The sequence below is a fragment of the Nicotiana sylvestris genome, chromosome 5, assembly GCF_000393655.2.
Source record: "Nicotiana sylvestris chromosome 5, ASM39365v2, whole genome shotgun sequence".
Classification (NCBI taxonomy): domain Eukaryota; kingdom Viridiplantae; phylum Streptophyta; class Magnoliopsida; order Solanales; family Solanaceae; genus Nicotiana; species Nicotiana sylvestris.
In genome coordinates this window covers 67,422,811-67,494,899 of record NC_091061.1, presented here as the reverse complement: position 1 = coordinate 67,494,899, position 72,089 = coordinate 67,422,811, and the positions used below count along the sequence as shown (strand labels likewise).

General features: G+C 40.7%; 3 protein-coding genes across 3 annotated transcripts; 2 read left to right on the top strand and 1 right to left on the bottom strand.

Moving 5' to 3' along the window:
• Nucleotides 1-17,238: 17,238 nt before the first annotated feature.
• LOC138868770 (uncharacterized) lies at nucleotides 17,239-21,404 on the bottom strand. Its single transcript, XM_070146342.1, has 6 exons — nucleotides 20,668-21,404; nucleotides 20,363-20,495; nucleotides 19,371-19,508; nucleotides 18,695-19,282; nucleotides 18,178-18,448; nucleotides 17,239-17,489 (listed from the first exon to the last, which is right to left on the bottom strand). Exons 1-6 carry the CDS (start codon nucleotides 21,402-21,404, stop codon nucleotides 17,239-17,241), a joined length of 2,118 nt encoding a protein of 705 aa, XP_070002443.1.
• A 22,695-nt stretch (nucleotides 21,405-44,099) lies between these two features.
• Nucleotides 44,100-44,825, top strand: LOC138868769 (uncharacterized). The gene has a single exon (XM_070146341.1). The coding sequence runs from the start codon at nucleotides 44,100-44,102 to the stop codon at nucleotides 44,823-44,825; it is 726 nt and encodes a 241-aa protein (XP_070002442.1).
• A 5,042-nt stretch (nucleotides 44,826-49,867) lies between these two features.
• LOC138868768 (uncharacterized) lies at nucleotides 49,868-52,627 on the top strand. The gene is made up of 3 exons (XM_070146340.1): nucleotides 49,868-50,035; nucleotides 50,309-51,580; nucleotides 52,487-52,627. The coding sequence occupies exons 1-3, from the start codon at nucleotides 49,868-49,870 to the stop codon at nucleotides 52,625-52,627; spliced, it is 1,581 nt and encodes a 526-aa protein (XP_070002441.1).
• Nucleotides 52,628-72,089: the final 19,462 nt, after the last annotated feature.

The window sequence follows — 72,089 nt, the reverse complement described above, 5'->3', positions numbered from 1 at the left end:
GAGCATGAGATTCGAATGTGTGGATTGATTTTACTCTCTTGTTCTTGTTGTGAGGGCACATGATTTTACAAGGGCTAGGTTACATTATTAGCTTTCTCTATGATGTTGGGTATTCAAGCCACAAGTACATTGTGATATTGAGTCGGTTTGTGAGGCTAGGATTGTTATGATCATGTTGTTTTTGTTTGAATATTTTTGAAGTATGGCATAAGTTAAAGGGAAGTGTGTGGTGATTGCATATGCAAGAGTTTAATTGTTTCTATCAACCATGGTCATTGATGTAAAGTGCTCAAAAATAGAGTTATTAGTTCCATTGCTCGAGGACGAGCAAGAGTCTAAGTGTGGGGTATTGATAATCGACTTAAAGTATGTATATTTTGATATATATCGCCTCGCATTTGGCTCATGTCTCGAAGATTTGAGATGTATAATATGATGATTTGTGCTCATTTGTGGTATTTATATGTGTAGGAATCATTCAGCTACAATTTGGGATGAAATGGCGCGAATTAGAGCGAAATTGGGAAGCAAAATTTGAAATTTGCGCTAGCTGTGGCACAATTTACAGAAGTTAAAAAGTTTGGGCGCCAGGGCCAGCGCCCCATGCTACCCTGGATGCTCGGATGTGAAGTTGTCCTATTTCAACTAAGACTCGATTATTCTAATCCCAAGACGTCCCCAACTCATATAAAAGCCAGCCTAAACCTATTTTAAGGAAGGAGGACGTTTTTAGAGGAAAACACAAGCATAGAGCCGCCGTGGAGGCCGGAATTCATCAAGTTTCATCTTTCTTCCACCAAACTTAGTAATTTTTATGTTTCTTTGTATGATTTATTGTTTGGCTACCATGTCTATGTGGAGCTAAATTTCACGTTCTAGGGTTGTGATTCTTTCATAACTATTGTTATTCGAATATTGATTTTGCTTTCTTGATTTATCATATTGGGTTATTTATTCAATCTTGCGCTTAATTATTTGATTGTTTGATCACCAATTGAATACTATCTATGAATCTAGAGTTGAACTCGAAAGTGGGAATTCTAGATTACATATATGATTGAGTAAAGCATGTTCTTGAACCTGGGTATCGGGGAATAGATTCGCGTTTAGGATAGACATATACCTAATTGCTTTGCTTGGTTGATTTGCAGGAATTCTCCCACTGCTTAACTTTCAATTCGCCTCTGACCATCAAATGAAATGTGAATAACCCGTCCTCCTCTCTTTGAAAGAAGGGGCGCTTCCGGTTCTGTCTTATTGATTCTAATTCCATAGACATATAGGCGTTAGGTTAGGTTGAATAGGCGAGTAAGAATTCGACAGATTCTTATGAGCAATATTAACCTTGTCAACCAATAAACTAGATAAATTAGTTAGTCAATTCAATTGAAGAATACAATATGAATGTTAGGCTTTCCATGACCCTAGATCGTTTTCATTACATTGATATCATAAAAATCTGCTTTTCCCTTGTTCAGAGTTCACTAGTTATTTTTCTTTATTTTAATTAGTCTAGATTCGAATATTTCTAGGTTTAATTCTTGTTTAGATAAGTAGGATAGTCTAATTTAGTTAATAGTTAATCACAAGTCTTCGTGGGTTCGACATCCGACTTTTACTCACTTTATTACTTGACGACCGCATATACTTACGTGTGCATTTGGCCGCAATATGAATCTCTCATAAAACATAATCGGTGTCTCCTGGACCCAAACATACCGCCAATGGTCCATCAAACGTTCTTCTGTATAATGTTTCATTTTCATCCAACGTGAATCGGGCAGCTTTGGTTCGTAGGCCCCTCGACTCTTTAGGGTTCGATAGGAGATTTCCGTTCTTTAGATATTCAATATATTTATTCCTCCAATCCCAGGCCAAGCTTGTAGAGTTTATCTCGGCATGACCCTCCTCAACCACAGATCTCGATAACTGGATGATAGTCCCCGTGATAATATCATCCTCCTCGACTGATGATCCCAAATTTGCAAGTGCATCGGCCTCACTGTTTTGTTCTCAAGGTACGTGATCCAGAGTCCACTCCTTGAAGCGGTGCAAAGTCACCTGTAGCTTGTCCAAATACCTTTGCATTCTATCCTCTCGAACTTCGAAGCTTTTGTTTACTTGGTTCACCACCAATAAAGAGTCGCACTTGGCTTCAATGACTTCTGCCCCCAAGCTTTTAACTAGCTCGAGACCTGCAAGCATGGACTCATACTCGGCCTCATTGTTAGTCAACCTAGAAGTTTTGATAGATTGTTTGATAATTCTACCTATGGGTGGCTTCAGAACAATGCCAAGCCCGGAAGCTTTCACACTCGAGGCACCATCTGTGAAGAGCGTCCATATCCCCGATGATGTACCTGATTTTAGTAGAAGTTCCTTTTCCACTTCGGGTACGAGGGTTGGCATAAAATCGGCCATGAAGTCTGCTAATTTGAGACTTGATGGTCGTTCGGGGTTGATATTTGATATCGTACCCGCCAAGTTCGATGGCCCATTTGGCCAATCGGCCCGATAACTCGGGTTTGTGCAAAACATTTTTGAGTGGATAAGTGGTTATCACACATATGGGGTGACACTGGGAATATGGCTTTAATTTTCTAGATGCTCTTATTAATGCAAGTGCCAATTTCTCCAAGTGTGGGTACCTAGTTTCAGCATCTCCTAAGGTCCGACTTATGTAATAAATAGGAAACTACGTACCTTGCTCTTCTCGAACTAGTACACCACTTACCGCTATTTCGGACACTGCCAAGTATAAGTACAACTTCTTATCTGCCTTTGTAGTGTGGAGTAGGGGTGGGCTCGATAAGTATTGCTTCAATTCCTCCAATGCTTGCTGACATTTCGGGGTCCATGCGAAATTATTTTTCTTTTTGAGTAAGGAAAAGAACCTGTGGCTTCGATATGATGACCTCGAAATGAATTGGCCCAAATTAGCTATCCGTCCGGTTAGCCTTTGTACAACTTTCACACTGTCTACGATGGTGATATCCTTGATGGCCTTAATATTATCAGGGTTGATTTCGATTCCCCGATTTAATACCATAAAGCAGAGGAATTTGCCCGAGCCGACCCCGAAAGCACATTTTTCGGGGTTAAGTTTCATGTTGTACTTCCTCAAAATTTTGAATGTTTCCTGCAAATGAGTCAAATGGTCCTCTGCGCATAAGGACTTAACTAACATATCGTCAATGTAAACTTCCATTGGTTTGCCTATCTGTTCCTCGAACATTTTGTTAACTAGGCATTGGTATGTAGCTTCTGCGTTTTTTAGCCCGAAGGGCATTACCTTGTAATAGTAAGTTCCATACTTGGTGATAAACAAGGCCTTCTCCTGGTCTTCCGGGTTCATTTGAATATGATTATACCCGAAATAGGCACCGAGAAAGGTAAGTATCTCGTGGCCAGCTATGGCATCGATCATGCAATCGATGTTAGGCAGTGGAAAAGAGTCTTTGGGGCATGCCTTGTTCAAATCCTTATAATCTACGCACATTCTAAGTTTGTTCCCTTTTTTAGGGACTACAACTATATTGGCTAACCATTCGGGGTACTTTACCTCCCGAATGGATCCTATTTTATGAAGTTTAGTTACCTCATCCTTTATGAATGCATGCTTTACCTCAGACTGGGGCCTTCTCTTTTGCTTCACCAATTTGAACCTAGGGTCGAGGCTTAGCTGGTGTGTTGTTATCTCCGGTGGGATCCTTGTCATGTCTAAATGGGACCAAACAAAACAATCTATGTTATCGATAAGAAATTGAATAAGTTTTTTCCTAAGTTCGGGGGTCAACTCTGTTCCCAAGTATACCTTTCGTTCGGGTAGATAATCGATCAGTATCACTTGTTCCAGCTCCTCGACCATTGACTTGGTTGCATCTGATTCTTCGGGAACAACAAAATTTCGAGGAGTAAGGAAATCCTCTTCTTCTTCTTCTTCGATTACCTGATTCTCCGATTTGGCTGAGGTTGGGAACGGTGATTGCTATTTGGCCATCTACTTATCTTTGGTGCTTGATTTTTCTAAGGTAAAAGGTGCTGATATCGGCGTTACCTCGTCAACTACAAACATTTCCTTTGCAACATGTTGTTCCCCGTAAACTATTTTCACACCATCCATTGTCGAGAATTTCATCATTTGATGAAGGGTCGATTGTATTGCCCTCATGTTGTGTATTTAGGGCCTTCCGAGCAATGCATTATATCTCATGTCGCCTTCAATGACATGGAATTTTGTATCTTGGATGGTCCCGGCCATGTTTACTAGTAAGATTATCTCCCCCTTCGTTGTTTCACTTACCTTGTTGAAGCTGTTTAGGACTCGAGATGTAGGCATAATTTGGTCCTGCAGGCCGAGCTGCTCTACGTCCCTCGATCTGATTATGTTTGCTGAGCTACCTGGATCCACTAGAACATGTTTAACTTGACTTTTATTTAACAAAATAGAAATTACCAGGGCATCATTGTGTAGCTGAGAAATGCCTTCCGCTTCTTCATCATTGGACGATAAGATGCCCCCGGGCACATAATCTTGAGTCCGCTTTTCTCTGATGATCAACACCTTGGTACGTTTAAATATAGGCTCTTGCAGGACGTCAACCCCGCCGACGATCATGTGAATAACATTCTCAGGCTCTTCCTGCTCGTTCTTTCTGTTGGCGTCTCTTTCTTTGAAGTGATTCTTAGCTCGATCACTGAGGAACTCTCGAAGGTGGCCCTCGTTGAACAATCGAGCTACCTCCTCCCTTAGTTGTTTGCAGTCTTCGGTCATATGGCCATGATATTTACACATCAAGTTTGGGTTCTTTTGATAAGGATTAATTTGTATAGGTCTGGGCCACCTGGTGTCTTTGATCCTTCCGATGGACGACACAATCCCCGATGAATCGACACTAAAATTATACTCCAATAACCGAGGTGCTTTGGTGGGATCGGCATGCTTATCAAAACCACTCTTGCTCATAAGACCCCTAGAATTTTGTCCTCAATCATTCCTTCGATCATTCTGGGGGAGGGTTGCATCCCGAGCCATTGTTCCTTCGATCCGCGGTGTATGGTTAATATTGCTCCCTATTCGACCTTGGTTCCCTATCGACGTCCCTCTGTGTTTTAGTCGCTAGCCTGTTTGGATGTACTGAACCGGAAGGGGTTCCTAATTGGTCGTCCTTGACCCTGATCTTCGATTGATATCGATTGTGCACATCTGCCCAGGTTACAACTGGATACTCGACCAAGTTTTGTTTCAACTGTCGTGAGGCTATTGAAATCCGCTCGTTCAAGCCTTGGGTGAAAGCCTGAATGGCCCAATCATCTATGGCCAGTGGCAACTCTATGCGTTCCATTTGAAATCGGGATACGAACTCCCTTAGCATTTCACCACCCCCTGTTTTATCTTAAAAATGTCCGATTTCCTTATTGCGACCTTTATGGCCCGGGCATGCTCCTTCACGAAGGCGTCTGCTAACATAGCAAATGAGTCGATGGAATTCGGTGGCAAGTTGTGATACCAAATCATTGCTCCCTTTAACTAAGTTTCCCCAAATTATTTCATCAAAACCGACTCGATCTCATCATCATTTAAGTTGTTTCCTTTAATCCCGCATGTATACGAAGTGATGTGTTCATTAGGATCATTTGTACCGTTGTATTTAGGTATATCCGGCATACAGAACTTCTTAGGAATGCGATTCAGAGCCGCACTCTGAGGAAATGGCTTTTGCACGAACCTTTTTGCATCCAAAACTTTTAAGATCAGGGGTGCCCCCAGTATTTGATCAACACGGGAGTTGTATGTTTCCACTTTCTTGTCATTTTCCTTGATTTTTTCTCTCCTGACTTGATTCTTTTAGTGAGATCCTCGAGCATCTTTATAATTGCAGGATCAGTCCCCGATCCATTACCGTTCGACCTTTCTGGCACCGGTTCAGTACGGCGAGTGATTTCTGGTTCGACCACACTTGGAGTTTTATGTTGACTTTGAAGCTGAGCGATAGAAACCTACTGAGATATGGCATCCTCGAGGTGGGTCAGTGAGAATAATAAATTATAATGCAATTCAGGTGAATAGTAAGCAAGAAAGTGATGTATGTATATTCTCTTGTCAATGATTGATACCGTTACAAATGAATGGCTCCCTTTTATATAATAGGGGAGTCCTAAATAAGGTACATTTCCATTTTTAGTAGGGAATCTTATTGAAAAGCTTTCTAACTACCTTGTACAAATCCGTTCCAGAATTTACGCCGTGATATTAGGGCCGCTGTGGGAATCTCGCTCTTTCTGTTATAAAACCATAACGGTATTATCTTGAGGTTGATCATACTCGGCCTCAGTGTTCATCGAGCACTTCTATCTTCATGTCTTGTAATACGCAATCGGGCTCAAGCCCAATCCATTTTGAACTTAGGCTCGAAGCGACTCTTCAAGCCTACGAAATCGGGCATACCTAATTTTGACCGTATACACTAATCTTATGGGGCCTCAAACGTTCAAAGCACAGGAGCAGTCGCTCAATTTTGCCTTAATCCCAAACTAGTTGGAGTTAGACTCTTTCTTTTTTGATGATCGAGAAATTCCCGAGGGCTAATGGTGCAGGAGTTGAAACTCGGTTTGGAACTAGTTGTGGTAGACTCTGTAAACCTTTTATATATGTTATGCACTATTGGACAAATTATAAGTTTTATAAAACTCAGGTTCTCTAAATTCCACATGCAAATCTCTAACTAGACCAAAAAGACTAGCCAAACACCGAACCAAATGTAAGTGCGGCTACATCAATTACAAGGAGCAATCTCAAAGTAGAATGCAAATAAGGCACCTTAGGATAAAGGGCAAATATGGCCATTAGAGCTCTTCATAATGGCAGCAGTTAATCTTAATAAATATTTTGCAATCCAATTAATGGTTGCAAGAACATAAATAGATGGAAGAAAAGACTATGTTTCATCATAGTCCCCCATACTACCAAATACACTGAGGATCAAATATGTAATGACTTAAAACAAGAACATCAATGTGTTTCACAATTAAAATGCACCACACGAATTAAATTATAACACCAAATGTAACGACTAATCAACAACAACGACAATGTAACGATCCGATAAGTTGTTTTGAGTATTAGCTCCCCTATTTGTGTTTAGGGGACCTCTGGTGGCTTTATTTGATGATTTATAACTTATGTGCATAGTTCATATCGATTTCCAAAAAGTTTATATGTGAAATTTTAAAGAAAATATGATTGAAAATGACTAGAGTTGACCACAATCAATATTTTTGGTAAACGACATCGGATTGGTGTTTTGACAATTTTGGTAGGTTTGTATGATGATTTTGGAATTTTTCACATATTTGGTTGGAGTCCTGGGTGACCCGAGGCTGTTTCAACGCATTATGTGAAAAGTTAGAAAATTGAGTTTTGAACTTGAAAATCTTGAGTTTTAATGATCGATTCTTGATTTTAGATGTTATTTTGATGATTTGAGCTTGCTAGAAAGTTTGTGTGATGTTATTACACTTGTGTGAATGTTTGGATTGGATCCCGACGTGCTCATATGAGTTTAGAATGTGTTGTGGGAAGTTTTGGCATCGCTGTTGAAAACTGGTGCTGTGAATCCACAAGTCTCGCATTTGCAAAGACCTGTACGCAAATGCAAGCTTTGAATTTGCGATGTCAAGTGCGCATCTGCGATTCTGGGTTAGGGGCTGGAAGCTTCGCTTTTGCGAAGTTTTGCTCGCTTTTGCAAGAGAGGTGGGTCTTTGCAATTACGAGGGAAAGGTTGCATTTGCGTCACTAGGTGTGGAGGAACAACTTCGCATTTGCGAAGCTCAGTACTTTTGCGATGGGCTAGACCTTTGGAAATGCAAAGGGTATGTCTTATTTATGATAAATCGCATTTGCAATAACTATAAAGCTGAGGCACTGATCGCATTTGTGCTAAGTGGTTCGCATTTGCAATAAGTGATTCGCATTTGGTATGATCGCAATTGTGACAAGAGCTCGTAATTGACCTGTGCATCTGGGTAAAATATGGGAATTTTGGGACTTAGCTCATTTTACACCATTTTTGAACCCTAGACTCCATAGAGGTGATTTTTGGAGAGCAATTTCTTCCCAACTTCATATGTTAGTCATCTTAACTTATTTTCATTCAATTTTCATTACTTTTTCATGAATTTCATCATCATATCTAGGATTTCATAGACTAGACATTGAGATTTTGGGTAGAATTTAGGAATTTTATAAAATTGAGATTTAGACCCCAAATTGAGATCATGTTTTTTTGAAACAAGTCACATATCCGGGATCGGGGGGGGAGGTGAATGAGTAATTGGTATTTGGTCTTAATTTCAGAGTTCGATCACGTGGGCCCGAGTAGAATTTTTGTTGATTTTTTTAATTATGTTAAAAATGGAACCTTTATCTACGGGGGTAGTTTCTAAAGCTTGTTTTGACTTGTTTTAATAATAATTGACTAGATTCGAGTGGTTTGGAGGCTTATTCCAAAGGAAAAGCTATTTTGGATTATTGACTTTGTTCCAAAAATAGGTAAGTGTCATGGTTAACCTTGATTTGAGAGAATTAAGACTTGATTGGTCTATTTCCTACGTGATTTATGTGTGGGGATGGCGTATATGCAAGATGGCGAGTCTATATATGTTTTCATGGTTTCAAGAATATAGGGTGGACTACTTAATTGCATGTTTTTAATTATACCATGTCTTCATTTATTCTATGTTTATACTTATTACATGCATTACTTGCCACATATCTTTACTTGTTAAATATATGACTTCGCTTGTTACATGTCTCTATTTGCTAAATGCTTTCATGTATTCATAGCTTTATTTATTATCCGGCTTTATTTATTATTAGTGCTGGCAAATGAGCCCATATTTGTCAATCTGCCCAATCCGCTCATATTTTAGTGGGTTGGATGAGAGATGTTTAAGTTAGGTAAAATTTGGAATTCAACCCATATTCAACTCGTAGAAATATGGGTATTCAGGGGTAAAATATTGGTAAAATATGGGTTAACCTAATGGGTGATCTTCCAACTATAGCCCACTCAAAATACATGATATCATTTTTTAAACTGAAAATGATATAAAGGTATTGAAACTCCTCTTCTGTAACGACCCGACCGGTCGTTTCATGAGTTATAGTTGCGTTTCACCTATTTCTGCTTTCTTATGTGTTCCTCAGCTGTATTTCATCGTATCGTGTTGGTTGGTTCGGGTCCGGAGTGGTTCCAGTGTGGAATGAGACACTTAGTCTCCTATTTAGAAGCTTAAGTTGGAAAAGTCAACCAGATGTTGACTTATGAGTAAATGATCTCGAATTTGAATTTTTATGGTTCGGTTAGCTCCATTAGGTGATTTTGGACTTGGGAGCGCGTCCGAAATGTGATTTGGAGGTATGTAGTAGTAGTACGCTTGAATTGGCAAAATTGGAAATTTGGCGATTTTGGTCGGCAGTAAAAAATTTGATATCGGGGTCGGAATGGAATTCCAGAAGTTGGAGTAGGTTCGTAGTGCCAAAATTTCAAGTCATTCGGAGGTGATTTAGTAGGTTCCAGTGTCGTTTGCGAAATTTGGAAGTTTAAAGGTTCTTAGGCTTGAATCCGAGGTTAATTCGGTGTTTTGATGTTGTTTTAAGTGTTCCGAAGGTTTGACTAAGTTCGTATATTGATATATGACTTGTTGGTATGTTTGATAGAGGTCCCGAGGGCCTCGGGTTTATTTCGGGTGGTTGACAGAACAAGGTTGGAATTTGAGGAAATGCTGAAGTTGAACTCAACTGTCATAACCGCACTTGCAGAGTGGGGACTGTCACACTTCCTTTTTCCTACCCCCGAAAGGGTATAAGGGAGTTTTTTCAATTAAAATGGCAATAATCGAAATGAGATTATTTATTTTAAAAAAAAGTTCAGAGTCGCCACTTGGGATGATTTATGGTGTCCCAAGTCACCGATTTTAAATCCCGAATCGAGGAAAGATTGACTCTATTTATAGTCCGTGAACACAGAAATCCGGGTAAGGAATTCTGTTAACCCAGGAGAAGGTGTTAGGCATTCCCGGGTTCCGTGGTTTTAGCACGGTCGCTCAACTATTATTATTGGCCTATTTATCTGATTTTAAAACACTTTTAAACCTATGTGCATTTTAACTCTTGAAACCGCTTTTACTTATTTAAAGAATTAATTCAAGGTTACTTAAAATATATCGCAAGCCACACCACATGAAATGCACCCGTGGTTCACGACACGTTCTATTTAACCTTGTTGGAAATTAGAACCGGGCCACATGAAATGTACCCCCGGGTTTTAGTACTCAAAAGAAAATCAATTTAAAGAACGCGCCTAAAGCAACTACGAAAGTTCAAATTAATAACAAAGTTTGCGAGGGCCATGGAAAATTCAATTGATGGGACACCTCGATTTTCAAGTAGTTAAAATTAATTAAATGAGGGCCATGGATTTTGGGATTTTATTCGGCATGACACGCCTCAAATTATTCTTAAGGTTTCTTGATCTAATCTTTGAGGGCCATAAATCATTGGTTTTGGTAACATGGCGCACCTCAATCTAATCAAAGGAATCTAATTAATTAAGGAAGACTAAGGGAAATTGAATTTATTCTAAACTAATGTTCAAACTAACTTAACAAATATTGGGCTTGCGTTAAAAGAAAATAAGTTTGATTACTTGAAGACGGCTTGGGCCATCAGTGGCAGTTAAATGAGGAGTTGGGCTGGAAAAGCAGGCCCAAGCACAATAAGGCTTATAATCCCCATTTTTCAAGTGGCCTCAAGGTCTAGGCCCAAAGGAAACCCAAACCTTATGAAAAGCAAAGGCTGAAGAATGGGGAACTCGAGATCGAGTCCACACAAAAACGTGAGCAACGTTTGAAACTCAATGATACTAACTGAGCCCACATGAGGCCATAAACCATCAACACTTACATGAGACAGTATACCATTCAACCATGACACAACAAACCTTGAATCCTTATTAATATTAGCACTATAACATGAAACAGTCCATTAAACCTTTTATCAATCCTAATGATGCACACACGACTTAAAACCCCAAAGGCACATACATGTTGAACATTGTATTGTTGAACATACTAAATCCTAAATTCATATACTCTACAAAAGTAAACCTTAAACATGATAATAGAATTGTTAATTTTTACACTACATTAGCAATAGACTTGTTTGGGCTTAATGATTGTTGACTTGACCAACTAGTGGTCAATTCCACAAGCAGAAGCCAACATTCAAAGGTGATCACCTTCAGGACTCTCTAAGTAGATGTCAACTTAAGCAAAAGTTATTGGTTCTTCACGAATATACGTAGCACAAGCACATTAGAGCTGATTCAAACATTGGTTTCATCCCATGATGCTAATGAATCAAGCAGTAGTATGTCATCAGACCCCCTAATAATGAACCATAAATTCACTCGAATATATTTGAAACTACTGAAACTAAACCGAGAGTCCAAATTTAAGATTACAAAAAACTACATAACATCCACTGAAATTATACCAAGTTCAGCTAATATATAAACGAACTAATTGACAAATATTAATCTATAACAAGAATACTAAGATCAAGCTTTGAATGAGGTTGAGATTCAGACATTGGAACACCTTTTTTTTATTTAATGATCAACATTTCCATTCCAAAGGTCCGAAAATGTACCTGGATACAACCACAACAGCCTTAGAATTTTAAAAGAAGAAGGTGAGATTAGCAGTAATTCAGCATGGAAATAGCAATCAATAGCAGATCGTAAAATAATAACCAACAACAACTCAATAGTCAGCTTTTCATTTGTTGGAACCTAGAAATAAGGAGCAATTTTAAGAACTAAAGAAAAATGAGAATGCCAACTTCAATAGAACAGTAATGGTGATTTCTTTTGTGTTTTTCCTTCTGATTTTCAAACTCTCTCAAAGTTGGTATTTCTTCAGCTGTTTCTAAGTTTAGTTGTAATTCTCCCTTCTAAATGAGAAGAAGTAACCTTATATAGCAAATCCTAGGGCAGCAGAAATAATTTACCATTTTATCAATCAACCCTTCCCTAATTTTTATTTTTTTATACTATTAACCCTGAATTTTAAAACCAATTACTGAACTAACCCAAACTCCTCTTTCCTGGAAGTTTCCCATTCAGTTTTTTCAAGATTCTCTCAATCAAAATTCCCCAAAGTACCCTTTAAAATGCTGTTATTTACCTTCGGGACAGCTCATGGGTCGAATTAAACTAGTACCCAAAACCAACCCAAAATGACCGGGCTTCCCTTGAAACCAGGTCCGAGATGACCCCAAAGCCAAATCAAACGAAATGACCCAAATCAAAATTAACTTCAGTGGTTCATGAAAAGAAGAAAAGGAAGCAAATCCAGAATCACATGATTTTAAAATCAAAAACATGACTAAACAAACAACTTATTAGACTAACCTAACTAAGCTAGAATTAAACCAGATTACTAAGTCGAACCAAAACCTAATTAACCTAATTAGAAGATTAGAACAAGAAAGACTCTAAGATGAAAACAATTAAATTAACAGACTAAACAAAATGAGAAAACAATCGACTCACTAAAGAAATGAAGAAACAACGGTGAAATCTACTGTTTATGCATGAACCATCAGTGCGAGATATCTTGGCCATGTTCAGGGCTTCGATGGGGCTTAAAATGAGCTAAACTCAATACTAATCAATTGTTCTTATCAAGAACAATTGATCAACATAAACTTCAACTCAAAGCAAACCCTAAAACTACTTTAATTTCTAAAAAGGAAGCAAATTAGGGTTTGACCTTAGATTTAAAATTCGAGCAGATGGAGAGGGATTCGAGGGAAATTGTTTTGGGTTTTGGGAAGAGGAGAGGCCAGGGATCACGGGGTGTAATTTTGGAGGTGGTTTGGGGTTGCGCCGCCGGCTAGGGTGATGAGATTTTGGGGGCGGTTGATTGTGGTGAGAGACGGGTTTGAGAGAGACGAAGAAACAGGGGTCTTAGGTTAATCAGGGCTTTTGGACAGTTTTAATTGAAACAAAAGGCAGTTTCAAAGTCGTTGGATGATGGAAAATGAGAGGCTAAGATCAACTTAACATAATTGAACTCAAAAAGACGTAATATTGCCCCCATACTACGTCGTTTCAAAGGTCTTATTGACTGACAACTTGGACCAGGTGTGGGACTTGGTTCTTGGACCTGGAATTCGTTTGGGCCTGCTGAATTAGCTCTAAACAGCCCTTCTGATTTTCTTTTTCCCAATTTCCAATTTTTCTTTTTTTTCTTTTCAAATTAATTAACAAACCAAATTAACTCTTAAATTAAGATAATTTACCATATTAAGATTATTACTCATCATAGTATTTACAAAAATTAATTAACTCCTAAATTAAAATAAGAACTACAAAATTTAAAATTAAAAGATTAAAAATGCAAAGTGAGTCATTTTTTGTGATTTTTTTTATTTTTATAAAACAATTAATGTACTAATTAACCTAAAAATGTAAAAATAAATCTTAAATGCAAATCCAGAGTATTTTTGTATTTTCATGATTTAAATAAATATTAAAAATGCATAGAAAACTGCAAATAATTAAGAAAATTCTACAAAAATTCCTAAAATGGCAAATAATTAAAAGAAAAAATCAATTTCCTTGGGATTCTGTAGGAGTAATCATATATGGCAAAAATTACGTGCTCGCAGCTGCCCCTCTTTTCTCGGAAACACAAAGAGTTTTCGTACAAAGATAAAGTGAATGGGTACGAGCGATTTTTGCTCGTTGGAATACTCCGTAGGAAGCATTTTGAAAAGATTTGACCGCACCCTGCTTCCGAGGTTGCCTACATATCCTTGGCTATAAAAGAATCAGGTCAGTGTAGTTCGGAAAGTTTCGGTAGCTGGGACTACGAGGAAGCTGTGATTTCACTGTTGTTGCTGCTGCTACTGCTTGCTGAACTCCTTATTACACCAAAACAAAATAAAAGAAGCTAGATTAAATTATGATCTGTGAATTACAAGATTCCTATCTATATCCCAAACTTGAACTTGCAGTTTCTGCTACCATGCTAACTTGTGCTCTCTGAGTGAGCTTCCTTTGTTGCCGACTTGAATTGTATTCTGAGGTGCTTTCCCTTTGTTCTCTAGGAGGGCGCCTGATTGCTGAACTTGAACCGTCTTCCTTTGAACATTGCTGCTTTCCCTTTGTTTTTCAGGTAGGCGCTTGATTACCAACATTTGAATTATCTTCCTTTCCTCCGAAACTTGACTTGTTTTCCCTTTGTTCTTCAGGAAGGTGCCTGATTACCAACATTTGCACTGTTTTTCCTCAAAATTTGAACTGCTTCCCTTTGTTCTCCAGGTGGGCTCCTGATTACTGACACTTGAATTGCTGCTTCCCTTTGTTCTCCAGGTGGGCTCCTGATTACCGACACTTGAATTGCTGCTTCCCTTTGTTCTCCAGGTGGGATCCGGATTTCCAACACTTGAATTGCTTCTCCCTTTGTTCTCCAGGCGGGCTCCTGATTTCCAACACTTGAATTGCTCTCCCTTTGTTCTTCAGGAGGGTGCCTGATTACCAATATCTGAACTGCTTCTCCCTTTGTTTTTCAGGTGGGCTCTTGATTACCAACACTTCAACTGCTCTTCCCTTCGTTCTCCAAGCGGGCTCCTGATTACCAAAATTTCAACTGCTCTTCCCTTTGTTCTCCTGGTGGGCTCCTAATTGCTGAACCTGAATTGTATTCCTTTCCTTTGATACTTGAATTGTTTTCCCTTTGTTCTCCAGGTGGGTGCCTGATTACAATAGAATAGACAAAATAAAGAAAATTTCCTGCCCCAGTTTGGTGTCTGGGCACATCGGTGAGTGTTAATTGAATCATGTTACCAAATATCTCTAAGAATTTGAAAGCTAGATCCTATTATTCAGGAGGGTCCTGAAAATTCCTAGTTAACTGACAATTTTTAAGCTACGTGATATTTCCTAAAGGTATGACTTCCGCTAAATCTTGTTATCTGTGATGATCTTGAACTAAATCCCATTATACAGGAGGGTCCTAAAAATTAAAATCAAATCTCATCTTAAGAGTGATAACTTTAAGGCTAAATTATATTTCCCTACGGCAGAACTTACGCCAAATCTTATTATCTAATGGAGGTCTTAAATCTAAGTCCCATTATTCAGGAGGGTCCTGAAAATTTCAAATTGAATCCTATCCTAAGAATGAAACTTCAAAGCCAACCTATATTTCCTCAAGGTAAAGCTTATGCTAGATCTTGTTACTCATGAATGTTTTAAATTTTAAACTAGGTCCCATTGTCCAGGAGGGTCCTGAGGATTTACGGTCGAACCTGTCTGGTACTTGCTTTCTTTACGGAAGGTTTCTCCGAAACAAACGGAATTTTATGCCCCTGTTTCAAATCAAAGAAAAATCTTGTCAGTTTAAAATGTGGTGGTTAGTTTGTAGCATTCTTGCTGAAGGTGGCCTCTCCGCTGCCGAGCTTTGCTTTGCCTGGTTGTCTTGAACTGGCCAAGCACCTTTTGACTTTCTGACTGACCCTCAACCGCAGGACCTTGGATGACCCGAGTGCTTTACACCCAAACCGTCATTTCTGACCCTTCTACCTAAACCTCTATGTTTTCCACAAGATTAATAAACCATTCAACCAATGGAATTTTCATTAACACCTTATTTCCCACTTTACATCATGCTGTCTCTGGTATGCTTTGGCCGCACTTTGCTTTGTGCAATTTGGCAGTTGGTAATAAGCTTTGAAATCCCTTCTCACTTGCTTAAACAACACTGACATTGGAAAAATCTTAAAGAAATAAACCCAAAAGAAATGAAATGCAATGACTTCGAGAGTTAGGAATAAAGAAGAAGATCCAAAACTAGATGACTGTTTGAGAGGGAAAAAAGAAAAGAGACTTATCTGAGTGGAATAACTGGCACCAATGATCATGACATTCATTTCGGATTAATCAGCCCAACCTATTCAACCAATCACCTTTCAGTGGTCATACTTTATGCCCCAAGATCTCCATAACCCAATTTCTTTGCCAAATCATTGACCTTGTTCGGCCTGCAGTGCCTGAAGGGTTTTTACCGACAAACCTCTCTCATTTGTTTATCTCTCAACTCCCGTTGCCTTACGGTACCCATGAGGCTTTTCACCAATAAGACTCTCTCATTTTAATTTCTCTCAGCTTCCCATCGCCTTACGGTGTCTGTAAAGGTTTTCACTAATAAGACTCTCTCATTTAATTTCTCTTAGCTTTCCATCGCCTTCGATGCCCGTGAAGGTTTTCACCAATAAGACTCTCTCCTTTGTCATTTTCTTGCTCAGTATAGAGTGTTGCCCCTGACATGAATCACCTCTACTTGCTCGACTTGACATCTCTCGAAGACTAATCGGAAGGTCTTTCTTTGGACCGTAATGTGGGCTTTTGGTTAGAAAGAAAAGGTATCACAAAGGCTCAAAACAACTTGAATGGGTTCAAAATTACAACTCTTGGAATCATATTTCTCATAACAACCACAACTTTTTGCCCCAGTTTCTCTGTTTGGGGACTTTTGGAGTTTTATTTTGGTGGGACCAAGCCGTGAGGCTGCCTACGTATCCTTAAAAGGAATCAGGTCGAACGTAGTTCATGTCATAGGAATTACTTTGTGGTTGTTACTCCTTTCCTTTCTTTCTCTTTTTTTTTCTTTTCCTTTCCTGTCTTTTCTTTCTTTTTCCTTTTTCCTTCACTTCTTTTTCTTTTCTATTCTCTTCCTTTCTTTCTTTTCATTCTTTTCCCATTTTTTTCTTTTCTTTTCTCTCTTCTTTCCCTTTTTACTTCTTTACTTACCTTTTGTGTTCGTGTTTTCTAAGTTTCGCTACTAATTCCAAAAGAGGGGTATGAAAGGAAATAAATAAGGCTCAAAAGGGGTAACAAAGGATAAAGTGTTTACATAGCAGAACAAAATGCATTCGTCATTCCAATTTTCAAAACATGCCAAGTACAAACAAACATAATTTAAACCATAGAAATTATACATAATATCTTTTGACTGCATCAGAATTGATAGCCATGTCTACACATTTGCCTTCTATATCTGTTAAATACAAAACGCCATTGGATAATACTCTCGTTACGATGAACGACCCCTGCCAATTTGGGGCGAACTTGCCTTTTGCTTCAGCCTGATGTGGAAGGATGTGTTTCAATACTTGCTGACCCACTTCAAATTTCCGAGGACGCACTGGCCATGACACACTGCCGCCAATCTTTTCTTATCAATCAAGCTCAATTGCTCCAGACGGGTTTTGACCCACTCATCATCATCATCAATCTCGGCTTCAGCAACAGTCCGAAGGGATGGAATTTCAACTTCTACGGGTATCACTGCCTCAGTGCCATACACCAACAAATAAGGAGTTGCACCTACTGAAGTGCGAATAATAGTGCGATAACCTAGCAAAGCAAAAGGCAACTTCTTATGCCACTACCTGGACCCTTGTACCATTTTTTGAAGTATCTTCTTTATATTCTTGTTGGCTGCCTCGACTGCTCCATTCGCCTTGGGGCGATATGGGGTGGAATTGCGATGCATAATCTTAAATTATTGACACACTTCTTTCATCAGATGATTGTTAAGATTAGCCCCATTATCTGTGATGATCACTTTTGGGATTCCGAATCGACAAATGCTATTTGAATGAACAAAATCGACCACTGCCCACGGATTTAAAAGTTTTAGCTTCAACCCACTTAGTGAAATAGTCAATGGCCACCAAAATGAACATGTGCCTATTGGATGCCGCTGGCTCAATTGGTCCGATAATGTCCATACTCCAAGCAACGAAAGGCCGTGGTGCAGACATTGTATGCAATTCAGATGGTAGAGAATGAATCAAATCTTTGTGTACTTGACATTGATGACACTTGCGCACAAAACTGATACAATCTCTCTCCATGGTGAGCCAATAATAACCTGCTCGGAGAATTTTCTTTGCCAGAACATACCAACTCATATGCGGTCCGCAGACTCTGGAATGCACTTCGGTCATGATAGTCGTGGCCTGTCTAGCATCTATGCATCTTAACAGTCCAAGATCTAGAGTTCTCTTGTACAAAACTCCCCCACTGAAGAAAACTCGACTTGCCAATCGACGAATTGTTCTCTTTTGATCCCCTGTGGCCTGTACCGTATATACCTCCATTCTGATGTACTCCTTGATATAGTGGAACCAAGGTTCACCGTCAAGTTCTTCTTCAACCATGTTACAGTAAGAATGCTCATCGTAGACCTGAATATGCAAAGGGTTAACATAAGCCTTACCTGGATGATGTAACATCAACGCCAGGGTAGCCAAGGCATCAGCAACCTTGTTATGGATCCTTGGAATGTGCCTGAATTCTATAGATTGAAACTGTTGACAAAGATCATACAAACATTGTCAATATGGTATAAGCTTTAGATCCCGTGTCTCCCATTCTCCTTAAATCTGGTGCACCAGAAGGTTTGAGTCTCCCAAGACCAAGACTTACTGGATTCCTATATCTATAGCTAGCCTTAAACCCAAAATGCATGCCTCATACTCAGCCATGTTGTTGGTACAATAGAAATGAAGTTGAGCCGTAACAGGGTAGTGATGCCCTGTTTCAGAAATGAGTACAGCTCCTATCCCAACGCCTTTCATGTTAGCAACCCCATCAAAGAAGAGTTTCCAACCGGGCTTTTCCTTCTTCTCGACCTCGTTAATGTGCATTACCTCTTCATCAGGAAAATAAGTCTTCAAAGGTTCATATTCTTCGTCCCCAGGGTTCTCGGCCAAGTGATCAGCCAAAGCTTGGGCTTTCATCGCCGTCCGAGTCACATATACGATGTCAAACTCCGTGAGCAAGATCTGCCACTTTGCGAGCCTTCCTTTGGGCATGGGCTTCTGAAAGATATACTTCAAATGATCCAGACGAGAGATGAGGTAATTAGTGTAGGATGACAAGTAATGGTTCAACTTCTGTACTACCCAAGTCAGGGCGCAACATGTTCTTTCAAGGGGAGTATACTTAACATCATAAGATGTGAACTTCTTGCTGAGATAGTAGATGGCTTGCTCTTTCCTACCAGTGATGTCATGATGACCTAATACATATCCAAATGAGTTATCCATGACTGTCAAATAAAGAATCAAAGGTTTTCCTAGTTCTGGTGGGACCAACACATGTGGATTTGACAAGTTCCCCTTTTTCTTATCAAATGCTTCCTAATACTCGTCAGTCCACTTGACTGCAACATCCTTCTTTAGCAACTTGAAGATGGGCTCACAAATTGTCGTGAGATGAGCAATAAACCTGCTGATGTAGTTCAGCCTCCCTAACAGACTCATTACCTCGGTCTTGTTCCTTGGCGGTGGTAATTCCTAGATAGCCTTGATCTTTGACAGATCCAATTAAATACCTTGCCGGCTGACTATGAATCCCAACAGCTTCCTCGATGGAACACCGGCACACTTTACAGGATTGAGCTTAAGATTGTACCTGCAGAGCCTCTGGAAAAACTTTCTCAAATCTTTGCCGTGGTCATACTGCTTCCTGGACTTTATGATCACATCATCCACGTAAACCTCGATATCCTTGTGTATCATGTCGTGGAATATGGTTGTCATTTCCCTCATGTAAGTTGCCCCAGCATTTTTCAAACCAAAAGGCATGACCCACTAGCAATATGTTCCCCATGGCGTGATGAATGCCGTCTTTTCTGCATCTTTCTCATCCATTAAGATCTGATGATAGCCCGTATAACAATCCACAAAAGACCCAATCTCATGATTGGCACAATTATCAATCAAAATATGAATATTTGGTAGTGGGAAGTTTTCCTTTGGACTTGCTTTGTTGAGATCACGGTAATCAACACACACTCTAGTCTTACCATCCTTCTTTGGCACAAGCACAGCATTGGCTAACCACGTAGGATACCGTGTGACTCGAATGACCTTCGCATCAAGCTACTTTGTGATATCTTCTTTAATATTCACACTCATGTCGGTTTTGAACTTTCTCAACTTCTGCTTAACGGGAGGGAATGCTAGATTAATTGGCAATTTATGGACCACAAAATCGGTACTCAAGCCCGACATATCATCATACGACCATGCAAAAATATCCTTATACTCAAATAATGCTTTAATTATTTCTTCCCTGATTTGTGGTTCAAGATGGACACTTATCTTAGTTTTTATGACATTATCTGGGTCCCTTAAATTGATTGCTTCCGTATCATTCAGATTAGGCTTGGGTTTTTCTTCGAAATGACTTAGTTCCTTACTAATCTCTTCAAAGGCCTCATCCTCATCATATTCTGATTCATCATCACACTCTATTTCTTGGATTATTATTTCAGAATTAGATTGAATTTTAAGACTAGGCTGAAGATTCCTCATACATGTCATGTCATTGAAACCAGCATAAAAAGAACTGTCAGAAAAGAAAAGAAAACAAAAGATAAAACTATCAGGAGTGATGGAAAGGGAAATTGCATTTCATTAAAATAAAGGATAACAAGGTTTGTACATCAACAAGCGAAAGATAAAAGTTTGGGTCACAACCCTGGAATGACCTAGCTAGAAAGGAAAACAAAACAAACTACCAAGACTCCTTCCGGGTAGGGAGAGGAGTAGCCTCCCAATTGTTAAGCTTTGTACTCGACCCAACGAACTGCACGTCCGCCTTGATAGAACCTTCTCCAACTTCCACCATGTTCACATCGTCAAACAACCTCTGGAACCTTTCAATTAACTCCTCATCAATGTCAACCACAAAGCTGGGAACTGTCGGCACTGGGTGCTTCCTTGCATCGGGCCTGACAAAAGACCTGGATAGATGCGGGATAGGCTTTGGAAGCACCCACGCCTTCTGTTTCAACCTTTTAGCCCTTTTCACATCTTCCACTGTAGGTTTGAATCCAAGACCGAACGTACCCAAATTTTCAAGGAGGGACACTGGCTGTATGATACCTTGCAGAGATGTACCCAAACCTTTTCCGGGAACAAAGCCATTTTTCAGCATTTCAAAAGCCATAATGACTGATACAGAGGTTATCTTTGGAGTTGGAATACATTTCCCTTCTGAAACCTTCTCGACCGACACTGTTTCAAAAACTTGATAGACCCAGGGCCCTTTGTCATCTTCAACCTCAATGAACGGGACATAGGCATCACTGTGAGCACACAAATTATCCTCGCCATGCACGACGATCTCTGGTCTATCCCATTCAAGCTTGACCATCTGGTGCAGAGTGGATGGGACTGCTTTAGCAGCACGAATCCAAGGGAGACCTAACAATAAATTGTAGGAGACGGCCGTGTCCAGCACCTGGAACTCCATAGTGAATTCCACCGGTCATATTGTCAACTCAAGCACTATATCACCGACCGAGTCTTTTCCTCCACTATTAAAACCTCGGACGCATATGCTGTTTTTGTGAATCCTCTCATCATCAACTTTCAACTTGTTCAGAGTAGAGAGTGGGCAAATGTTTGCACTGGAACCATTGTCAACTAATACCTTGTAACCACAGAATCTTCATATTTTACCATGAGATAGAGAGCTCTATCGTGTTTAGTACCTTCCACAGGCAACTCATCATCCGAGAAGGTGACCCTATTCACCTCAAAGATTTTGTTGGCGATTTTTTCCAGATGGTTTACTAAAATTTTGTCGGGAACATGAGCCTCATTCAGAATTTTCATCAAGGCCCAACAATGCTCGTCTGAGCGGATTAACAATGACATCAATGAAATCTGAGCAGACGTCTTTCTCAACTACTCCACAATGGAATATTCTTGTACCTTCATTTTTCTCAGAAACTCATCTTCCTCTTCTTCAGTCACTGCTTTCTTCACTAGAACTGGGTTATCTCTGGATGTTTTAGCTTTCCTTAACTCCTTCGGGGGAAAGCATCTCCCCGAATGGGTTAGTACCTAGGCCTCATTGGCTTCTTCTTTCACTTCCTTTTCCTTATAGGTCATTATCACCCATTCATAGTTCCATAGGATGGCCTTGGTGCTGATTACCGACAACTGGTTTACATGCTTGATGATGATAGGATCCATACGGGCACCCTCTACAATTATGATCAGCATGTTTGCTACTCCTAACAACCACTTTGGACTTTTCTTGCTTTGCCACAATATCACTTGGGGATCCTTTCTTGACTACCACAGATGGCTCACCGTTTGTCATGCTCAACTTGTTCACTGATCCTTCAACTATTGGTGTTTTAACTGGCTTGACCTTATTGGATCAGATCATCATGATGGTCTATGAAGTCTTCTTGGGCTCCCCTCCCTTATGTACTATCTCAATCATGTTTGTTTTCTAATGGGTTGGTAACAGGTTCTGGTTGATATTGAGTGCCTCTAGAATTTGGACTTCAATTCGATTTGTGTTAATGAGCTCCTAGATGGCATTTGTTAGGTGCCAGCACTTATCCGTATCATGCCCTAGAGTACCAGAACAATATTCACAGCTCATAGAGTAATCAAGATTCTTTGGAGGAGGGTTTGGCAATTTCGACTCAATTGGCCTCAACATATCCAACTGCCTCAATCTATGGAATAAACTGGTATAAGATTCTCCCAATTGGGTGAAGGTTTTCTTTCGTTGCAACCTCTTATTTTTGAATGTGGATTGGGTCGAAAACCTAGACCGGCCGGGTTTTAGTTGGCTCGTGGGGGTGGGTAAGCATTTTGTGGAGCTAGGTAGGTGTTTTATAGGGCTGAGGCACGCCATTGTGCGTAGGTAAGAGGTTGAGTATATGTCTGGGCATGGTGGACAAAAATCTGAGGGTTTGGTGATGGGAAGTAATGCTGGGGTGGATTATATGGGGTTTGGGTGTAGGTTTGTTGGTGGGGTCGAGGCTGGGTATATTGGTGTGACGGGCCCCTGGTTTTTGAATGCTGGATTGGGTCGAAAACCTGGACCGACAGGGTTTCAGTAGGCTCGTGGGGGTGGGTAAGCATTTTGTGGAGCTGGGTAGGTGTTTTGTGGGGCTGGGGCACGTCATTATGCATAGGCAGGAGGTTGAGTATATGTCTGGGCTTGATGGACAGAAATCTGAGGGTCTGGTGATGAGAAGTAATGCTGGGGTGGATTATATGGGGTTTGGGTGTAGGTTCGGTGGTGGGGTCGAGGCTGGGTATATTGGTGTGACGGGCCCCTAGGTCCAAACCATGGTCTCGAATCAATTGTTGCCATATCTTCCTTCTTCTTCTTTCCAATCACTCCCCCAGTACCGTTCTGGATGGCTTGGGTAGTTGCCTTGAGAGCCGAGTAACTCATGATTTTGCTTGAATTAAGCCCTTCTTTCACCATGCCACCCATCTTCACTACCTCGTTGAACGATTTGCCTATGGTCGATATCAGATGGCCAAAGTAAGTGGGCTCCAGAGCTTGCAGAAAGTACTCCACCATTTTGCTCTCCTCCATCGGGGGGTTAACTCTTGCCGCTTGTTCTCTCCAGCGAAAACCATATTCTCTGAAACTTTCACTAGGTTTCTTCTTAATCTTAGTCAAAGACAAACAATCTAGAACAATCTCAATGTTGTATTGGAAATGACGGGCGAATTCTTGGGCCAAATCATCCTAGGTATACTATCTATTGTGATCCTGACGAGTGTACCATTCCAATGCCGAGCCACTCAAACTCTGGCTAAAATATGCCATCAGTAGCTCATCTTTCCCACTGGCTCCTCTTATTTTACCGCAGAATCCCCTCAAGTAGACCATCGGGTCTCCGTGCCTGTCATACAAATCAAACTTCGGCATCTTAAATCCCACAGGCAACTGAACATCAGGAAATAGACACAAATCCTTGTAGGCTACACTCACCTGGCCTCCCAATCCCTGTATGTTTCTGAATGACTGCTCCAAGCTTCTAACCTTCTTGAACATCTCCTCCTTTTCTGGGGTTTTAGGTGATTTCTCAGTCTCAACAGGGAGGTCAAAATGAGGAGCGTAGGAGTAGGGTTCCAGGGCCTTGAAAGTAGGCTCCAGGGGATAGTATTGGTTATCTTAGGTCTGGAATAAAGTCTCACTGGAGGATCGATGGAGTGTAGCGGGTAGGGGTGCCACAAAAATAGGGGTGGCTGGTAGAGGAGGAGGGTATGGAATTGGTTTGGGTGGTGGACTGGTAGTGGTGGTAAATAGGGAAGCCTGGAGATGAATCAACAGTGAGAGGTTCTTGGGATTGAGCCAATGGCGGGATGAAAGCAGGGTTGGCGGGGTGGGTTGGTGGTGGATGCCCTTTTACTCATGCCTGGTACATCTCTGCTATCTGGTATTTTAACTTATACAACTCCTCTTTCAGGTTAACATCAGACTCTTCCCCCTCCCTTGACGGATCAATAACACTTGCATCCAGTTCTTGGTTAGCCATGATCAACTTGTCTTTGGACCTGGTGTTGTACGGGTGAGTTGCCAGAATGCCAAACAAACTAACCACTTGCCTGAACTTGATGACAACAACAAACTTGTTAGCGATTAGGGCTTAACAGATAGGCAACCACACGTTGGTGATGCAATGCACCTAAGCAGTTAACCATTTTTATTATGCATTTGACCGGTTGCTTGCGTCATCCCGGCTTTCCCTAATTTTCATTTTGCAACTTCTCTCTTTTTTTCCATTCCTGCTTTTCTTTGCTTGATTCTTGCTTTTCTTTATTCTCTCATCTTCTTCTCTTGTTTTGCCATTATTTCTTTTCCGATTTTTCTTGTTTTCTCTCTTTTCTTTTGTCTCTCTCTTTTTTCTCTTTCTTCTCTTTTTTTTTTCATGGTTATGATCGAATCCTATGGGGATTGCCTACGTATCATGAGGCCACATGAATCAATCTAAGCGTAGTTCTGGGAATAAATGTAAAATAACAAATAAAAATGAAAAAACATTTTCGGATTTTTAAATTTTCATAAAATAAAAACGACTTGATTACAACGACTCATCCTACAGAATTTAATCATAAAAGCTAACAGACTCGAAAAGAGGGACTAACAGACTCCAATAGAAAGATGAAAATACTGACTCGAAAACAGACTAACAAACTCCAACAAAGAAAAATGAAAATACAGACTCGAATAAAAATCATAAATACATCAATGCCTCAACTACTCCAGGGGCCCGTGGGACATCAGTCGGTCTCGCCACGGGCCTATGCGCAAGATCCCCTTGAAGACGCTCCAGGTCACTCATTATTTGGTGAACAAAGGTCATTACCGCAACAAATAAGGTGGTTCTAGTCATGTCTTCACATTCATGACACTTCATGACGATGTAGTCAGCAATGACTCTAACCCTCTCCCTGATGATACCCTTTTCTTGGAGCAAATGCCCTATTTTCTGAGTCCTAGCTTCTAACACCTGGGCATCACGATGGTTTTGACCTTGCAACTGTTGCATATCTTCCTCCAATTGGGACATTAATGCGTAGCAATGTTCCCTTTCTGCTTTAAAGCTCTTAGCTTGCTTGGCCATCTCATTTTTGAGGGTAGTTAGTTGTTTCTTCAACTTGGTGGCTTCTCCTTCATATTTCTTTTTTAGTTGTCGGACAAACTCTGCTCGTCCCTCTGCATTCTTTGTTAACTGTGCTCGGGCCCTTGCCAAATTACCCTCGGATTTGTCCAGATCATCCTCACACTCAGCTATTTTCCTCTTGAGACCACTTATGAGTCTTTCATCCTTTCGGCTACTTTCCTGATTCTTAGCAGCTATTTTCATTTTTTGGATCTGTGCTCGAAGGGCCTTGTTTTCTTGAGTCAATTTCTTCTTCTCCCCTTCGTCGGCAGTGGTCTGTACACTTTTGTCAAATTTAAGATCCTGAATCTATCCCTCCAATTTGCTTATGGTGGCTCTGTAGTTTGCCTCTTTTGCCAATCAATCCCATTGCTCCTGCGCTCCATCAGTGAATTGTTGGACATGGGGTCTTTTTACGGGCCGTTCGGGCTTTTGATGGACTTGGGACCTTTTACCGTACCAAGCTGTGTAACTAGGCTCCAACCCGTCTCTGGATAGATTTCGTACCTGAGTCTTTGGCTCTAAGAACCTACATTGATGCCAAATTCGACGCACCCTTTCTTCTGGGAAAGCAACTTTGGGTTCCAATTCGATGACCTACCGACTCAAATCCTCATCATGTGGGATGGTCTGGTACCTGTCTAACTGGCGTAGAACTCTATGTGGGGCATAAGGCTGAATGCTCCGGAGACCCATCAATAGAAGAAAACACACCTCAGCCGACATATAAATGACTTCACTGACCGAGAGCCACCCGAATGTCCATTCAATCTTGTTTGTAGTCAGGGAGCTCAAGTGTGCAAACCATGCTTCCGTATTTTCTGGAAACTCATAGCCCTCCACCCGTCGTTCATGTTTTTTAATGCACTGAAGACCGGTCATACCACAATTCATGTACCCCGGACGGTGGCAAAGGTGCTCCACCATCCAGAGTTGTAGAAGCATATTGCATCCTTCAAAAAACTTTCCTCCTTCTCGGCAAACAGTTAGAGCTCGGTAAATCTGCGCTAAGATCATCGGTACAATAGTTCCATTTACCTTTTTAGTCATGAAGTCGGCTATCCCCACAAGCCCCAATTCTATGTTTCCATCTTTTCTTGAACAAATCAAAACACCCAGGAATGCCATTATGAAAGCCAGTCCCCGTCGAGCTTCCCACTTATCTTTGTTCCCCGAATGAGTAAGACCGATATCTAGCATCTCAAAACCATGGGGGTTCCCATAGCGTCGGTACAAGAAGTAGAATGTGCAGAATCCCTTGGCCAAATTTGCGTCTTGAACTTCCCGACTGATGCTTAGAAGGTCCAGAAATTTATAAGGAGTCACTATTCTAGGTGCCACCGGGTATTGATTTATGAGATTCCCATTAAAAACAGCGTAGCCCGCTACTTCCTCAAGCGTAGGAGTTAGCTCAAAATCAGCAAAATGGAACACATTATGTGCTGGGTCCCAGAAGGGTATCAAAGCCTCAATTATATCCTTCCTCGGCTTAATCTTCAAAATCCCAACAAGACCACCCAAAACTTTTATCACAGTTTTTCTGCTGACTTCTCCCAAATCATTCCACCATATATGTAGTTCTAACGGGATTTCCTCGCGGACTAAGAAAGCTTCATTTTCAATTGTGCTCATCCTGCACATTTATTTAAGGTGATTGATTAAAAGACTGTGATTTACTTTGACTCAAGAGAAAAACACCCATTTTCACAAAATTTAGAACAAAACATTCTTGCGAATACAGCCCTTCAACACCTCGAGAGAGAAAAAAAAACTTTTTAGGGCTATTTTTGTTAACCAACCAAATTTTTTGAAAAAGGACCCTAAGTGGCTATTCTTGCAAAACTAGCCTTCCGGCGCCCTTTGGGGCATTTTTGGCTATTTTGGACAAGAATGGCACCACCTAATTTACTTATGACAAAACAGCGACACTTCAATTTTTGGGGTTATTTTTGCAAAAGGAGTTGGACCCGATGAAAGTTGCCTACGTATCCCACATCCGGTGGGAATCAAACTTGCGTAGTTCGGCCAATTTTGACATCAGAAAACACAAACTTTTGAAGTAGCTTTTTTCTTTTTTTTTTTCCCGAAAACAAGCGTTCCTACTAGGGATCCGACATGAGGTTATGTCATACTAGGTTTGAAAACCTGGGTTTATTTGTTCTAGATCTAGCTTACCCGAGCGGATAGCTCGAGCCGAGGGGGGAGGGAAGTGTACCGGGAATACAGAAGCTTCGCCGACTTTGCAACTTGTCCGAACCTCATTCTAAAATTGGGATATGAATCTAACAGAAGAAAAGTCACACGAAGTGCACACTTCCCAGATGATTTAGAAGACTCAAAGAGAGGAGGGATTCATAGCAATTTATATATAGTCTAAACAATATCGAAGCGGTAAAAAGCAACATTTAGCACATTAGGCCCAAACATGTAAATAAAACCAGATAATAAATAAAGCCAAATATAACAATTATTCTAAGCTCGAATTCTGGACCCTGAACCAGAGATTCTGGGTTCGATCCCCAGCAAAATCGCTAGTGTGAGCACGTGATTTTTGCCTCGCATGAATTACTCCTAAAGAATCCCCAAAATTAGAATTTTTCTTTTATTATTTGGTTTTTAGGAATTAATTGCTCAATTTTCGTGTTTGTTTACATTTTGTGTGCACATTTAATTTTATTTAAATCATAAAAAAATAGTAAATTTATCATGCATTGCATTTAGGATTTAATTTTACATTTCTTAGATTAATTAGTAAATTAGTTTGTTTTACGAAAATGGAAAAAGTCACCAAAATAACTCATTTTTTGCATTTTTTAGTTTGGAATTTTGGTAGTGTTCTTTCAATTTGGTATTTAATTAGTTGTGGTAATTATCTTTTAGAGTTAATTAATTTAATTTGGTAGGATAATCTAGTTTTAAGATTTTTATTCAGGTTTTACTTTTATTTGGAAATAATCAAAAGAATTTGTAAATAAAAAGAATTTGGAGAGGAATACAAAATCTGATATTTGGGCCGTTTTTATTCAATCTCCCCAGGCACAAGGGTATATTTTCCCAAGACCCGCTCGAACCGGCCCAAACTCGCGCCCCAACCCGGTCCAAACCCCATCAGATACCAAACGACCCCGTTTCCCCAACTTTTCATCGGAGCCGCTGATCTCACTTGATCAGATGACCATGAACTGATCCTAGCTTCCTATTTAACTGTCCAAATGCGTACCCACCCCCATCCACTCGTCTCTTACCCCATCTCCCTCTTCAGACCATCTCCATGAACCCTAATCCGCCGCCTCAAAACTTTGCCATCTCCGGCGGCGGCGCCGGTCTCAATCAATGCCAAATCAACACCTCAGACTCCCCTACACCTCCCCGTTCTGAATCCTCACTCCTTTTCTTTCGAATTTGTCTGGAGCGCCTCGAATCTTGATTTAAAATGGACACCCTAGCGCCGCCCTTGTTCTCTCCGGTGGCGGCGCCACCTCTATTCAACCCCAAATCTCACCCATGCAACCACCAGCCTTCCCTCAACCCAATCCACCATCATTTCTCCTTAGATCCTCACCAAATCGGCCTGTTTTTGAATCTGGAAACAAAAAGAAAGGAAGTCCGTCAAGCCTTCCAATTTCTTTGAGTGATAGGGTTTGAAACGGTATTAATTGTGTGTTTACGTTGAGAACATACAGTTAATACTTGTTTTGAGTCAAATCGGAGTTGTTCGAAGGCTCATCAATTCTGGTTCGAGATTTTCTTAGGTATTTTTCTTTTCTTTACCTTTTGATATTTAATTTTTTATTTTTTTTCTCTTCTCATTTTCTTCTACTCTTTCTTTTATTTTTCTGATTTTTATTTTTTATTTTTTATCTTTTCATCTCTTCAAGTCATCCATATTTGCATGTTAGTTTTAGAAACTTGTTTAATTAGTATTTGTTTTCTATTTTTTATAAAGTTTCTTTGGGCCCAGAATTGCACGAGTCTTTAAGACTCTGTAAACGAACTGGTAAAGGCCTCTGAGCTTTCAATTTTGAAATGAGGCTTCGATAAAACCAACAGCCCAAAGAGGATTCGACCTGAATGTCTCTTAAGGTAAAAACAGGGCTCACAAGGGGTGATTTAGGGATTTAAGCTAAAGGAATAATTTGTAACTAACTTAGGAAGCTTCCTAGAATCTGGGATGGGGACTTAACTGAAAATCTGATTTGTATACTAAGGATACTTAAGCAAGAATAAAAATTCAAAAAGGGTAAAAAATGCAAAACTAAATTCATTTGAGCTGCCCTAACGCCTTGCCTATAAAGGCATTCTTACTTGAAGCTAAAGCCAGATTTTGAGGAGAGGGGAAAAAATTCTGAAAACAACTAAACGGCTAAAACTTCTTTGCAGAAAACACTGTTTCATTGGACTTTAGTTTTGAAATCTGAAATCCTCTTCTTTCTGAATCGACTTCTTTATTATTTGAACTTAGAAATGGCTTGAGACTTAGTCATTGAGATTAGTTTAGAGGTCTGTTGGTTAGACTGTGCATTTGAAACTGATTTCTGGGCTGCAGTACTTCATTTTCTGGGTTCTGAAATTGCTTTGCTGGTTTGCTCTTTGTTACTGGACCTGCTGCTGATTTCCTATTGTTTCACTTGCTGATTTTTCACTTCTTTGTTACTATTTTATTTCCAGGTATTTCTTTGAACCATTGAATGGCAAGTGAAGTTATAAAAGTATGTTTTGAGTATGTAAAACTTGGAGTCTTGTTGAAAATGCAACTGAGTTCGTTTTGTGTTTGAAGACCAGTCTGCATATGTTCATAAGCTTTTTAGTTCTTGTTTATTGTATTTCTAGACTTCGTTGTAGTGTTGAACAAATGCTTCTTTCCATTTGTTAAGTTTAAATATTTGAAGTTTTTGATCATATGTGCGGGTGGTAAAGAATTAGTGCAGTAGAAACTTTAGAAGAGTTAAGTATGCTTCAGATTTGTGTTAGCCTGTTGAAACCAGTGCTGCTATGGGAATTTGTTTGAATCTGTTTAAATTCTTAAGGTTTGGAACCAGAAGGTTTCACATTGTAATCTATCTGGTATTATACTCTACTATTTGGAAACCATGTAGCGATTATTTCATGAGCTGTTAATTGAATGGCTTCCAAGTTTAAGTAGTTAGCTTATAGTTATTGTGAACAAGAAAAATTGGTAATGCTTTAAGAATAGAGGGAGACACTGATTTACTTCTGTTTTACTTAGGAGCATATTTAAGTTGAAGTTGTGATTTAAAATTCAGAACGCTTAGCTTTTACTCTGTGCTTGAAACTTTAAAATGCAGAAATAAAATGTTAGTTCAATGTCGTATCTTGTATGGCCTTAGTTGATTAGCATTAAAATGATTATGTACAAAGGTTTGGTTCTGAAGTTTGGGCCCAATGTTGGCCCAGTTGACAAAAGGTTTGACCTCAGATTCGACTGTCCCTGGACGTCCTTTCATCCCTAAGAATTGGGCTCCTCTTAGGCCTAAGCCTGAAGGCATCTGTAAATGGATTATTTACTTCTTGCTAGTTCGGCCTGTTCGTTTCATCAAATTTAGCTCCTTCATTTAGTTATTTTATTGTGAAGGCAATTTCCTTTTTAGTAGTTTGGTTGTTCAATACAGTGCTTAGTAGTTGCTACATAGGTTCGAACAAATAATTAGAATTCCATTAAGCTTTCCTCAATTAATTAGACCCTTAAAATCGGGTTAGAGGTGCGCCGCGCCAAATAAAATTTCAAAACGCGTGGCCCTCACTTAATTATATCTTTTAAATTCTTAGAAATCGAGGCGTTCCATTTAACAAATTTCCATGGCCCTCGCAAATTTAAAATGCGTAGTTGCTTTAGGCTCGTATTTTAATAATATTACCTTCCTAAACTCGGGTGTGCATTTCATGTGACCCAAATCCAAATCTCAACAACGTTAAATAAAATGTGTCGTGGACCGCGGGTGCATTTCATGTGGCGTGGTTTAAAGACGTGTTTTAAATAATGTTGAATCTTTCCTAAAATATTTAAAAGCGGTTAACAAGTTAAAATTATACCATAGGTTAAAACATGTATTAAAATCAGATAATAGGCTAATTATAATAGTTTAAGCGACCATGCTAGAACCACGGAATCCGGGGGTACCTAACACCTTCCCTCAGGTTAACAGAATTCCTTATTCAGAATTTCTGGTTCGTAGACTTCAACAGGAAAGTCGAAATTTCCTCAATTTGGGATTTAAAATAAATTGGTGACTTGGGACACCAGAAAACAAACCTATCCCAAGTGGCGACTTTGAACAAAATTGAATAAATAATCCCATTTCGAATAATGTCACTTAAATTGGAAAAACTCCCTTGTACTACCTTCGGGTAGTGTAAAAAGGAGGTATGATAGCTCTGGTGACTCTGCTGGGGATCGAACCCAGAATCTCTGGTTCAGGGTTCAAGAATTCGAGCTTAGAATAGCTGTTATAATTGACTTTATCTATTATCTGATTTTTCTACATGTTGGAGCCTAATGTGCTAAATGCTTTTACCGCTTTGATATTCTGTGAACTGTATATAAACTGCTACGAAACCCTTCCTCTCTCTGAGTCTTCTAAATCATGGAGAAGGGTGCACTTCGTGTGACTTCTCTTCTGTGTAGAGTCTTGTCCCAGTTTAGAACGAGGTTCAGACAAGTTGCTAAGCCGGTGACGCTTCTGTATTCCCAGTACGCTGCCCCCTCCCCCCTGGCTCGAGTTGTCCGCTCGGGTAAGCCAGGTCTAGAATAATAAACCCAGGTTTTAAACCTAGTATAACAAAGCCTCATGCCATATCCCTAGTAGGAACGTTTGTTTGCATCACATGCATTTGACTTAGGAGGCTCAACACAGGGGTTGGGTCTGTCTAGGACAAGTGTACTTGAAATGAAAGACCATCCTGATGCATTCTACTTGCTACTTGTGCATCTATTTTCTTCGGATTTGCATGTTGACTGGCTTGTGGATAATAGAAGGACTTGAGAAAAGAAAATAGCAGTGTGAGGGCTCAGAGAGATAGTTAGTTGTTTTGAGAAATCAATGTCCAAAATATGCTGAAACTCTGCCAAAATTTTGAAGAAAAAAAAGAGAAAAAGAAAAAGAAAGTTTTTAGAATTAGTTGGTTTATTTTCGTTCAATCTGCCCGAACTACATCAGTTTAATTCTCACCGGATGTGGGATACGTAGGCAACCCTCATCGGGTCCAACTTCCCTTTTTTGCAAAAATAGCCCAAAAATACCAAGATTTTAATTTTTGTCACAAATAAATTGGGTGATGCCATTCTTGTTTAAAATAAGCCGAATGTCCCCAAAAGGGCGTCGGAAGGCTGTTTTTGCAAGAATAGCCACCTTGGTTCATTTTTAATGGTTAACCGGCACAGCCTTAAAATCTTCTTCCCCGAAGCGCTGAAAGGCCGTATCCGCAAAACCAGATTTTATTTTTGAAGCAAAACTTTGAAAAATGGTGTTACTCTTTTGGGTCAAAATGAGTTATTAAATCACCTTAATAAATATGCAGGATGAGCACAAACGAAATTGAACCCTTCACAGTCCTCGATAAGATCCCCTTAAAGCTCCACATATGGTGGAATGATCTAGGAAAAGGCAGTAGAGAAACAGTGGTAAGAGTTCTGGGAGGCCTTGTCGGACTATTGAACGTCAAGCCAAGGTCGGACATAATTGAAGCCTTAATACCTTTTTGGGACCCGACTCGCAATGTGTTCCGTTTCTCTGACTTTGAGCTCACACCTATATTGGAGGAGGTTGCAGGTTATGCAGGCCTTAATGGAAACCTTAGAAGTCAATATCCATTGTCACCAAGGCCGGTATCTCCCCACAGATTTCTGGATTTGCTAAGTATTAGTCAAGATATTCGGGATGGAAACTTATCTGAGGGGTATTGCACGCTCCAGTTCTTGTATCATCGATATGGTAACCCCCGGGGTTTTGAAGAGCCGAACACTGGTCTAACCCATACCGAAAATAAAGACAAATGGGAGGCAAGGCGAGGTTTAGCTTTTATGGTAGCCTTCTTGTGTGTTGTAGTTTGCCCGCGAAAAGATGGTAATATAGAGATAGGTCTTGTGGGAATGATCTATGTGGCGTGTTACACCCCAAGTTTTCATACGTGAGAGTACGTCGTAAGTCATTGATGTAAGCTCGGAAATGAGATTATATTTGGAAGCAAATAAAGTAAGTTAATCATGTTACCTTGGAGGTTACAAATATTTAAGATCATGAATAACGAGTACCAAGAGGGTTGGAAATCTTAGAAGCTAAACCAATTGAAGAAAATAAGTTTCGTCAAAAGTCGACAAGTTTGGAATGTTATAACATGTACTTTGGGGTGAGACTAGGGTTCTTAACATGATAAGGAGGTTATTCTATGAGTTATTTTAGTCGTATGATATTCATTTTCTACATTTTGAAGGCAAGCAAGTTGTGGAACAAGAGTTGGCAAAGGTCATCACAAGTTACATTCATAAATTTGCTGAAATTTAGGTCAAATGTATCTGAGAATTTCTCCAAATATACTTGGAATAATGGGGTGTTCTACCTACCAAATTGAAGGTCTACGAGTCTAGTTTCTAACGCATTAAACCGTTTGTCAATACGACATCGGAGTAGAGAGATATTCGCATTTTCGCGAGACCGCGCAAGCAGCTCCCAATGGGACCCACTTAGGCGGTGGTTGACCTACTTCAATTTATAAACGATTTGGACGCCTATTTTTGCTCATTTTTCAACTAAAGTTCGTCTCCAAACTTCTCCTAACCCTCCTAAACATATATCACAAGGGTTTGAAGTGATTCCAAAGTGATTACACCATATTTCAACATCAAAACTTAGTTCTAGTGAAGAACAACACCTCTTTGAGGTTGTGTTGTCATTGAGGATTGTTGTGGGCTGTATTTGGATGAAATTCCAAGTTGTTGCTGCTGTCTAAGGTGAGTATAACATCCTACTAATTTTGCTTAAGCTTGCTTGTATGTTGGTTAAGTTGTTAGGATGGTAAACTACAAGATAATACTTGGATTAGCTTAAGTCACTTCTATGGTATTGTATTGCTATTAAGGGTTGTTGTAAAATGAATATAACTTGGATTTTGACTTGAAGTTACTGTAGGAGGTATGTATATTGTGTTCTTGCTTGTGCCTAAGTTTATCTTGATATTGATTAAGTTAAATGGATGGGCTAGACATGAACTAGTGAATAAAGTTGCTAGTTGGGGATAGTTGAAGTTGTGGATTATTTTCGTTGTTATAAATATATGGTATAAGGCTGGAATCATTGATTAATGACTTCATTATCAAGTTAATGATACTTTTATGTTGAAGTAAGAAGTCTATAAGGATTGATAAGGGGTATACAGATTCCAATCGGAGCTTGCCGCTCGTCGTAATGTAGTTGTGACTTGTTGTTGTTATATGGTGTCTTGATATTGATAATTATGTATTGATGGATTGCTCTGGTCATTGTTGTTTGTATATGGTATTGGAGGAGGCCCTTGTTTACAAGGGAGATGCTGCCAAAATTTACGTAAACGAGCTACTAGCTTAAGTTATAGACTTAGCCTTTGCTCAACACTGATTTTGAATCTCCTTATACTATGATAGATTGAGTTGACTTGTTTGAAGAGTTGCTTGGAAGTGATTAAGGACTCAACAGGTTTAAGGTATGTTAAGGCACTTTCTTCTTTCTTTTGGCATGATCTAAAGTGAAATGAATACGCTACTTCATAACAGATCTACTCCTAGCAACTAAGGTTGTCCATGTTGTTCTTTCCTTATAAAATTATTCTAAGCAAGTGTGTATGATCCTTGAATCCTACTAAGGTTCATATTGAGGGTATGGATGTCCATAGTGTTCTTAAGTCACTCCAAAAGGTTTAGAAGGTGATTCCATGAGTCTAGAATGCATTATATATAGTATCTATTTTACTCTACCGAGCCGCTCTATAGTTGGCCGGGTACGGCACCTATTGTGCAACCATTGATCAGTTTGGTTTACCGAGCTTCACGTGGCCGGGTACGATTCTACCGAACCTTATGATGGTCGGGTACGCTTTTACCGAGCCTCTTTGAGGTCGGGTACGATATGATGATGATGATGCCCACATAGGCAAATGTTTTAAAAAGTCTATGTATATATATGTATTATGCATTTCATATCAGTAACCCCCAGAGGCACTCTAATGTTACAGGTTGTATCTCCTCTATCTCTCTCTTTACATTACTGTTCTTGTTTATGCTTTCCTGCCTAACATACTCGGTACTTTATTCGTACTGACATCCCTTTTGCCTGGGGATGCTGCATTTTATGCCCGCAAGTCTCGATTGATAGGTTGACAGTCCTCCAGTAGGCTATCAGCTCAGCGAAGGTGTTGGTGCACTCCACTTGCTCCGGAGTTGCCTATTTGATCAGTATGCTTTGGATATGTACTGATTGGTATGGCGGGGCCCTGTCCTGACCTTTATGATTTTATGTACTCTTAGAGGCTTGTAGACAGATGTCAGGTGTATGGATACTTGTATGGCCTTGTCGGCCTATGTTTCGAGTTTACTAATGGTCATGTCGGCCTTATAGGCCCGTATGTCACATATATAAGTTTGTATATCATATTGGGTCTTCATATGTTGAGTATTCCCTTATGTTTTATTCTTGTTATCTCATGACGGGTTTTCTGGCTCATTTACTCATGATAATATGATAAGAAAGATATGTTAGGTTGGTACTCGGTTGAGTAAAGCACCGGGTACCCGTCGCGGCCCTTCGGTTTGGGTCGTGACAAAAGTGGTATCAGAGCAATTCTGTCCTAGGGAGTCTACAAGCCGTGTCTAGTAAAGTCTTGTTTATGGGTGTGTTGTGCACCACACTTATAAGCAGGAGGCTACAGGGCATTTAGGTCTGTCACTCTTTCTTCTTACTCTAGATCATGCAGTAGAGCTCAGTTGTAAGAATTCAAACTCCTAAATTCGACTTTAGTCGTAATACAACGATACCTACATCCACAAAGACAGTTGGTAAGAGATTGCATGTGGATGTTGAAGAGTTGAGTCAGAGGAACTCGATTTCACATCATGCTTATGATGAGTAAATATGAGGTCTTCAACAGATCATGTGTGTACTAAGATGTGTATGCTTCTTAATAAGGAGCCTTAAGGCACGGATATCTATTCACGAATATGGTGAAAATCTATGAGGAATTCAGAAGCTAGATACAAGTTTTAACAAGTAAAAGAAGTAAGGTGAAGAGGGGTACGAGGCACCCAGATAATGAAGATTATCAATATTTTCAAATCAGGCAGAGAAATATAAGCATTTTGGTACCTTCATCAATGACAGAGGTAAGTACAATTGGCCACACCCATCTCAGTTATGTTCTATGGGAGCTAACATATATTATTTAAGAGAAAGATGGGATATCAGGATCCAGTTGGAGTTAGAGTAACCCAAAAATTGTGGATGAGTTGTTATCATTAACTAACGTTTCCGAAAGATGGTGCAAATGTGGTAATAGATCTCCTTCTAAGATACCTAGATGGTGAACTCTAGAGTAGTACAATCAGATACGAATACTGGAATATTAAAAAAATTCAGAAGATAGGCAGTGAGATCCTAGAAGGGACAAATATTACCTTAGTATGACTCTAGCCCCGAGTAAAAAAAGAATGTTAGGCATTCCAAAGAGCCAGTGAGATGAAGCTAGGGGAGCTTAAAGGGAAAGAACTTTTTGTTGAAGTTTTCAGAATAAAGTGATCGACAAAAAAATATTATCCGGAGAATAAGAAGAAAATAAATAAAGCATCATGAGTAAGATGTGAAATAGGGGTGATAATAGTAAATCAAAATATGACACGATGACAGAGTCTATAGTCAAGTGAAGGAAAATACAAGAGGTGACAAGCCTTAAGGCAATAAAAGAGTATAAGTCATAAAGTCATATTCTTATTTCGAGAAATGAGTTGGTGACTTCAACGTGATTACCAGGAGGAAAGGTTAGACCCCAGAGTAATAAAAATCAGTATGGGCTGGTGAACAAGATAAAACCGAACATGAATTAGGGACCGGAGGATTTGATAATGGTCGACATCGTGAGAATTTCAAAGATCGTGCTCCAACAATAATAGAATAGACAACAGACGAATAACCTTTAAAGGTTATTTAGGAAGTCGCTTACCTAAAGCAAGCACTCTAAGCAGAGTTAATCTTAAGGGACTAAGTGTGCCAGTTACCGTAGGTGTCACCTTCGTGCGTAAGAAATTTAGTTATCCCTGGTACAGAAGGTTACCATAAGGTGATTAAGGTTCATTGATAATGTGAAAAGACGCCGAATATGAAAAGGTAAAACAAGTATAGGTAGATCGTCGTAGTACTAAATCTTAGTACTCCCCTGAAGGGGGGAATATGGTGTGATATGGTATTAAGTCGGAGTTAAGCGGTTCAGTTAACTATGGAATGGTAAAGGAAGAATGTGGTAAAAAGGAGAAAGGGATGATGTTGCATTTATTCAGTTCCTGCAGATATGTTGCTACTCCAGAACATTATACAAGCACGACACCGGGGAGAGGCAGTAAAAGTTTCTGGCCAGGATGTTATTGATAAATAAGTGTGAATGGACAATTGATACATCAGGAGCTAGTGGCGAGAGATAAGTTAAGACAAAGGATATATCCCAAGAGGGATTATGCAGAATATATATATATATATATATGAACCAACGAGTAATTAGTAGTTGATTCAGGAAGATCCCAGTTATGGCTAGACAAGAGGTCACGGATAAATCAATAGATCATGCAAGATAAATGTAGTGAACCGCAGCATAGTGAATTCAATCTCGCAGATACGAGATCGCAATCATTTGAAAAAAATTTCAGATAGGAGTTGAGGCAATTAAAGGTACCATTTTTAAGGTTTATAAAAATAAGAGAGAGTGCCACTAAGGAGACAATAAAAATTTGAGCTTAGAAGTAACGAGCACAAAGGCATAAATTTATGTAACTAAGGATTATTATAGGCGAGTAAGAATAACGAAAATTACCTTCGGGTGTACGATATATCAAGCTCGCAACTTTACAAGAGCCAGAAGGTCTCCCTAAGTACTATAATGAAAGACTAGCTGAGGAAATAAGGAAGAAGGTTTTCACCTAAGCATAGTGAGCTAAAGAGTAAATGATCATGTAACAATAGCCTCACTACAATATTGTATACACTCCATAAGAAAGTGGCACGTATCATGGCTAATGAATGGTAAAAAAAGCCATCAAAGGTGATGTTTGAGATCATATGAGGTACAGGAAATTATAGTATTCGTGGGCAAAATGACAAGCCAAGTATTCATGCAACAAGTGATAGAACGACCAGCAAAAGTAATTGCTTACATTTAAGGACAACTGAGAAGGCACGAAAGGAAATTTATGGTGCTAGCAAGTTAAAGGAAGGTTGCGAGTAGTATAAATAGATCGGTGTAGGTCCTAAGGTAAAGTATTGTAGAGCAACAAGGTTTTAGGTAGATAGGAGTAAGGATATGAAAAGGTGAGTGAGAAGGTGACGAGAATATGTATGTCCTCGGGATTAAACCCATCAAAACAAGGGAGCTGATGATTTCCATATGTAATAAAAAGCTCGGTACAGCCTGAATGAACACAGAGGAGTCTGAGACTAGGTGCATTTAGAAGAGATGGAATGCTGCCCTGGCGGTAGAATAAGGGTGTAATTGTGATAGATAAGAGAATGATGCTTAGGCCTTTGATTGAGTAATGATTTAACGAGAAAGGGATTTCAAAAGACGGGTCGTTACGGATGTGTATCGACTATCGATAGTTGAAAAAGTTTACTATAAAGAACAAGTATCCACTTCCAAGAATTGATGACCTGTTTGATCAACTCCAGGGTGCCAAGTATTTCTCCAAGATTTATTTACGTTCAGGGTATCATCAGGTGAGGGTTAAGGAGAAGGATATTCCAAAGACGGCCTTACGGACAAGATATGGGCACTTTGAGTTCTTAGTGATGTCGTTCGGGCTAACAAATGCCCCAGCAGCTTTTATGGATCTCATGAATACTATATTTAGGCCCTATCTTGATGTGTTCGTGATTGTATTCATTGATGACATTCTAGTATATTCTCGTTCGGAGGCGGAACATGCGGGCCACTTGCGGATAGTATTACAGATGCTTCAGGATCGTAAGTTATATGCTAAGCTCTCCAAATGTTAATTGCACGGGATTAGAATACCCCCATAAGATGAATCGCGTTGGGATGCAATGAAATACGGTTATTGGAGTATAGTATTATCCCTAGGTGGATCAGGAAAATCACTTCATATGTTCCCCGATAAGATGTGAGCCCTAGTGACAGTGTATTACGTAAGAGGTTGCAAGTTATCAGTGATAGATTATAGATCAACATTAAGGTGAATAAACAATAGATGGGTACAAGTTCCAAAGTTCGAGATGAGATTTGTTTGTTATTCTTAGATGAATAATAATGAGGAAGCACTAAAGGACTTAGATTTATACATATAGGATAAGCAGCGAGAGAGTAACCTGGAGTTGGGTAGCAAACCTCGGTAATAATAAACCGAAGTAAGTTTTATGGTATAGTATAACCTACCTAGATGTAGTAAATCCATAAGGATAGATATACAAGGCTATGAAACAAGAGATAGAAATAGTCTTAAGTTCGATAAATACCAAGCGAAAGACATCAGTACACTTATAGATGCCTAGAGGGACAGCTTGTCATAATTCTGTATATGTCATAAAGTGAGGCTTAGAGATTGGCTAAAAGATGGAGGAAAAAGAGAAGATGAGTCGCTAGGCGCTCATACAAGGACACAGTCGTACATACTGCATGACATAAGGTAGCAAATGTTACGATGTTGGAAGAATTCCGACCACATGTCATGGCATGACAAAGAGGCCTAAAAGGGGGGAATGCCCAAGCATTTGGATTTATTCACAAAACAGTTGCTTAGATGGAAAGATGAGCATTAAAGTATTCGTAAGAGCCATAGTTTATGAAACTGATAAGCGCATCAGTCAACATTCGAGGACGAATGTTCCAAAGGGGGGAATGATGTTACACCCCAAGTTTTCATACGTGAGAGTACGTCGTAAGTCATTGATGTAAGCTCGGAAATGAGATTATATTTGGAAGCAAATAAAGTAAGTTAATCATGTTACCTTGGAGGTTACAAATATTTAAGATCATGAATAACGAGTACCAAGAGGGTTGGAAATCTTAGAAGCTAAACCAATTGAAGAAAATAAGTTTCGTCAAAAGTCGACAAGTTTGGAATGTTATAACATGTACTTTGGGGTGAGACTAGGGTTCTTAACATGATAAGGAGGTTATTATATGAGTTATTTTAGTCGTATGATATTCATTTTCTACAGTTTGAAGGCAAGCAAGTTGTGGAACAAGAGTTGGCAAAGGTCATCACAAGTTACATTCATAAATTTGCTGAACTTTAGGTCAAATGTATCTGAGAATTTCTCCAAATATACTTGGAATCATGGGGTTTTCTACCTACCAAATTGAAGATCTACGAGTCTAGTTTCTAACTCATTAAACCGTTTGTCAATACGACATCAGAGTAGAGATATATTTGTGTTTTCGCGAGACCGCGCAAGCTGCTCCCAATGGGACCCACTTAGGCGGTGGTTGACCTACTTCAATTTATAAACGATTTGGACGCCTATTTTTGCTCATTTTTCAACTAATATTCGTCTCCAAACTTCTACTAACCCTCCTAAACATATACCACAAGTATTTGAAGTGATTCCAAAGTGATTACACCATATTTCAACATCAAAACTAAGTTCTAGTGAAGAACAACACCTCTTTGAGGTTATGTTGTCATTGAGGATTGTTGTGGGCTGTATTTGGATGAAATTCCAAGTTGTTGCTTCTGTCTAAGGTGAGTATAACAGCCTACTAATTGTGCTTAAGCTTTCTTGTATGTTGGTTAAGTTGTTAGGATGATAAACTACAAGATAATACTTGGATTAGCTTAAGTCACTTCTATGGTGTTGTATTGCTATTAAGGGTTGTTGTAAATTGAATATAACTTGGATTGACTTGAAGTTACTGTAGGAGGTATGTATATTGTGTTATTGCTTGTGCCTAAGGTTATCTTGATATTGATTAACTTAAATGGATGGGCTAGACATGAACTAGTGAATAAAGTTGCTAGTTGGGGATAGTTGAAGTTGTGGATTATTTTAGTTGTTATAAATAAATGGTATAAGGCTGGAATCATTGATTAATGACTTTATTATCATGTTAATGATACTTTTATGTTGAAGTAAGAAGTCTATAAGGATTGATAAGGGGTATACGGATTCCAATCGGAGATTGTCGCTCGTTGTTATGTAGTTGTGACTTGTTGTTGTTATATGGTGTCTTGATATTGATAATTATGTATTGATGGATTTCTCTGGTCATTGTTGTTTGTATATGGTTTTGGAGGAGGCCCTTGTTACAAGGGAGATGCTGCCAAAATTTACGTAAACGAGCTACTAGCTTAAGTTATAGACTTAGCCTTTGCTCAACACTGATTTTGAATCTCCTTATACTATGATAGATTGAGTTGACTTGTTTGAAGAGTTGCTTGGAAGTGATTAAGGACTCAACGGGTTTAAGGTATGTTAAGGCACTTTCTTCTTTCTTTTGGCATGATCTAAAGTGAAATGAATACGCTACTTCATAACGGATCTACTCCTAGCAACTAAGGTTGTCCATGTTGTTCTTTCCTTATAAAATTATTCTAAGCAAGTGTGTATGATCCTTGAATCCTACTAAGGTTCATATTGAGGGTATGGATGTCCATAGTGTTCTTAAGTCACTCCAAAAGGTTTAGAAGGTGATTCCATGAGTCTAGCATGCATTATATATAGTATCTATTTTACTCTACAGAGCCGCTCTATAGTCGGCCGGGTACGGCACCTATTGTGCAACCACTGATCAGTTTGGTTTACCGAGCTTGACGTGGCCGGGTACGATTCTACCGAACCTTATGATGGTCGGGTACACTTTTACCAAGTCCTCTTTGAGGCCGAGTACGATATGATGATGATGCCCACAAAGGCAAATATTTTAAAAAGTTTATGTATATATATGTATTATGCATTTCATATTAGTAACCCCCAGAGGCACTCTAATGTTACAGGTTGTATCTCCTCTATCTCTCTCTTTACATTACTGTTCTTGTTTATGCTTTCCTGCCTAACATACTCGGTACTTTATTCGTACTGACGTCCCTTTTGCCTAGGGACGCTGCATTTCATGCCCGCAGGTCTCGATTGATAGGTTGGCAGTCCTCCAGTAGGCTATCAGCTCAGCGAAGGTGTTGGTGCACTCCACTCCGGAGTTGCCTATTTGGTCAGTATGCTTTGGATATGTATTGATTGGTATGGCGGGGCCCTGTCCCGACCTTTATGATTTTATGTACTCTTAGAGGCTTGTAGACAAATGTCAGGTGTATGGATACTTGTATGGCCTTGTCGGCCTATGTTTCGAGTTTACTAATGGTCATGTCGGCCTTATAGCCCCGTATGTCACATATATAAGTTTGTGTATCATATTGGGTCTTCATATGTTGAGTATTCCCTTATGTTTTATTCTTGTTATCTCATGACGGGTTTTTTTGGCTTATTTACTCATGATAATATGATAAGAAAGATATGTTACGTTGGTACTCGGTTGAGTAAAGCACCGGGTGCCCGTCGCGGCCCTTCGGTTTGGGTCGTGACATGGCGATCAAGAAAACCAATAACACTGTGGTTCCTCTGATCTTATCTGAAATTTACCGAGCCTTGACTATCTGTCGGGAAGGAGGAAAGTTCTTCTAAGGCTGCAATCTACTACTACAGTTATGGATGCAAGAACATCTCTGCCATCGAGTGGGGTATATGAATTACGGTTTGACCTGTTTGAGTTGCATTGAAGAGTTTGAAAGCCGAGTGGCAGGTATTGAATTCCCCAAAAGTACTGAAGCCTTGCTTGCACATTTGAGATCCTTGACTGACTATAACATTGAGTGGGAATTCGGACGGCTTCCTGCCACCGAAGCAGTGTACATGTCAGCTGAAGTGTGTTACCTCCTCCTGATGGGCATCCGGAGCATCCAGCCTTATGCTCCACACAGGGTTTTGCGCCAATTAGGAAGGTTTCAAACTGTCCCCAATGATGAAGATTTGAGTAAACATGTCATTAAATTGGGCCCGAAAGCCACATTTCCAGAAGGGAAAATTCGCCAAGTATGGAATGAATGTAGATTTCTTGAACCTAAGACCATGGTGCGAGATCTAGCCAGAGGTGAAGTGGACCCTAAGTATATTGTCTGGTTCGGCAAAAGATTCCAGATTTCTGAAAGGCCCGCAAAGAGACCCCATGTCCAACAGTTCACCGATGGGGCCCAGGTGCAGTGGGACTGGTTGACCAAAGAAAACGGGTACAAGGCCAAAATAAGCTAGTTGGAAAGGCGAGTCATGGAGCTTCAGTTTGAAAATGACGTTCAAGCCGCTGCAGATGAGGGAGAAAAGAAAAAACTAACTCAGGAAAATGAGGCCCTCAAAGCTCAGATCTGGAAGATGAAAATAGCTGCCAGAAACCCGAAAAGAAGTCGGGCTAACGAAAGACTTATAAGCGGTCTTAAAAAGAAAGCCCTCGAATGTCAAGAAGACCTAGAAAAGTCTGAAGCTAGTCTAGCGAAAATCCGGGAACAATGGACAAAGAAGGTAGAAGAGCGGACACGGTATGTGAAACAAATGAAGAGGAACTATGAAGGGACTACAACTATCCTAAGAAGAAAGGTAACCACTCTCGAGATCGAGGCAGCCAAGCAGGATAAAGATTTCAAAGCCGATAGAGAATACTGTTATGATTTGATGGCTAAAATGGAGGAAGGAATGCAACAGTTGCAAGATCAAAACCTTCATGACTCTCAAGTGTTGGAAGCCCAGAATCAGCAGATAGGGCGAATGCTTCAGGAAAAAGGCAGAATTAGAGAAAGGATCAGAACCATCGCTGAATACATTACCATGAAATGCCAAGCATGCGAAGACATGACTCGTACCACCTTTTTTGCTGCAGTGACGACTTTTGTCCGCCAAGTTATGCATGATTTGGAGCGACTGCAAGGGGATCTCGCATTTAGGCCCTCGGCGAGACCGAATGATGTCCCGCGGGCACCAGGAGCATTAATGTATTCTTGATTTTACTGGAGTCTGTATCTTTCTTTTCTGTTGAAGTCTGTTAGTTTATTTTCGATTCGGTATTTTTCTTTTTGTCAGAGTCTGTGAGTCTGTATTGTCATCGTGTTTTTGGAGTCTGTTGTTTTCCTTTTTGAGTCTTTTAGCTTTAAATCATTGTAACCCAAAGTATTTCCTTTTTTTTTGAAGAATTGAAAATTCCAAAATATTCTATTATTTATTTTTACATTTTAACGCCCCCAGAACTACGCTTGGTCTGATTCATGAGGAGTCATGATACGTAGGCAATCTACATAGGATTCGATCATAACCCAACAAAAAGAGAGAAGAAGAGAGAAGATAAAGAATAACCAAAAGAATAAAAATGTTGAGAGAGAGAGTGGAATTGGAAAAAATAAAAAAAAAAAAGTAGTAAGTAAAGCTGGGATGAAACATGCAACTGTTGCAAAACATGTAGAAACACATTTAATTGTATAGGTGTATCACACCCCAACATGTGATTACCTATCTGTTATTTGTTTCAAACTAACCGTTTGCTGCTGTAATCAATTCGGGTTTTTATAGAACGGTGGTTGGTTTTTGCGGTAACCTGGCTTCACACCCATACTTTACTAGATCAAAAAGGAGCGTCGAAATGTCTTCAGAAATGACTCTGCCAACAATTCCCATCATGGATGACAGTCCTATCTCAGGCATCCCGACCTCAAAATCGGCAGGTGCCGAAGAAAACAGAATCATGCATTTTCGGGTTATGGAAATGTGGGACGCTTGGGCAAATGGAAGAGAGCCACCAAGCTCCATCCCGGGATTCCTTGAACTTTTTCCTAGAGCAAGTGGTACTTTCACTGTTCCGATCAGTCACCCAAATACCCCATTAGGACACACAACTATTTCAGCTCATTTTGTGGGAACACCTTCTGAGGTTCGCCCCAGGTGTCAATGTTCGGTGTAGCTTCGAATATCTTCACCACTCCCCCATGCTCAACCACAGCACAACCTACACTACCGAGGCCCAATTTTGACCCCTCAGCTTTCACCTTCCAAACACCCACCTTCCAAATGGAACCTCCTCAGTTTACCACTTATACTTACTCTCAGCCACCCCAATTTGAGTTCTCTATGGGGCAAGAAAAGACCGCCAAAACTCCTGAGCAAGAAGAGATTGTGAGGAAGTTGAAAAGTATGGAACAGAGTCTCAAAAGCATACAAGGCCTGAGTGGACAGAAAAGTGTATCATATGCCGACTTGTGCATGTTTCCCCATGTGCACCTACCATTGGGATTCAAAACCCCAAAATTTAAGAAGTACGATGGGCACGGTGATCCTATTGCTCATCTCAAGAAATATTGCAATCAATTGCGAGGGGCCGGTGGAAAGTAAGAACTGCTCATGGCCTATTTCGGAGAAAGTCTGGTTGGCATCGCTTATGAGTGGTATATGGACCAGGATATATCCCGCTGGCACATCTGGGATGATCTTGCTAGAGACTTCGTTAGACAGTTCCAGTACAACATTGATATTGCTCCAGATAGGAACTCGTTGACGAACTTGAAAAAGAAATCCTCGGAAAGCTTTCGGGAGTACATAGTTAAATGGCGAGAGCAGGAATCTAGGGTAAAACCTCCGATGGATAAGGTCGAAATGGTCACAGTTTTCTTACAAGCTCAGGAAGCCGACTACTTCCAAAATATGATGTCCGCCATAGGTAAACCATTCGCTGAAGCCATCAAGATTGGCGAAATGGTTGAAAACGGGTCGAATTCTAAGCCAATCCGCTATCAAAGCTACTTCCCAAGCCATTCAGGGTGGGTCCGGAGGAATAGCAAAAGGCAATAAAAAGGAAGAAACATCCATGGCAGCGTCGGGTACAAGAAAACACCGTATTCCCAGATCCCTTCTCCCAGAAAGGACCCCGCAGCACTATTACCCCCACCAAGACATGGCCTATGCTCCTCATCCATACACAGTCATGAATGCTCAATCTTATGTCCGCCCACAGCAACAAGCCAACCGTAACCAAGCTCTATTTCCTAGAAACCAGCCTCCTTACCAAAACCACTACAACCCCCGTCCTCTACAAAACACTTTTCCCCCTCGTGAGCCACCTAGAAGGCCAAATTTCACACCAATAGGCGAATCCTACTCCAGTCTGTTTCCAAAGCTTGTCCAAATGGGTATGCTCCAGCAGGTTCCTCAAACCAGGCAAAACCCAACATCACCCGCTTATAGAGCCGGTACCCGATGCGGCTATCACTCAGGGGCAGAAGGGCATGACACGGATGACTGTTGGACTCTGAAGAGAGCCGTGGAAAACTTGATAGAACAAAGGAAGATAGTGCTAAGGGATGAAGATATTCCAATGTGACTAACAACCCGCTGCCGGCCCACAACAACGGGCCGGTAATCGGAATGATTTGTGAGGATAAGGAATTTGACCCGGCATTGAAGGCCATCATTGCCATTGCTGACGTAGAAAAGAAACCAAAAGCTGCCCCGAAGCAAGACAAGGGGAAGAAAAAGAACAAAACCACCCCTCCAAAATCAGAGAAGAAAGTTAAAGCGGGGATTGGGGCAACACCTCCCAAAGATGTTGTTCTCTATGTGCCTCGGGGCCACAAAGAAAAACAGATGACTTTGAGTCCTCCTAGGAGATTCGAGTTGAACAAGGCAGCCCAAATGTATGTGCCCAAAGGAGCCTATGTGATGCGGGGGCCAATTAATCCACCAAGGCTGAGTGAGCCCGTGGTTAATGGACGCACGCCGCAGAGGCCCATGACAAATCCTACTGTTGTGCCCTAGAACTACAACAAAACGGTGGTGACCTATAAGGGCAAAGTCATCTCAGGAGAAGTTCAAGAAAATAACCCCGTTGAAAAGTATTCTAACTTGGAAGAGGTGAACAATGCCACTCAAAAGCGCTTCCCATCTAAGAGGCCCGTGAGTACCGAAGAAGTGGAGACTTTCTTTCAAAAGATGAAAATGGCGGATTATGAGGTGATCAATCAGCTTCAAAAATTTCCCGAACAAGTCTCCTTGTTGGCTTTGCTGATGAACTCCACCGAACATCAGAAGGTATTGATCAAGACCCTTAACGAAGCATATGTTCCTATTGAGACTTCTGTAGAACAGTTGGAGAGGATTGCAGAAAGTTTTTTTGCAATTAACTAGATTTCCTTCAGCAAAAATGACTTGCCCCCAGAAGGGGCCGCGCATAACAAAGCCTTGCACTTGACAGTCATATGCGAAGGGTACTATGTGAAAAGGGTTATGTTGGACGGAGGCTCTGGGGTAGACATCTGTCCACTCTCAACTCTACAACGCATGGAAATCGGGACCAAAATAATTCGACCCAACAATGTTTGTGTACGGGATTTTGATGGTATAAAAAGGGACACAATTGGAGAGATCGATCTGATTCTGACCATCGGCCCAGTAGACTTTGAAGTAACCTTCCAGGTTCTGGACATGGACATATCCTGCAATTTTCTCTTGGGAAGGCCATGGATTCATGCAGCGGGGGCTGTACCCTCTAGCCTCCATCAGATGGTAAAATTTGAAAATGAAGATCAAGAGATTATGGTCCATGGGGAAGACGAGCAATCAATTTATCGGGACCCATCAGTCCCATGCCTTGAAGTGAGAGAGGGGAGTGAGCACATAGTTTACCAAGCCTTTGAAATTGTGGTCGCAGACCAGTACGAAGAGGGAAACCCTTGCCCTCAACCCTTTGTTTCTAATGCATCAATCATGGTGGCCAAAGAAATGATCAGATATGGCTTCAAACCAGGGAAGGGGCTCGAGAAATCATTGCAAGGAATAACTGAACCTGTCACCCTGACCGCCAGTGAAAAGTTCTTTGGGATAGGCTTCCGACCCACTCTAGCTGATGTAAAATGGGCAAATGATTGAAAGGATGATGGTTGGGTCTTGCCTCAGCCGGTGCCGCATCTGTATAGAACATTTGTTAAGCCAAAATACCATGAGGAAGAAGAACATGAGGTCTTCACGGCCAAAGAGATTGAAGAGATCTGTGGGGCGATGAGGAAGATACTGTATGAAGCCCACATAGTTCAGCCAGGGGAAGGCTCAAGCACCGCTGAGGTGCTGTATATTGGACCTAACGCCAAGCTTCAGAATTGGAAGGCTACGCCATTCCCGATCAGGCGAGAGTCCCGGTAGACCTGTCCTGCCACCTTTTCTGCATCACGAGTTATTTCAGGGTGCGGATGTTTCCTTTAGCTTCTTGTCTTTTAATTTTCTGATGTAAACCCTATTATCTTCAAATTCCAAGATATGAAATCAATATTTCATCGTTCATCTTTCTTTATTCTTTCTGATTTTGTCATTTTCTCTTTTCTTTCAGTTCTAATAATACGGCTTTAAATAACATGACATGCTTGCAGACTTCATGCCCAGATCCAAACATGCTGTCTAATTGCGAAATAATGAACCAAGAGCCGAAATACGATGAAGAGGAGGCTTTTAGGAAAATAAATCGAGAATTGGAACAATTTGAGAATAAACCTAAGCTGAACTTAAATGATACTGAACCGGTTAATTTGGGTAGTTCTGAAGAAATCAAGGAAACCAAGATAAGCATTTTCACAGACGAAAAAACTCGAGACGCATTAATCCAACTCTTATTTGAGTTCAAAGATGTGTTTGCTTGGTCATATGACGATATGTCAGGGCTGAGTGTTGATTTGGTGGTTCACAAGTTGCCAACATACCCTGATTGTCCCCCAGTCCAGCAAAAGTAGAGGAAGTTCAAAACTGATATCAGTGATAAGATCAAAGAAGAGGTCATGAAACAGTTGAAAGCGGGGGTGATCCGAGTGGTCCGGTACACCACATGGTTAGCTAATGTAGTCCTAGTGCCAAAGAAAGACGGAAAGACTCGGGTATATGTGGATTACAGAGATTTAAACAAGGCAAGTCCCAAAGATAACTTCCCTTTGCCGAACATCCACATCCTTGTTAATAACTGCACCAAGCATGAGATACAGTCCTTCGTGGATTGTTACGCAGGATATCACCAGGTGTTGATGGATGAAGAAGATGCAGAGAAGACAGATTTTACCACACCTTGGGGTACATACTATTACAGGGTCATTCCATTTGGTCTCAAGAACGCCGGGGCAACCTATATAAGGGACATGACAGCCATTTTTCATGATATGATGCACCGAGAGATAGAGGTGTATGTGGACGATGTAATCATCAAATCCAAAACCCAAGACGACCACGTTCGGGACTTGAGAAAGTTTTTTGAGCGGCTGCGCAAATATGATTTGAAGTTGAACCCAACCAAATGTGCATTTGGGGTACCATCCGCCAAACTCTTGGGATTCATCGTCAGTCGGAGGGGCATCGAGTTAGACCCAACAAAGATAAAGTTTATTCGAGATTTGCCTCCTCCAAAAACCAAGAAGGATGTTATGAGTCTGTTGGGTAGATTGAACTACATCAGCTGATTCATTACCCAGTTGACATCCACATGTGAACCCATATTCAAATTGCTGAAGAAAGACGCAGCAGTCAAGTGGACAGATGAATGTCAAGGAGCTTTTGATAAAATCAAGGAATATCTGTCAAATCCGCTAGTCTTGGTCCTACCTGAGCTAGGGAGGCCCTTGTTCTTGTACCTGACAGTCTTGGAAAATTCTTTCGGCTACGTCCTCGGGCAACACGATGTGACCGGAAAGAGAGAGCAGGCTATTTACTATCTGAGCAAGAAATTCACCAGTTATGAGTCCAAATACACTTTGTTGGAAAGGACCTGCTACGCTTGGGTCGCTCAGAAGTTGAGGCATTATTTGCAAGCCTACACCACTTACCTCATAACCAGGTTGGATCCTTTAAAATACATATTCCAGAAGCCAATACCCACTGAGAGACTAGCAAAGTGGCAGATCCTGCTTACGGAATTTGACATAGTATATGTCACTCGCACGACAATGAAAGCCCAAGCGTTAGCAGATCATTTGGCTAAAAATCCGGTCGATGATGAATACCAACCTTTGAATACTTACTTCCCGGATGAAGAGGTAAACTCAGTTGTGGCAATATCCGAAGACATCAATTCTTGGAAAATGTTCTTCGATGGAGCGGTAAACGCAAAAAGTGTCGGAATTGGGGCGATCTTGATCTCGCCCACCGGTCAGCATTACCCGGCCACCGCTAGGCTTCGGTTTTTCTGCACTAACAATATTGCCGAGTACGAAGCTTGCATTATGGGCATGAACATGGCAATCGACCAAGATGTTGAAGAATTGTTAATCATGGGAGACTCAGATTTGATTATCCGACAAGCTCAAGGAGAATGGGAAACCCGAGACGTCAAGCTCATTCCTTATAGGCAACATGTGGAAGAACTTGGCAAACGATTCAAGTCAATAGAGTTCAGGTACATTCCTCGCTGCCACAATAAACTAGCTGATACACTTGCCACTTTAGCCTCAATGTTGCCATACCCAGGCAATGCCTACATTGATCCATTGGAAATCCAAATTCGGGAAAGGCATGGTTATTGTAATACGGCTGAAACAGTACCAAATACCCAACCATGGTATCATGACAACAAAAGGTTTTTGAAAATGCAAGAATATCCCGAGCAAGCCAGTGGAGACCAAAAGAGAACCATTAGGCGGCACGCGAGTGGTTTCTTTTTGAGTGATGATGTCTTGTACAAGAGAACTCCGGACCTCAACTTGTTGAGATGTGTTGACACAAAAGAGGTTGGAAGAATTATGCATGAGGTACACGAGGGAGTATGCAGACCCCACATGAACGGGCATGTCTTAGCAAAGAAAATCCTTCGAGCGAGATATTACTGGATGACCATGAAAAAGGACTGTTTCAGCTTTGTCTGGAAGTGTCATCAGTGTCAGGTGCACGGTGATTTGATTCATGCACCTCCCACAGAACTACATCCCATGTCAGCACCTTGGCCATTTGTTGCCTGGGGTATGGACGTCATTGGGCCAATCGAGCCTAAAGCCTCAAATGGGCACAGATTCATACTAGTTGCCATTGACTACTTCACGAAATGGGTTGAAGCCATCACTCTCAAATCTGTCACTAAGAAAGCTGTGGTGGATTTCGTGCACTCCAATCTTATCTGCCGTTTTGGCATTCCTGCAACTATTATCACAGACAATGCTACAAACTTGAATAGTCATTTGATAGGAGAGATATGAGAACGATTCAAGATAACACACCAGAACTCTACTCCTTATCGGCCCAAAGCCAATGGTGCCGCTGAAGCAGCAAACAAAAACATCAAAAAGATTTTGAGAAAGATGATTCAAAGTTCCAGGCAATGGCATAAAAAGTTACCGTTTGCATTGTTGGGATATCGCACTACCGTGCACACGTCAATTGGAGCCACCCCGTATCTTTTGGTTTATGACACTGAAGCCGTAATACCCTCGAAGATTGAAATCCCCTCTCTCCGAATCATCGTTGAAGCTGAAATTGAAGACAGTGAGTGGGTCAAAACCCGGCTGGAACAGTTAACCTTGATCGATGAAAAGTGAATGGCCGCAGTCTTCCACGGGCTGTTGTACCAACAAAGAATGGCCCGTGCCTACAACAAGAAAGTGCGGCCTAGAAATTTCGAAGTAGGGCAACTCGTGTTAAGGCGCATCCTTTCCCATTACCAGGAAGCAAAAGGAAAATTTGCTCCTAATTGGAAGGGCCCATACATCATCAGAAAGATATTGCCAAAAGGGGCATTGTATTTGGGCGATATCGAAGGGAATAATCCTGAAGCAGCTGTAAATGCGGATGCAGTCAAGAGGTAGTATGTTTAGCTTTTCTGCAGTGACAACTTTGTCCGTTTGGGATGACGAAGGCTATCATTCTCGCTACCCAAACACTCCCCACCCTTTGCAAACCCATTAAAGCCGGTTACTCTTCTTTGATTACCCTCTTGGGAACCGTAAAGTGTAAAAAAAAAAAGCAAAAGCAAAAAACAACAAAACAAATGTTTCCCTGAACTACGTTTGACTTGATTCCAAAAGGATACGTAGGCAGCCTCTCCCTGGGGTTCAGTCACACCAAAACAAAAATCCAATTTTCCCCAAAAGTGAAACTGGGGCAGATGTTATAATGGTTTGGCAATGAGCCTACCTAAACGGTTCCAAAGTTGTAATTTCATCCAGATTCATTTTACCCAAACCTTGTTCAAGTCCTTCTGATCAATCACCAAAGGCGTCAGAATTAGAAAACACAACTATTTGGATCCGATGCAATCGGACAAGGGAAATAAAATGAGAGAGTCTTATTGGTGAAAACCTACACGGGCACCATGAGGCGATGGTAAGCAGAGAAATGAAAAATGAAAGTCTTGTTAGTGAAAACTCATAAAGAGCACTATAAGGCGACGGTGAGAAGAGAAATGAGAGAGGTCGATTGGCGAAAACCCGCAAAGGGCACCGTTGATCAAAAAGAAGAAATCCCTCACCACCATTAGTGTTGAAAGAGTCCTGGAAAGGTTTCTCAGTTTAAAAACACGGGTCGTAATGGGTATGTGAGAAGTTGGATAGTTGTGCGGATCGGACATCCAATCCAAGAAGCATGTCATTTCTATTGGTCTGCATGCACCCCAGATAAGTCCGTCCTTCCTCCCCGAAAGGGACACTTCTTTCTAAATTCATTTTCTTGCCTTTTGCTTACTTTTTCTTGAATCCCTTTCGGTCTAACTCTGTTTCCGAAACTAATACAAAGAAAAGGTGGAAAGATTGGCTTTACAGGGTCCTACCTAACAGAAGATGAAGAAAAGTACCCAGCCTCAGCGGGTGCATCAAGTCGATCCCGACTGGCCATGATGGCTGATGCTTTGAAATCAAATTTATCGAAAAGGAAAAGAAATCCAAAGGCAAAAGCCTAAAGGTAGAATAAAGTGAAAGGGTCGAAGCCCCACGTGGGTAAGCCGTCATGAAATCTTAAAAGCTAAGTCCCTCGGTTTGAAAAATAGATCAATCTTCAGAAAACCACTAAACAACAGAGGTTCTCATCAAAAGAGTTGGGCCGAGATCAAGTGATCAATGCAATCAAGGCCACAAAAACTGACCACCGTTTCAAACTAACAATTGTTCTTTGTTTGAAAAAAAATTGAAACAGGTGCAATCCAGAGCAACCGTGCAAGAAGCGGGTGCAACCGAAAAGGAAAAGATGCGCAAAAGCTAGAAACAACTTTGCAGCAAATAATCAATCCAAAAAGTGAAGTTTCCTCCAAGTTCTTTCCTGCATTTTATAAAAAAAATGAAATGAAAATGAAAAAGAAAGAAAAAGAAGAAAATCCAAACAAAATGATAGCTTAGATTCCCAACCTCAATATGTTACCCTTTTGCCAACATTAGGGCTCCAATCCCTGAGTTGAGTTTTTTAGACATAGGGCCTCCATTCCCTAGTCGCCTTTTGCCAACATTAGGGCTCCAATCCCTGAGTTGAGCCTTTTAGACATAGGGCCTCCATTCCCTAGTCGCCTTTTTGCCAACATTAGGGCTCCAATCCCTGAGTTGAGCCTTTTTAGACATAGGGCCTCCATTCCCTAGTCGCCTTTTTGCCAACATTAGGGCTCCAATCCCTGAGTTGAGCCTTTTAGACATAGGGCCTCCATTCCCTAGTCGCTTTTTGCCGACATTAGGGCTCCAATCCCTGAGTTGAGCCTTTTTAGACATAGTGCCTCCATTCCCTAGTCGCCCTTTTTGCCAACATTAGGGCTCTAATCCCTGAGTTTAGCCTTTTAGACATAGGGCCTCCATTCCCTAGTCGCCTTTTGCCAATATTAGGACTCCAATCCCTGAGTTGAGCTTTTTAGACATAGGGCCTCCATTCCCTATTCGCCTTTTTGCCAACATTAGGGCTCCAATCCCTGAGTTGAGCCTTTTTAGACATAGGGCCTCCATTCCCTAGTCTCCTTTTTGCCAACATTAGGGCTCCAATCCCTGAGTTGAGCCTTTTAGACATAGGGCCTCCATTCCTTAGTCGCTTTTGCCGACATTAGGGCTCCAATCCCTGAGTTGAGCCTTTTTAGACATAGTGCCTCCATTCCCTAGTCGCCTTTTTTGCCAACATTAGGGCTCTAATCCCTGAGTTTAGCCTTTTAGACATAGGGCCTCCATTCCCTAGTCGCCTTTTGCCAATATTAGGACTCCAATCCCTGAGTTGAGCTTTTTAGACATAGGGCCTCCATTCCCTATTCGCCTTTTTGCCAACATTAGGGCTCCAATCCCTGAGTTGAGCCTTTTTAGACATAGGGCCTCCATTCCCTAGTCGCCTTTTTTGCCAACATTAGGGCTCCAATCCCTGAGTTGAGCCTTTTAGACATAGGGCCTCCATTCCCTAGTCGCTTTTTGCCGACATTAGGGCTCCAATCCCTGAGTTGAGCCTTTTTAGACATAGTGCCTCCATTCCCTAGTCGCCTTTTTTGCCAACATTAGGGCTCTAATCCCTGAGTTTAGCCTTTTAGACATAGGGCCTCCATTCCCTAGTCGCCTTTTGCCAATATTAGGACTCCAATCCCTGAGTTGAGCTTTTTAGACATAGGGCCTCCATTCCCTAGTCGCCTTTTTGCCAACATTAGGGCTCCAATCCCTGAGTTGAGCCTTTTTAGACATAGGGCCTCTATTCCCTAGTCGCCTTTTTGCCAACATTAGGGCTTGAATCCCTGAGTTGAGCTTTTGAGACATAGGGCCTCCATTCCCTAGTCGCCTTTTGCCAACATTAGGGCTCCAATCCCTGAGTTGAGCCTTTTAGACATAGGGCCTCTATTCACTAGTCGCCTTTTGCCAACATTAGGGCTCCAATCCCTGAGTTGACATTTTAGATATAGGGCCCCATCCCCCGAATAGTTTAGATTTTGTTGCAAATAACTCACGAAATTTTCCTAGTGAAAACTGGGGCAAAAAAATTTCGTTTGTTTGTTTGTCTTTGGTATATGAGAAGGTTTTACCTCGAGACACAGGGTTTGAGATGACCGAAAGAATGAGTCTCAATTCAGAATAAAGAAAAGAAGAGAAAGAACAAAAGAGGTGAACTCAAAAGGTTGAAGCGGAGAAAGATGCAGACTGCTCAATATATGATTGAAGTCACAAGCTTCGCATGTTCCTCCTTGACCCAAAGCTGAAGAAAGAACCAACACCTACAGCTAACGAGCATCAAGATTCAAATCGGAGTCCACATCAAGAACCAGCTAAAACTTAAGATCAAGCTTCCAGAGATTTATAGATGAGAATCTTGTAACTCGTAGTTGATAGGCTTAGCTAGTTTAGCTTTTTATTTTTCTTTTGGTGTAATAAAGAGCTCAACAAGCAGAAATAGCAGCAACAACAGTGAAATCACAGCTTCCCGGTAGTCCCAGCTACCAAAACTTCCAGAACTACACTGACCTGATTCCTTTATAGCCAAGGATATGTAGGTAACCTTTGAAGCACGGTTCGATCAAACTCTTTTCAAAAATGCTTCTCATGGAGTGTCAAACGGACGAAAATTCCTCATAATTGCTCATTTTATCTTTGCCCGAAAACCCTTCGTGTCTCCGAGCAAAGAGGGGCAGCTGTGAGAACGTGATTTTTACCTCGCATGAATTACTCCTACAGAATCCCCAAAATTAGGATTTTTCTTTTATTATTTGGTTTTTAGGAATTAATTGCTCAATTTTCGTGTTTGTTTACATTTTGTGTGCACATTTAATTTTATTTAATCGTGAAAAAATAACAAAAATATCACGCATTGCATTTAGTATTTAATTTTACATTTCTTAGATTAATTAATAAATTAGTTTGTTTTACAAAAATGGAAAAAGTCACCAAAATAACTCATTTTTTGCATTTTTTAATTTTTAGTTTCGAATTTTGGTAGTGGTCTTTCAATTTGGTATTTAATTAGTTGTGGAAATTATCATTTAGAGTTAATTAATTTAATTTGGTAGCATAATCTAGTTTTAAGATTTTTATTCAGGTTTTACTTTTATTTGGAAAATAATCAAAAGAATTTATAAATAAAAAGAATTTGGAGAGGAATACAAAATCTGATATTTGGGCCATTTTTATTCAATCTCCCCAAGCCCAAGGGTATTTTTTTCCCAAGACCCGCTCGAACCGGCCCAAACTCGCGCCCCGACCCGGTCCAAACCCCATCAGATACCAAACGACCCCGTTTCCCCAGCTTTTCATCGGAGCCGCTGATCTCGCTTGATCAGACGGCCATGAACTGATCCTAGCTTCCTATTTAACTGTCCAAACACGTACCCACCCCCTATCCACTCATCTCTTACCCCATCTCCCTCTTCATACCATCTCCATGAACCCTAATCCGCCGCCTCAAAACCTTGTCATCTCTGGCGGCGGCGCCGGTCTCAATCAATGCCAAATCAATACCCCAGACTCCCCTTCAGCTCCCCATTCCGAATCCTAACTCCTTTTCTTTCGAATTTGTCTGGAGCGCCTCGAATCTTGATTTAAAAGGGAAACCCTAGAGCCGCCCTTGTTCTCTCCGGTGGCGGCGCCACCTCTGTTCAACCCCAAATCTCACCCATGCAACCACCAGCCTTCCCTCAACCCCAATCCACCACCATTTCTCCTTAGATCCTCACCAAATTGGCCTATTTTTTAATATGGAAACAAAACGAAAAGAAGTCCGTCAAGCCTTCCAATTTCTTTGAGTGATAGGGTTTGAAACGAGTATGAATTGTTTGTTTTCGTTGAGAACATACAGTTAATACTTGTTTTGAGTCAAATCGGAGTTGTTCGAAGGTTCATCAATTCTGGTCCGAGATTTTCTTAGGTATTTTTCTTTTCTTTACCTTTTGATATTTAATTTTTTATTTTTTTCTCTTCTCATCTTCTTCTACTCTTTCTTTTATTTTTCTGATTTTTATTTTTTATTTTTTATCTTTTCATCTCTTCAAGTCATCCGTATTTGCATGTTAGTTTTAGAACTTGTTTAATTAGTATTTGTTTTCTGTTTTTTTTAAGTTTCTTTGGGCCCAGAATTGCACGAGTCTTTAAGACTCTGTAAAGGAACTGGTAAAGGCCTCTGAGCTTTCAATTTTGAAATGAGGCTTCGATAAAACCAACAACCCAAAGGGGATTCGATCTGAATTTACAGACCCATAACATTTGAATTGGGTCAATTTGACCCATGTTCTGTCTGGTCTCTTAAGGTAAAAACAGGGCTCACAAGGGGTGATTTAGGGATTTAAGCTAAAGGAATAATTTGTAACTAACTGAGGAAGCTTCCTAGAAGCTGGGATGGGGACTTAACTGAAAATCTGATTTGTATACTAAGGATACTTAAGCAAGGATAAAAATTCAAAAAGGGTAAAAAATGCAAAACTAAATTTATTTGGGCTGCCCTAACGCCTTGCCTATAAAGACATTCTTACTTGAAGCTAAAGCCAGATTTTGAGGAGAGGGGAAAAAATTCTGAAAACAATTAAACGGCTAAAACTTCTTTGCAGAAAACACTGTTTCATTGGACTTTAGTTTTGAAATTTGAAATCCTCTTCTTTCTGAATCGATTTCTTGATTATTTGAACTTAGAAATGGCTTGAGACTTAGTCATTAAGATTGGTTTAGAGGTATGTTGGTTAGACTGTGCATTTGAAACTGATTTCTGGGCTGCAGTACTTCATTTTTTGGGTTCTAAAATTGCTTTGCTGGTTTGCTCTTTGTTACTGGACCTGCTACTGATTTCCTGTTGTTTCACTTACTGATTCTTCACTTCTTTGTTACTCTTTTATTTCCAGGTATTTCTTTGAACCATTGAATGGCAAGTAAAGTTATAAAAGTATGTTTTGAGTATGGAAAACTTGGAGTCTTGTTGAAAATGCAACTGAGTTCGTTTTGTGTTTGAAGAACAGTCTGCATATGTTCATAAGCTGTTTAGTTCTTGTCTATTGTATTTCTAGACTTTGTTGTAGTGTTGAACAAATGCTTCTTTCCATTTGTTCAGTTTAAATATTTGATGTTTTTGATCATATGTGCAGGTGGTAAAGAATTAGTGCAGTAGAAACTTCAGAAGAGTTAAGCATGCTTCAGATTTGTGTTAGCCTGTTGAAACCAGTGCTGCTATGGGAATTTGTTTGAATATGTTTAAATTCTTAAGGTTTCGAACCAGAAGGTTCACATTGTAATCTATCTGGTGTTGTACTCTACTATTTGGAAACCATGTAACGATTTATTTCATGAACTGTTAATTGAATGACTTCCAAGTTTAAGTAGTTAGCTTATAGTTACTGTGAACAAGAAAAATTGGTAATGCTTTAAGAATAGAGGGAGGCACTGATTTACTTCTGTTTTACTTAGGAGCATATTTAAGTTGAAGTTGTGATTTAAAATTCAGAACTCTTAGCTTTTACTCTGTGCTTGAAACGTTAAAATGCAGAAATAAAATGTTAGTTCAATGTCGTATCTTGTATGGCCTTAGTTGATTAGCATTAAAATGATTCTGTACAAAGGTTTGGTTCTGAAGTTTGGGCCCAATGTTGGCCCAGTTGACAAAAGGTTTGACCTCAGATTCGACTGTCCCTGGACGTCATTTCCTCCCTAAGAATTGGGCTCCACTTAGGCCCAAGCCTGAAGGCATCTGTAAATGGATTATTTACCTCTTGCTAGTTGGGCTTGTTCGTTTCATCAAATTTAGCTCCTTCGTTTAGTTATTTTATTGTGAAGGCAATTTCCTTTTTAGATGTTTGGTTGTTCAATACAGTGCTTAGTAGTTGCAACATAGGTTCGAACAAATAATTAGAATTCCATTAAGCTTTCCTCAATTAATTAGACTCTTAAAATCGGGTTAGAGGTGGGCTGCGTCAAATAAAATTTCAAAACGCGTGGCCCTCATTTAATTATATCTTTTAAATTCTTAGAAATCGAGGCGTGCCATTTAGCAAATTTCCATGGCCCTCGCAAATTTAAAACTCGTAGTTGCTTTAGGCGCGTATTTTAATAATATTACCTAAACTCAGGTGTGCATTTCATGTGACCCAAATCCAAATCTCAACAACGTTAAATAAAATGTGTCGTGGACCGCGGGTGTATTTCATGTGGCGTAGTTCAAAGACGTGTTTTAAATAACGTTGAATCTTTCCTAAAATATTTAAAAGCGGTTAACAAGTTAAAATTATACCATAGGTTAAAACATGTATTAAAATCAGATAATAGGCCAATTATAATAGTTTAAGCGACCGTGCTAGAACCACAGAATCCGGGGGTGCCTAACACCTTCCCTCGGGTTAACAGAATTCCTTATTCAGAATTTCTGGTTCGCAAACTTCAAAAGGAAAGTCAAAATTTCCTCGATTTGGGATTTAAAATAAACCGGTGACTTGGGACACCAGAAAATAAACATATCCCAAGTGGCGACTCTGAACAAAATTAAATAAATAATCCCATTTCGAATAATGTCACTTAAATTGGAAAAACTCCCTTGTACTACCTTCTGTTAGTGTAAAAAGTAGTTGTGATAGCCAGAGTTCTCACACCTCCTTTTTCCTACCCCTGAAAGGGTATAAGGGAGTTTTTCCAATTAAAATGGCAATAATCGAAATGAGATTATTTATTTAAAAAAAAGTTCAAAGTCGCCACTTGGGATGATTTAGGCATTCCCGGGTTCCGTGGTTTTAGCACGGTCGCTCAACTATTATTATTGGCCTATTTATCTGATTTTAAAACACTTTTAAACCTATGTGAATTTTAAATCTTGAAACCGCTTTTACTTATTTAAAGAATTAATTCAAGGTTATTTAAAACATATCGCAAGTCACGCCATATGAAATGCACCCGTGGTTTACAATACGTTCTATTTAACCTTGTTGAAAATTAGAACCGGGCCACATGAAATGTACCCCAAGGTTGTAGTACTCAAAAGAAAATCAAGTTAAAGAACACGCCTAAAGCAACTACAAAAGTTCAAATTAATAACAAAGTTTGCGAGGGCCATGGAAAATTCCATTGATGGCACACCTCAATTTTCAAGGAGTTAAAATTAATTAAACGAGGGATATGGGTTTTGGAATTTTATTCGGCATGGCACGCCTCAAGTTATTCTTAAGGTTTCTTGATCTAATCTTTGAGGGCCATAAATCATTGGTTTTGGTAACATGGCGCACCTCAATCTAATTAAAGAAATCTAATTAATTAAGGAAGACTAAGGGAAAATGAATTTATTCTAAACTAATATTCAAACTAACTTAACACATATTGGGCTTGCATTAAAAGAAAACAAGTTTGATTACTTGAAGACGGCTTGGGCCATCAGTGACAGTTAAATGAGGAGTTGGGTTGGAAAAGCAGCCCCAAGCACGATAAGGCTTATAATCCCCATTTTTCAAGTGGCCTCAAGGTCTCGGCCCAAAGAAAACCCAAACCGTATGAAAAGCAAGGGCTGAAGAATGGGGAACTCGAGATCAAGTCCACACAAAAACGTGAGCAACGTTTGAAACTCAATGATACTAACTGAGCCCACATGAGGCCATAAACCATCAGCACTTACACGAGACAGTATACCATTCAACCATGACACAACAAACCTTGAATCATTATTAATATTAGCACTATAACATGAAATAGTCCATTAAGCCTTTTATCAATCCTAATGATGCACACGCGACTTAAAATCCCAAAGGCACATACATGTTGAACATTGTATTGTTGAACATACTAAATCCTAAATTCATATACTCTACAAAAGTAAACCTTAAACATGACAATAGAACTGTTAATTTTTACACTACATTAGCAATAGACTTGTTTGGGCTTAATGATTGCTGACTTGACCAACTAGTGGTCAATTCCACAACCACAACCAACATTCAAAGGTGATCACCTTTAGGACTCTGTAAGCAGATGTCAACTCACGCAAAAGTTATTGGTTCCTCACGAATATACATAGCACAAGCACATCAGAGTTGATTCAAGCATTGGTTTCAACGATGCTAATGAATCAAGCAGTAGTATGTCATCAGACCCCCTAATAATGAACCAGAAATTCACTCGAATATATTTGAAACTACTAAAACTAAATTGAGAGTCCAAATTTATGATCACAATAAACTACATAACATCCACTGAAATTATACCAAGTTCAGCTAACATGTAAACGGACTAATTGACAAATATTAAGCTATAGCAAGAATACTAAGATCAAGCTTTGAATGAGGTTGAGATTCAGACATTGGAATACCATTTTCATTTAATAATCAACATTTCCACTCCAAAGGTCCAAAAATGTACTTGGATACAACCACAATAGCCTTAGAATTTTAAAAGAAGAAGGTGAGATCAGCAGTAATTCAGCAGGGAAATAGAAATCAACAACAGATCTTAAAATAGCAACCAATAGCAGCTCAACAGTCAGCTTTTCATGTGTTGGAACCCAGAAATAAGGAGCAATTTTAAGAACTAAAGAAAAATGAGAATGCCAACTTCAATAGAACAGTAATGGTGATTTTTTTTTGTGTGTTTTTCCTTCTGATTTTTCAAGCTCTCTCAAGGTTGGAATTTCTTCAGCCGTTTCTAAGTTTTAGTCTATAATTCTCCCTTCTAAATGAGAAGAAGTAACCTTATATAGCAAATCCTAGGGAAGCAGAAATAATTTACCATTTTATCAATCAACCCTTCCCCAATTTTCATTTTTTTATACTTTTAACCCTGAATTTTAAAACCAATTACAGAACTAACCCAAACTCCTCTTTCCTGGAAGTTTCCCATTTAGTTTTTACAAGATTCTCTCAATCAAAATTCCCCAAAGTACCCTTTAAAATGTTGTTATTTACCTTCAGGCAACACTTATCACTGCCAACTCGACGCTACACTAAAGTAGGAAGAGCGGGTCGCAATAGCTTTTACCCGATATGAGGGTTGGGATCGATTTCCTCAGGGAGCTAGTATTGGAGTTGGATTGTCTGTCTAGCCTAGAGATGTGTTTGTACCTCTAATGTCATTTCAAACATTTTTGGGTTTTCGTATTATAACTATTTTTATAAAACTATTGATTAACACTAAATTATGCTACGAGAATATTGCTAAGTTGTATTTAATGAAAAGAAGGGCACTAGGGTCGTGACACTACCTAGGTGGCTAATTGACGGGTAGATGTTACTAAGGTTCGATTAACATAATTGGGGTTTATGCTATAACCGTTGCACAATTTTACCCACTCTCACACCTCTCGATAGAGAGAGTGATTTTGCCCAATTGACTCTCTCGAGACCAAATGGGTAGGCAAATTAGACCAAGCAACTAGGGTTCAAGTAGGGTAATTACTCTCTTGAGGTTTAACCCGTTAATTGGGACTATCATTTCTCATGAGTCCACCCCAATTCCTTGTTGGGTCAATTTTGGGGTCATAGACTCTCTTTCTCAAGAAGAGTTAAACCCACAAAGCTTGAATTAGTATTTGCAACCACCAATTCTAGATTAAAACATAAAATTAATCCAAACAGCAAATACCCATAGTCAATCTAACACTAGATGGCAACACCCATCAATTACCCACACTAGGGTTGAGCCACAATCCTAGATAAAGGGTTTAGCTACTCATGCTAGATAAAGAAATTGAAGAAATAGATGAAGAACTAAACATATTAATTAATTGCTAAAATTAAACTACAAGAATCTAATGTAAATGTAAAGCAAAAGTGACAAAAATGGCTACAAATATCGTTCTCAGGAGTGCAGCTCACGTCTGATATATCTGATAACCTAAAAATGGTAAAATATTTTATTTATACTAGACCGGAAAAATTGGACAAAAATACCCCTTGCGGGGTCAGTGCGGGCCGCATTAAATGGACCGCTGCCGCACTGGGCTCTTTGACTTTGACTTTTGCTTCTCTGAACTTGGACTCCGCGGATCGCGTAGAATGGACCGCGGCCACGGAGGGAGCTGGCGCGGTCCGCGCAATCACGTCCGCGGACCGCATGGCATTGGCTTTGCAAACTTTCATCTCTCTGAATCTCATGACCGCGGACCGCACAAAAGGGTAGTGCGGCCGCGGAGCCTTCACTGCGGACTGCAACATGTGTACCGCGATCGCGCTTCTTCTAGCCTGGTTTACCAATTATCTGAATCACCTAGTGCGGTCGCATTCAACTTTGCGCGGTCCGCACTGGGCCTTCTTTCCTTAGATTTCTTGGTCTTTGATACTTGAGTAGGTTTCACTCCTTTTTGAGCCGATCTTTGACATTTCGTCACTTTGTCGATCAAACCTGCAATCAAGCACAACTTGTGAGCCTTTTAGGACTATTTTGTAACAATATATGATCAAAGCATAGGCAAGTAGGGGCATAAAACATGTTAAAATCCTAACTTATCAACTCCCCCAAACTTAAACCTTTGCTTGTCCTCAAGCAAACAAAATAAGACCCACCCCTTAAAGGAAAATCCAAGTAATTCTAGCTGTCCTAAAGTAACCTCAACAAGCATCAATTGGGACTAACAATTGCCCTCAATACGAATGGATCATTAACAAAATTTAAACTTTGAAAAACTATGGATCAAGTGTGACACAAGAGCATCAAGAATTGACTCATTACATCAAAGAACTCTCTTAATTACTTTGGTCGCTGTGGAACCGAAACTCACACATCCTCAACTCCCCTAAGCAAAACCTCACCTTTTATAGTATAAGCACACAAACCTAGGTTAATGAGAATTCACTCGTCTCTCTCAAGGAAAGGTCACAAGTCCGGCTCTAAGTACCATATGCTTGACCCTCATGTAAGTATCCACTAATGCGAGCGTCATCCAACTCAAGATCATATAGGGCTTTTGTGGAGTCAATGTGAAGGCTTTTGGTTCAGGGTAGGAAAAGTTGTTGGTCTATATGGGTTCCATCTTCCCTTAAGCACTTCTTTTGATTCATTTTGGCACAATTCTCTTTGACTCTTTGAGTATTTCACTTCTTTTCAAGGGGTTAGAGAGACACATTGTCACTCTTTCTTATGCAATTCAAAGCATTTCTTCTTTTTCTACTTTTTTCCACACCTTTTTCACTTTTGTTTTTCTTGAATCCCATTTTATTCTTTGCACATTGGGCTTTCTTTTTGTCCTTTTCTTTTCTTTCTTTTTCATCGCCTTCCTTTCCTTTTGCTTTTGTACCTTTTACCACTTCGTTTCCTTTCTTGTCTCTTCCCCCCAAACTTAGACTTTTGCCATTACTCAAGGGACGATTTGGGTGCCAAGAGAGGGTATAATTTAGAACGGGTATAGGCTTGTAGCATTGGTTATTGAAAGAAAAAGGTTTAAGGCTCAAAAGGGTTAGCTAGGGATTATATCCTTGGTAGACTATGGAATTGTTCGACTATTATTTGGATCAAGGAGAGCCTATAATCACTTCTCAAGTCGAATTTCACTCAAAATTTCGCCTCAACAAATATTCAGGGCAAGTTCTAGACCATTGGCTCGAGACTTGGACTCACAATTCGATTTCTCACCACACACACTCAAGGATTGCTAAAGACATAGAGTCGGGGGCCCACAATAACCTTGACATGATTGAGCACACAATAGTCCCGAAAGACCACATGATGTTTGTTTGGTCAAAACAAGAGTCTCAAAGTCACTACATTCACCATCTTAAACACAACCACTTGTCTTTGACCATAGGATCAAAGGCAAATATGTTAGGCCCAAGTGAAGCTTTGCTTAAGGTACCCTTAACTATAAACTACTAAAAACAAAAGAAAAATCAAAAACGGACTCAAACCCTTAAGAAGGTTGTCACGCCATCCGTCATCAAGAAGAGCCACCCGGTTCGCATAATACTTCACCTTTGGAAAGAACCGTGGCATTAAGAAAACCAAGGGCTTATTGAAAACGCCAAAAATGAAACAAAAAGGCTGCGAGCCTATCTACTAAGCTAAAAATGAAAAATTTGTACGAAAATAGAAAATAGAATGAATATTTACAATAGGGGATTAGAATATACAACGGGGATGAATATATACAATAATGTAACTTTATATACAGACCAAATGAAAGATAAAAAGTGCGATAAAAGTAACTAAATGTAAAGTTATATACAGACCAAATAGAAAATCAACAGAACATAAACTAAGTCAATTAATATATACAATCATCCAGATAAAAAGTTGGGTGCACCCCCACAAATAAAAGCTGGCATTGTCCCCAATGCCAACTAAACAAATAAGCATCAAAAATCAAGATGAAAGGATATAGGAGCTCCCTAAGCCTCGTCTGTATGCATGGGAACATGAATGGTCCCTAGGCCCTCTGTATGTACGGGAACCTCAGACTGGTTCCTGGTCTCCTGCTGCTCAGCTGCTGGGCCTGGGGCCTGGACCTGGACGAGCTGAATATCAAGAACATCCTGTGGCTGACTGGAGGGAGCCTCTGGTGGATCCGCCAACTGGATGATCGCCTCATTTGTACTTGGGAGCTTCCTCTTCTTCTTTGGAAGCCTCTGTGTCTGCTCCTACCGTGGCTCTACTACTGGTGCTGCTGTTGGGGCTGGATCCCCGAATAATAAGTCAAGAGGCATCTGGTCTGCCATCAGCTTGTCCACATCTGCTCTCAGCTCTTTCACCGACTCCTTGGAAGCCCTTGTCTTTCTCATCTTCTTGTGCTCCTGGGCAAGCTCCTTCAAAGCCTTGCCATGTGAGTCCACTACATTAGACAAAGTAGACTGAGTGCTCATAATCTTTTCCTGGTTCTCCAAGATCTTCTTCAGTCTGTCCTCAATGGACTGTGGAAGCTGAGCTGTCTAAGATGCCGACTGAGCCGCAATGGTAGAAGTCAAGGTGGACAACTTGGATGACGCAGTTGACATCCAGTTGTTCAAGCTATGAAGTGTTTGGCTCAGCTCTTGGGCAGTGATAGGATGGGCCTGGGAAGATGGAATCCCCGAGCCAGCTGAAGTGGAGGGACCAACAGTAGTGGAAGGTCCGGGAGGCATGTTAGCAACTGTGGAAGCAGGCTCAGTGGAGGGCTCTACCGCAACTGGCTCTTCAGACTGGCCGGTTGGGGCAGAAGTAGGTGGCTTGTAATTTTTGTCCTTGGGGTTGTCTGACCCCTTCAAACTGTACCATGAAAACGGAGCCACAGGTTTGATCTTGATGTCAAAAGGTCTCTTCTCCACCTCCAGGTCCCGAAAATACATAGTAAGGGTCCTGGGAAAAGGGTAGTTCCGGTCATGCTCAACCCCCACTGCAGAAATGACTCAGGACATCACATTGCCCACATTGATAGGGTATCCCGCCATAATAAATGCAACAAGAACAACCCGGGCAAGCGGAGTAGTCTGATCATGGGTAGTAGGGTCGAGCCGACTGCACACAAAAGTCAACCACCCCTAGCCTCAAAGTTAAAGGTCCTCCGAAGTATTTTGACCCCTGCTTGCAACCACTCTGGAACCGTACCCAGGCTTGCCAGGTGTGAGGCTAACCACGGACGAACCTCCTCACCCATTGCCAATTTTTCATTGTAAAGGGACTCATCTTCATCATTGAACCGCAAGTATTCATTTAGTGCCCTCCCGGTAAATACCACATTTTTGTTTCGCAATTTGGTCACCTTAGTGCCCTTCAAGATATGGGCCACATTGCTATAAAACTCCTTGACCATGTGCTCATTCGCCTTCACACAATTATCTTTGAAGTGCTCCCAACCCACTCGAGCTCGAAACTGTCTATGTACATTGGGGTGTAGGGGTAGAAGATCTCTATCAATGAAGCTCCTCTTAAGAATCAGCTTTCGTGTCGACCACCATTCTCTAAACTTATGGAACGCCACCTGACTGACGAATCTATCTTCCCAAACAACGGGATTTCTAGTTCGGTCAACACCCCCCACTTGAGGCACACCACCCCCGGGTAACTCCCCATCTCCCTCATCACTTCTAGCACCCTCTCCAAATATTGACACTGTGGGAGAGGTAGAATATTCATCCCCACTACCTACCATTGAGCCCTTAGATGACCCAGAAGAAATGTTGATCGAAACTCGAGCATCGGGGAAGAGGGAGGAGTGTCTCTATGTATGGCGTTCTCCGGATACGGGATGTATAGAGGGACTGAATCTGAAGAGATCTCCCGGGAGGGCTCGCACTCACTCCCCGAGTTGTCAATGACTTTGTTAGTCGCTTTGATTTCTTTCCTCATGTGCTTTATGTTTTTTCTAGCCTGGAGAGTGAGTTTTACCATCCTTTACTTCCCTCCCTGGGAGGAATTACCTCGGCCGGGTTGTTTCGAGCCTTTGCCTCTTTGTTTGACCATTATCTGCAAGCATACACATCTAACATGGTTAGTATCAGCACAGGCAGTGAAACAAGTGTTGAAATTGAATTGCAGATAGCAGATTAAATGTTGCAGAACAGAGCACCGCGACCCACACAAACAGGAGTGCGACCGCACTAGTGGCACCGCGGACCGCGCAAAGGCGACTGCAGTCCGCATTGGGACAAAGTCCTGAAAAACATCTCTCTGAATTGAACCACCACGGCCTGCACAAAGTAGCACCGCGGCCGTGGTGGGCCAGCACAGACCGCATAAAGTTCAATGCGGCCGCACTGGGCATAGGTTCAATTTCAGTCACTTGGGCACCGCGGTCCGTGCAAAATGGCAATGTGGACCGCGTCAGGGGCACCGCGGATTGCACAAAGGCGATCGCGGGCTGCGGAGAGTATTTTGCACAAGCACTAAGTTAGGGTTTCATTTTTTTTGCACAATTGTTCATGTTAGTTCACCTACTTTGTCCCTACTCACTTGCCCAACCATTATGCATATCCAGCACACCAACCCAGCATTTAAAACTACCCTAAGCTAATAACAAAATAAAGAAGAAGAAACTAACGAGAAGAAAAAGAAGTTATAAGCTAATGGTAATAAAATAAAACAAAATTAATCAAGTAAATGCACAAGGACTGAGTTAAACATTACCGGATGAGAAGATGAAATGTAATTAGTCAATCTTAAGCAAGAATCACTGTCACAAGAGGTTATGAATAGTACTTTTATATCTCTGAGTGTTAAGAGTTCGAAAAGGGTAAATGGTGACCCGTGGGGTCTAAATATAGAAAAGCAATGGGACCCAGCCTTACCTACCAGCGCGGCTGTACAAAATCGACTGCGGACCGCGCTGGGTTTTATTCACTTGAAGCTTGAGTAGGCAACCTCCGCGGACCGCACAAAAGCACACCGCAGCCACGGAGGTCCATCGCGGACCGCACTAAATGGAATGCGGCCGCGATGGCAAACTTCAGAGAGCACCACTTTTGACCCTCATCAGTGCGGGCCGCATAAAGTGCAATGCGGCCGCACTGGCAATCTTCAGAGACTGTTCAACTTTTTTCAAACTATTTTGCACTGCATCAACTCAATCCCTACAACATCTTACAATCAGTTAGCTCAAAAATCAAACCTACACTGCCAAGAAAACACAAAAAGCAACAAAAAGAAAAAGACATGGGTTGCCTCCCAAGCAGCGCCTGATTTAACGTCGCGGCACGACGCATGTTACCAGCACATCACTTTAGATGGAGAAGTGCCACCACGTGGCTATCATCAAATTTTCCAAGATAATGCTTGACCCGATGTCCATTGACTCTGAATACTTCACCATTCTTGTTCCTTAGATCAAGATCACCAAATGAGGTCACGAACACAACTTCAAAAGGCCCACTCCACTTTGACTTGAGCTTACCCGAAAATAGACGTAACCGGGAATTGAACAAGAGAACCATATCTCCAACCTTGAACTCCTTACCCCGAGCATATTTGTCGTGAAGGTACTTCATTTTGTCCTTGTACAAGGACGAGCTGGAGTAGGCATGGAATCTAAACTCATTGAGCTCATTAAGTTGTTCAACACGAAGATTTGCCGCAACATCCCAGTCTAAGTTCAACTTCCTCAAAGCCCATATGGCCTTGTGCTCTAATTCCACTGGAAGATGGCAAGCTTTCCCAAACACCAACCGATACGGAGACATACCAATCGGAGTTTTGTAAGCCGTTCGATAAGCCCAAAGAGTGTTATCCAACTTTTTCGACCAATCGGTCCTATTAGCATTGACAGTTTTAGACAAGATACTCTTAATTTCTCTATTGGAGACTTCCACTTGGCCACTAGCTTGAGGATGATAGGGGGTCGAAACCTTATGATTGACATCGTACTTAGAAAGCAACGTGTCGAAAGCCTTGTTCCAAAAGTGAGACCCCCCATCACTAATGATAGCACGAGGAGTGCCAAACCTTGTGAAGATATTCTTTTTCAAAAATGCCACAACACTCTGGGCTTCATTGTTGGGAAAAGCCACGGCTTCAACCCACTTTGAGACATAGTCCACCGCCATGAGAATGTAAGTGTTCCCACAAGAGCTCACAAAATTACCCATGAAATCGATGCCCCAAACATCAAAAATATCCACTTCGAAAATTGTATTGAGGGGCATCTCATCCCTTTTAGAAATTCCGCCGGCTCTTTGGTATTCATCACATATCTTGACCACATCACTCGCATCTTTAAACAAGGTAGGCCAATAAAATCCGCAACTAAGCACTTTAGAAGTCGTTCTCGCCCTGCCATGATGGCCACCATAGGGAGAGGAATGGCAAGCCTCCAAAATACCCAATTGTTCCTCCTTCGGGACACATCGTCAAATCACACCGTCGGTGCAAATCTTAAACAAATATGGCTCATCCCAATAAAAATCCAAGCTATACCGCTTGAGCTTCTTCCTTTGGTTGGAAGAGAGCTCACACGAGATGATTCCGGTAACAAGATAATTTGCGGCATCGGCGAACCACGACATTCCATTCATTGACACCTCAAGGAGTAGCTCGTCCGGAAATGCATCATTTATCTCAAGGCCGTCATAAGGCCTCCCCTCCTCCTCCAAACGGGACAAGTGGTCCGCCACTTGATTCTCACTCCCTTTTTGGTCAACAATTTCCAAATCAAACTCTTGGAGAAGCAATACCCATCTCATCAATCTTGCCTTTGAGTCTTTCTTGGTCATCAAATACCTAAGGGCGGCATGATCGGTATGCACTATCACTTTTGCCCCCATAAGATAAGGTCGGAATTTTTCCATAGCAAAAACAATAGCCAATAACTCCTTCTCGGTGACTGTGTAGTTCCTTTGAGCCTCATTCATTGTCTTGCTTGCATAGTACACCGAATGGAACATTTTGTTGATCCTTTGGCCCAAAACAGCCCCAGCCGCAATGTCACTAGCATCGCACATGAGTTCAAAAGGCAAGCTCCAATTTGGTGCGGTAATGATGGGGGTAGAAGTCAACTTGAGCTTAAGAAGCTCGAATGCTTGCATACAACTCTCATCGAACAAGAACTTTGCATCTTTCTCTAGCAACTTGCACAACGGATGTACCACTTTAGAAAAATCCTTTATGAACCTCCGGTAGAAACCCACGTGCCCAAGGAAACCCCTCACCACTTTGACAGAAGTAGGGGGAGGGAGCCTCGAAATAACCTCAATCTTGGCTTTATCAACTTCAATTCCTCGCTTCGAGATCTTGTGACCCAACACTATACCTTCTTCTACCATAAAATGGCACTTTTCCTAATTGAGAACAAGGTTGGTGTCTTCACATTGGGCCAACACTCTATCCAAGTTTACCAAGCACTCCTCAAAAGAATCCCCAACCACGCTGAAATCATCCATGAAGACCTCCAAGATATCCTCCACAATGTCGGTGAAAATAGCCATCATGCAACATTGGAAGGTCGCCGGAGCATTACACAATCCAAATGGCATTCTAGAGAAAGCGAATGTGCCATAAGGACATGTAAAGGTGGTCTTCTCTTGGTCCTCTGGGGCAATTAGAATTTGATTGTACCCCGAGTAACCATCCATAAAGCAATAGAAAGCCCGTCCCGCAAGACGATCAAGCATTTGGTCAAGGAATGGCAATGGGAAATGATCTTTTCTAGTCACCTTGTTCAGCTTCCGGTAATCCATACAAACTCTCCACTCGGTGACCGTTCTAGTGAGAATGAGCTCATTGTTGTCATTGGTCACTACGGTCATACCACCCTTCTTCGGCACACATTGCACCAGAGAAGTCCACGAACTATCAGAAATAGGATAAACCACCCCAGCATCTAGCCACTTGATAACCTCTTTCTTCACCACCTTTTGCATCGCCTCATTTAGTCTTCTTTGATGCTCCAAGGAAGGCCTTGCATCCTCCTCCAAAATGATCTTATGCATGCAAAATGTGGGGCTTATACCCCGAATGTCCGCTAATGTCCATCCAATCGCCTTTTTCCGCTTTTGAA

Bases quoted from the DNA above. Each gene is read 5' to 3' on its own strand.
- LOC138868768 (XM_070146340.1), top strand. From the start codon at position 49,868: ATGGATGAAGAAGATGCAGAGAAGACAGATTTTACCACACCTTGGGGT. The intron at 50,036-50,308 runs GTAATCATCAAA...TTCATTACCCAG, and splicing joins TAGAGGTGTATGTGGACGAT to TTGACATCCACATGTGAACC. The intron at 51,581-52,486 runs GTACACGAGGGA...TCCCATTACCAG, and splicing joins TTGGAAGAATTATGCATGAG to GAAGCAAAAGGAAAATTTGC.
- LOC138868769 (XM_070146341.1), top strand. From the start codon at position 44,100: ATGGAGCTTCAGTTTGAAAATGACGTTCAAGCCGCTGCAGATGAGGGA.
- LOC138868770 (XM_070146342.1), bottom strand. From the start codon at position 21,404: ATGGAGTTCCAGGTGCTGGACACGGCCGTCTCCTACAATTTATTGTTA. The intron at 20,496-20,667 runs GTAGTTTGTTTT...CTTTTCTGACAG, and splicing joins CCTACCCGGAAGGAGTCTTG to TTCTTTTTATGCTGGTTTCA. The intron at 19,283-19,370 runs GTTTATTGCTCA...GACGAGTATTAG, and splicing joins AGGCTGAACTACATCAGCAG to GAAGCATTTGATAAGAAAAA.